Source organism: Mus musculus, chromosome 14, assembly GCF_000001635.26.
Source record: "Mus musculus strain C57BL/6J chromosome 14, GRCm38.p6 C57BL/6J".
Taxonomy (NCBI): domain Eukaryota; kingdom Metazoa; phylum Chordata; class Mammalia; order Rodentia; family Muridae; genus Mus; species Mus musculus.
Genome location: NC_000080.6, coordinates 4,233,342 through 4,305,430, shown reverse-complemented (window position 1 = coordinate 4,305,430; position 72,089 = coordinate 4,233,342). Strand labels below are relative to the sequence as shown.

General features: G+C 41.6%; 1 pseudogene; it reads right to left on the bottom strand.

The window, feature by feature from the left end:
• Nucleotides 1-49,772: 49,772 nt before the first annotated feature.
• Nucleotides 49,773-55,795, bottom strand: Gm3138 (annotated as a pseudogene).
• Between the last annotated feature and the right edge of the window lie 16,294 nt (nucleotides 55,796-72,089).

The following is a 72,089-nucleotide window of genomic DNA, read 5'->3' as shown; positions in this document are numbered from 1 at the left end:
AAGTAATATACAAATTTGGTAGATACCAGGGAACTCAATACATGTTCATCTCTTTCCTTCTCTCTACCAAAAAAAATTAGGACAAAAAATTAATAAATAAATAAAGAGAGAATGAGAGAGAGAAGACATCAGCTTTTTTTTCTTGTGTTCCTCTGGGTCAGGCCAACTTGAAACTCACTGTATGCTGAGGATGAATTTCTGCTTCCCACATGTCTACCTGTAGAGTTCTGAGATTACAGACACGATACACCATACCTACCTTACACAGTTCTAGGGATTGAAACAAGGGCTTTGTATATACTAGCTAGGTAAACACTCCACCAACGGTGCTACATCCCAACCTGTAAAGTGCCACATTTTACAGCAAAGAAAAGAAACAAAAAGGAAAGGAAAGGAAAAGAAAGGAAAGGAAAGGAAAGGAAAGGAAAGGAAAGGAAAGGAAATTAAAGGAAAGGAAGGGAAAGGAAAGGAAAGGAAAGGAAAGGAAAGGAAAGGAAAGGAAAGGAAGGGACGGGACGGGACGGGAAGGGAAGGGAAGGGAAGGGAAGGGAAGGGAAGGGAAGGGAAGGGAAGGGAAGGGAAAGGATAGTAAAGGAAAGGATGGAAAAGGAAAAGAAAAGAAAAGAAAAGAAAAGAAAAGAAAGGAAAAGAAAAGAAAAGAAAAGAAAAGAAAACTCCGTAACTTGTATGGTCTCACGTAACCAATTTATCGTGACTGTAGAGTGGCATCACAATCTTTGGAATACCCTAGCTTCTATTTTTGAGATGACAGGCCTCTGTGGAAGACTCCATTAGCTGACAGAGGACCTGGAATGGCTGCTGCCTGAAGGCCAAGGCTGCCCTTCCAGTGTCTCTGAAGCCTGAGGCAGAGGTCAGCCAACAACACAGGAACACTTGCCACAGCTGGCTCAGGGTTGTATTTTGGATAAGCCCTGAGACCTGGATGAACAGAGGTCTCTAGAATTCTGGTAATGGTGAGCACAAACACTTAGACTTGAGGAGAATATTGGATCTGTGGGATGCAAGTCTTTCTTTTTTTATTTATCTTTGCTATGTACATAGTTTATGTCAATAAAAAAGGCACCCAACTTAACAACATCTATTCTCTGTGGATGTTAAAGTGATTGCCAGTGTATACACACTAGAGTTAGTAGAACAATACATTTTGTCCCATTTTTCTAAATAATTAGATATTTTTGCATTAATATCTTTTTACTTATTCACTTTGCACTCTGCTTACTGCCCCCTGACACCCGTAATCTTTCCGCAATATTGCTGGCCGCTTCTTTTCTGAGGGAACATGGGGCAGCTATCTCAGGTCATCCCTTCTCCTACCAAAGCTAAGTGACCCTGTCCTGGAAAAAGGTGCTGAGGGTGCTGGTAATGAATGACTTCTGCTTGGCTTTCTTCTTGCTCCACTTGGCTGGCTTTGAGCAGTTCCTGCAGAACTGCCCTTGAACTTGGTACTTCATCCTGATGGTCCATATGAAGCACTTGTTTTATTAATATTCTTAAGGGTATATTTCCATCAAACATACTCCCACTAGTATACTAAAAATGACAAAGGAAATGAGATATGAGACATCTATTCCAGGAGTTTCCAATTGTTCTCAGACCAACAGTAGAGAAGCCCACAAAGCTGGCAAAGGTAAGTGAGGTCACACAGGGACCTGAGAGCATACTGCTGCTTTCCTAAAGAATGTTCTAGAGGATTAGCATATCTAGATTCCCATAGATTTGTGTGCACTGGACACCAAAGGGCTCAACTTACTTTGCTTTTTTCACTCAGATTCCTCAAGTATTAGAAGTCCCCCAATTTAGAGGGGTTTGAAGATATAAATAAGCCTCAGTGGCTAGAGGTACCTCAAAAATGTGTAAGAACAGAGAACTGATTGAGAATCAGCGAGACCAAATACTTACCAAGAGCAAAGTCATAGCCCAATAAGAAAATCTGAGTAATAAGCCATCATGTGAAAACTGAAAGTAGCAGTCCATGCACCACTAAGGTTGGTCCATGGCCTTCAGTTAGATCTATGTGAAAATTTCTGAGGAACCTCCATATTGATTTCTTGTGCATACTCCATCTGCACATCCAAGACTGAGTGAGTCCTGCCATGTGTCTATTCACAGAGAAGCCATGGTGGTGGTCATCCCTGAGAGATCAGTAAGAGATGCATGTATTTGGTATTATGTGGGACAGTTCCTGGAAGAGGATCTTATGCACTTCTTATGCACTCCATCGCTGCCATTTTTAACTCTGCCTCCTTTTCTGCACACACACACACACACACACACACACACACACACACGCATGCACACATGCACAAAGGAGTTCACATACTTTAGTGTCTTTGGTGCATATAATTCAAGTAGAGGTCAATACACAGTTGTGGGAATTGGATCTTTCTGCCTTTTTGGTCCCAAAATTCAAACTCATTTTGCTAGTCTTGGTGGCAGGCACCTTTGTAAGCAAAATACCTAGGTGATATTTTGACTCAGTCTCGAGACTGCAAACCTGTCCAGTTGTCTTCTTTCTGCTCTTTCTTCAAGCTATATCGGGGGTACCATCATCTGAACCATCTTTCTCCTGATCCCAAACAGTACTTCTCTGGGTCACAGACATTGTACTGACCATGGCTGATAATAGCATGAAGGAGGTTAAGACTCAAATTTTGCAGGGTTATGGTTTCTGAGGCACTCAGGTTGGAACTAGCCTTCTTTGTTGAAGGCATGTGGTAGTACCAGGTATCCAAGAAGGGTACAGAGCTATCATCCATTTAGATGAGCTAAATAAAAAAGAGAAGTACAAGTTTCAAAGGAAGGTGTCAAACTGTAGGCAGTCATGGGTACCCATATTGTAAAAGACTCCCATACCATTTACAATAACAGCTATGAGGTACTGTTTCATTTGGACCCTCAGCCAAACGTAGTACTGTTTCCGTACCCTGGTAGCTGTTCTTTCATCCTCCAACAATTCTACAACAATCTGTTTTGAGTACCAGAGCAGGGCTTACTTTGTTCTTGCCAGACAGGGCAAGAAGTAGGACTGGGTTAGCTTCTGGGAGGTACATTCTCCTATTACACCTACCTCTCCATAGCTGGAGAAAATTCTTGGCATTAAGATTTCCAGAATGATTATCATCAATAAGATCCAATACACAATGGTCAAACAGGGCATGAACATGGAGAGTAGGCATGTGATCCTGGTGTCTGTCCTGGTGACCTACAAACTGTGAGGGAGGGGAGGCCCAGATTGTCAGGTTCCTGCAGCTTACTGTCTGTCAAACAATACTGAGACCAAAATGTGGTAATGGGGAAGGTTATTTTGGTAAATTCCCAGGGTGAGAACTGAAGCATATCTAGTTGTTCAATGAGAAAAGCTGGATTTTGTCCATTTCCTGATTTTTATCCTACACCAGTGTAGGCCATAACCAAAACATGATGCCTATCCCATGCTGACCTGGGGAGTTGGTTCCCTAACCCCTCATCATGCTGCTAGGAATGTTGCTCAGTGGTACAGTGCTTGCCTAGCATGCATGGTCCCTGTTTTTGATCTCCACCAGCCCCTCTGCCCCTACAGAGTAACCTACCTACCTTGTTCTAGGGTTCTTGTACAGGGAATATGCTATAGGCTTTTGATTTCTCTCTGTAGAAGATTTCATCAGGTTTTCAGGACCTATTCCTTATAAGCTTACACTAGAATAGATGAGTTTCAAAATAGAGAGGTATAAGTGAGAGGTAGACCAAGTTAGTGGGAAATAAACCTGAGGCACCAGCTTTACACCTAACAACAAAACATTAAGTAGACCATGTGCGACTGTAACCGTGCAGAAGGAGAAGGGGGATGTAACTTTGTCACTTGCTTGTCTCTGTTTGGTTTCTTTGTGTTGTTGTTGTTGTTCAATGCATAAACCTTTTGACTGTATTTGCCCTATGGGTTTTATTTTTATTTGCTATATATCTACATGTGTATTATTTTTGTTGGTACCCATGCATGTATGTGGAGGACAGAAGTCAATATTGGATGCTGTTCATTATGAGCCACTCACCTGTATTTTATTTATAAATGCTTTGACTTACATATACTAATTATGGTTAGCATGGATTTGATTAAGACCATTTCTGTACTCACCCAGGAGGCAGACTCCTAATGGTAACTACCCATTGGCTCAGACCACAACGGTCATGAAATTTTCATCTCTTCATTTGCTCATTCAAGCACTGGAGAGTCTGTAGCTCTGGCTCCAGATTTTCTGTCTCTTACAAAGCATCTAGCTTTATGACTGTTGGATTTGAGCCCCTTAGACTGTTTTCCTAAGAATAGAGAGACTGTTAGTCTCTCCCAGCATTGTCAGGCCAGGTTCAGGATCCTGTAGATGTGTTTTTCTCAACCTGTGGGTTGTGACTCCATTTTTCAATCAAAGGACCATGTTGAGCATTTTTTCAGGTGCTTCTCTGCCATTCGGTATTCCTCAGGTGAGAATTCTTTGTTCAGTTCTGAGCCCCATTTTTAATGGGGTTATTTGATTTTCTGAAGTCCACCTTCTTGAGTTCTTTATATATGTTGGATATTAGTCCCCTATCTGATTTAGGATAGGTAAAGATCCTTTCCCAATCTGTTGGTGGTCTTTTTGTCTTATTGACGGTGTCTTTTGCCTTGCAGAAACTTTGGAGTTTCATTAGGTCCCATTTGTCAATTCTCGATCTTACAGCACAAGCCATTGCTGTTCTGTTCAGGAATTTTTCCCCTGTGCCCATATCTTCAAGGCTTTTCCCCACTTTCTCCTCTATAAGTTTCAGTGTCTCTGGTTTTATGTGAAGTTCTTTGATCCATTTAGATTTGACCTTAGTACAAGGAGATAAGTATGGATCGATTTGCATTCTTCTACATGATAACAACCAGTTGTGCCAGCACCAATTGTTGAAAATGCTGTCTTTCTTCCACTGGATGGTTTTAGCTCCCTTGTCGAAGATCAAGTGACCATAGGTGTGTGGGTTCATTTCTGGGTCTTCAATTCTATTCCATTGGTCTACTTGTCTGTCTCTATACCAGTACCATGCAGTTTTTACCACAATTGATCTGTAGTAAAGCTTTAGGTCAGGCATGGTGATTCCACCAGAGGTTCTTTTATTCTTGAGAAGAGTTTTTGCTATCCTAGGTTTTTTGTTATTCCAGATGAATTTGCAAATTGCTCCTTCTAATTCGTTGAAGAATTGAGTTGGAATTTTGATGGGGATTGCATAAACACATGAAACTCAAGAAAAATGAAGACTGAAGTGTGGACAGTATGCCCCTCCTTAGAAGTGGGAACAAAACACCCTTGGAAGGAGTTACAGAGACAAAGTTTGGAGCTGAGATGAAAGGATGGACCATGTAGAGACTGCCATATCCAGGGATCCATCCCATAATCAGCATCCAAACGCTGACAACATTGCATACACTAGCAAGATTTTATCAAAAGGACCCAGATGTAGCTGTCTCTTGTGAGACTATGCCGGGGCCTAGCAAACACAGAAGTGGATGCTCACAGTCAGCTAATGGATGGATCACAGGGCTCCCAAAGGAGGAGCTAGAGAAAGTACCCAAGGAGCTAAAGGGATCTGCAACCCTATAGGTGGATCAACTTTATGAACTAACCAGTACCCCGGAGCTCTTGACTCTAGCTGCATATGTATCAAAAGATGGCCTAGTCGGCCATCACTGGAAAGAGAGGCCCATTGGACACACAAACTTTATATGCCCCAGTACAGGGGAACGCCAGGGCCAAAAAGGGGGAGTGGGCGGGTAGGGGAGTGGGGGTGGGTGGGTATGGAGGACTTTTGGTATAGCATTGGAAATTTAAATGAGCTAAATACCTAATAAAAAATGGGAAAAAAAAGAAAAGAATTTTATGTTTGGGAAGCCAGTAAAAGACGAAGAACTATATTAAACAGTTATAGCCTTAGGAAGGTTTAAAACCACTGCGCCAGATAGAAGAATGCTTTGCACCATGAGAGGGGAGTCAGGCTATCTTGGGCCTGTGGGGTTCAGGCAGGGGCTTTAGAGAACGGGTTGCCATGGGACACAATATGGAGTTTATTCCCCTTATACACCTGTCCAAACTTATTTGTTCTCTCCTTTCTGACATTCCCAAATTATCATGGACAAATAAAAACAGGTAGAGCTATTCTCTTATTTTTTAAAGTAGATGGAGCTTTTGGTGTTTGGGCTTTCAGAAATAGTATTGTGCTTTTGAGAATTGGTTGTTCTCTGGTTTTGGTGAGTGAGCTTTGATTTCCTGTAGACCCATTGATTTTTCAATGTTTTGCTTTGCCAGGTTAAGGATGTGTATTTTAATATATATGAAACAAAACATCTAGAATCTGGACGTATAAAGGGTACAGCTATGAAAACATTGAAAATAATTTGATATAAACAATCACATATATAGTATCTGTACACGTATATCTAAATAGCAAAATATTTCTTTTATTTAGTTGTTTAAACCATTAAGTATTTGTTGTACTATTGCAATTAAATATTAATTTGATACTAAAAAATAAAGGATGTGTATTTTAGGAACGCCCTTATTTGATTGAAACATGTTATTTCCCAAAGAAAATAACTTACTCTTCAATAATACAAGCATTTTTGCCCTTCCAGTACATGTGCTATCATTCAATATTTGGGAAGAATTTGTGTTTGGAAGATGATTCTGACCTATGGCAATATGAATACCATGATGAATACATTATCCACTTTGTTGGATTATTTTCTTGTCAGCTTCTAATAGTCAGTGCCAAATGCTCTAACTATTTCCACAAATGGCAGTGGCATATTGTCACAACATCTAATTTGTTGCTACATTTTGGCTTACGTTAAATGCAGCATACTTGGAAAATATGTCTGAGCTTGTGGGTATGTTTCTTTGGTATTTTCTTGTTCATTGTTTTTTCACTGTAAAATCCAAGCCATGTTGCCCAATGTTATCCAAGCAATGTGTGACACTCAGGCTGCAGAAGGGGACTTTGGCTTTGCTGGTTAAAGCTTAATCTATGGTAAGTGTTGTATAAAAATACTCCAATGAAATAGTATAAGAAATAATTTTAAGGCATTTTATTAGATATTTTCTTCATTTGCATTTTAAATGCTAGCCCCAAAGCTCCCTATACCCTCCTCCTGCCCTGTTTTCCAACCCACCCAGTCCTGCTTCCTGGCCCTGGCTTAATATTTAATTCTCAATATGAAGATAAAGGAATTGAACATTATCTTTATATTTCAGTTTAAAAAACACCTGTTATGTATTTTTATTTTAGTAAGAATATCTGTGATTGAAAATTTCAACCGGTGTGGCATATACTTGCAGTCACCACACTTAGGAAGCTGAGAGACATAGGTCTTGAGTTGGTGCCAACCTGTGTTACATAGTAAGACCCTGTCTGAAAGAAACTAACCAATATGATGTATAGTCATAACATTTTATGGAATAAAAGAATCAGAGAATACACAAAACAGTGAAGATCTAAGTCTATTCTGGGAAGACTCAATCAGGTTTAGTGGTTGGCTTCCATGTCTTCCTGTAGGGTTGGAGTCCTCCCCAAACACTCGTGTGGGGGAGGTAGTGGCAGGATTCCCCTCTCTTGTGCTACTCTCTTGTGGTTCTTCTTTACAGAATGGAGAGATGATGAAGTGTTAGGATAGAGAGGGCACTCTAGATGTAAAAATGCTGGACAAGGGAAGGAGAAGAAAAGTTGGAAAAGACAGCACTTTTGATGTCTCCTTTATTATACTTTCTACTGATCACCAAGAGCTGATTGTGTGCTGAGGTGCAAAAACTAGTCTGGAATCACTGACTTTTCCTTGGTAGATATTTCACATCAACTGAAGAACTGTCACAAAACCCATGGATTTTAGTCTTTATTTCATTTTCTGGAATACTACCCAGGGCTGTACTGGGAATGTTCTTAGGTAACAAACCCTTTATTCAAAACTGTTATTCCCTTCCTGGTAACCTCTGAGCTGACCCTGATCTCTTTCCTCTCTGATTCTCTCCTAAAGATTGTTTTACACATTTTCATTTTTCTTAATACTTGCCTTTATTGAATACTGATGTTTTCTCAACCCCATAGTCTTTACATTTATTTTTTTGAGACAGGGTTTCTCTGTGTAGCCCTGTCTGTCCTGGAACTCACTCCTTAGAATTGGGAACAAAACACCCATTGAAGGAATTACAGAGACAAAGTTTGGAGCTGAGATGAAAGGATGGACCATGTAGAGACTGCCATATCCAGGGATCCACCCCATAATCAGCATCCAAACGCTGACAACATTGCATACACTAGCAAGATTTTATCGAAAGGACCCAGATGTAGCTGTCTCTTGTGAGACTATGCCGGGGCCTAGCAAACACAGAAGTGGATGCTCACAGTCAGCTAATGGATGGATCACAGGGCTCCCAATGGAGGAGCTAGAGAAAGTACCCAAGGAGCTAAAGGGATCTGCAACCCTATAGGTGGATCAACATTATGAACTAACCATTACCCCGGAGCTCTTGACTCTAGCTGCATATGTATCAAAAGATGGCCTAGTCGGCCATCACTGGAAAGAGAGGCCCATTGGACACGCAAACTTTATATGCCCCAGTACAGGGGAACGCCAGGGCCGAAAAGGGGGAGTGGGCAGGTAGGGGAGTGGGGGTGGGTGGGTATGGGGGACTTTTGGTATAGCATTGGTAATGTAAATGAGCTAAATACCTAATAAAAATGGAAAAAAAAAAGAAAACCAGGCTGGCCTCGAACTCAGAAATCTGCCTGCCCCTTCCTCCCAAGTGCTGGGATTAAAGGCATGCACCACCACTGCCCAACCTTTACAACTTTCAACAACACTATTATAAAAGCATCTTTTGTTAAGTTTACAATATACATGGAAAAGACATAGAGAGATTCCATTCTCCTAATCCATTGTTAGAGAAGAGGAGGTTCCTTTCTGCTAGACCACACTCAGGAGATATGTGATTTCTCCTAAGGTTTTTTCTTTCTGTCTTCCTTCTAAAACAGTCAGAGCAGGCAGAATGGAGCAGCAGTTGTGGAGACAGAGGCATGGACAGCAACAGAACACTGTCTTTTGGGGGAGGGGTGTCTAGTATTCAGTAAGTTGTAGTATCAAGAAATAAAACCAATCTAAAATTCCAGCTTCTTGGAAACATTAAAGACATCAAACCAATGTGTATCCCATTGATTTTACTTGTGTTCAAAGGATAGTTTGTATAAAAATCAAAAAAAATTATATACATCATATTATGTTTAAACATTTCACACAAAAATATTCAAGACTGCAAAATGGTTTCTTGTTCCTTTATGGAAACTGTTCTATTGCAAAAAGTTTTTTGGAAGAATTTTAAATCAGATCTCAGTGATGAGATCTTCCTGCTTCAAAGGGTCCTGCAGTCTGTTGTCATCCTGTTCAATAGAAAATTATGTTTTCAATGAAGTGTTTTATACCTACACACACATACACACACACACACATAAACACACATGCACACAAATACACATGCACACACACACACACACGCACACACACACATACACACACATGCACACACACACGCACACATACACACACGCACACATACACACTCGCACGCACACATACACACACACATACACACACACACACACATACACACACACACACACACACACCTTCTGAACCCAGGGGTCAGGGAGAATCTTCTTCTTGCCTTTAGGAGGAGGTGCCGGGTCCTACTTGATCTTAGACTCCAACTGGCTCTGTTGCCGTGACCTGAACTTATTTCCACTTCCCTGAACATGTTCCATACTGACACAAATTGACCTACAATTAAGTGACAATATCTGCACAGCTGAGCTTGACCATACAAGACCAAGTCTCCAAGGAAGAGGACCTAAAAAAAAATCTCAGTGATTCCAACTTGACCCATCTTAGTCTGCTCACTGAACCTAACCTAGTTCCTCCACAGAAGGAACCAGAGAAAGAAAGTGGTCATAGCACCAGAGAAAGAAAATGGTCCATAGTCATTTTCCAGTAACACACCCACAGATTACAGTGCACTTAATGTAAAACTGCACCCAGATCAGTCAGTTGGAGGCTAGTGACACCACTTGCATTGCTTTTCTGAATGAAGCACTCCTAAGCCACAGCCACGCACATGATATAATCGACAGAAATTTCAGGAAATAGATATACTTGGGGATTTCATGTTGTGAGGCGAATGAGATAAAGCAGAAATTCTCTGAAGGGTTCCCTGTGCAATGAGAGGAAAGAGCTCTGCATTTGAATTTTAAATAGCAGCATTGACTGTTTTTTGTTAATTATTAAAAGACACATAGATTCCAAAACGATAAAAATGATAATATCAAAAGGAATAGAAAACCATCACCTTTTTCTACCTTCTGAGTACTTAAACCTTGGGACAATTATATCAGACTGAACGAGATTGTAGGCTACATCTGTGAGAGACAGGAGATTTAATGATCTCTGTTCAGATAGCTAAGCCAAAACAGGAAATGTCAGGTTCAGTGAGAACTTGGCTCAAGAGAATAAGGCATAAGAGGAGGATATCAGATGATATTTTCTGAGATTCCAATATACCCACGTATGCACATGTCTGCACAGACATGTATACAAGGTACACACCCTAGAAATCATAAGTGTGCAGAAAACAATGAGGAAGACACACTGGATGAATAATTAAATATAAATTAAGAACACCAGGTGTTTCAAGTAATATCCCTGATTCTGCTGTCTTTCCTATGGGAACTAATGATAATTAGGGCAGCATGGACTGCTTGAGCAGAATAGGCTTAGGTGTCTGGAGAATTTTTTCGCTTGAAGTCTAAAATTACCACCCACTGTGTCAAGCCTGGCAGAATTCTTCAAAACAACCATATTTATCCAGTCAGCTCCAGACTGTAATTAACAATGCCACCCACAGAAAACAGAGCTGACAGGCTACTGTTCAGGAGTAAGTCAAAGTGACCAAGATCTGGTCAAGGTGAAGAGACCAAGATGGATAAAGATGACAATAAGTAAAACTCTTTTGGCATTTACACAGGGCTCTCCTCATTGCAAGATGCTTCAAGCCGTTATTCTCACATGACCACTGAAAGGCAAAAGAGCCACAGGTCCCTAACTTCACACTTCCTGCTGCTCCCTAAGTGTCTCCCAACTTAGAAGCCATGCTACCATAATGGCAAGTATATGTGTGATATGTGATTGGCCTGTCTCTCTCAATGGATTGCAGCTTCTAGCAGAGCAGGTGGATTTGATTGTCAATCACCTAGTTTCTCCCAAAAGGCTAACCCCAGAGATATTCTTGTGAATGATGACAGAAATGAATGATTGGATGGGATGTAAGTGGGAGGCTGGATGACTGAGTAGATGGTTACAGGTTTGTCTGTTTCCTCTGTGTGTGTGTGTGTGTGTGTGTGTGTGTGTGTGTGTGTGTGTGTGTGTGTGTGTGTGACTTATGTGGGCAGCCTGCCCAAGGTATCTTAGCCTACCTGATTCTTGGTCTAGTGGCCACTGATCTTCTCTCGGGCCTCCTCACAGAGCCTTTTCACCTCCTTGCAGGATGCTTGCAGCACAACCTGCTCCTCCTACGGTTTTCTGTTCTCTTGTTTGACCGTGGTCACTTTTCCCTTGAGTTGAGTCAACTCTTTTGAGAGATGGCTATGGAGAATGCATAGCCACCATCAAGAAATGGTGAGCCAAGCCAGCTTCCATCTACCATCCCCCACCTCCAAGTACCACCATACTTGAAAGGTCCCAGGTAGCCAGACAGCCCCAGACTAGAGTCCACAAAAGCCTTGCCAGTATCACTAAAAGGCAGGCCAAATCCAGAACACAGACAAATTCCAGAAAGGCACTTCTGAAAACTGACACCAAAATGGAACATGAACCTCCAAAAGCAGAAAGTGTTCCCACCCACCCACGTGCTTATCTGTCCTTACTATTAGGAAAACTTCATCAGATAGAGGGCAAAACTGCTTTGGGATGACAGAAAACCAAATAGAAATGCAATACAACTCTATGTCCCTTGGAACCCAGCTCTCTACATTCCATTTAAGAACTCCAGAGGCCTGTTCACATTCTTTCTTCTGGCCCTTAGGACTTCAGTTCTTTAACCTCACCTAACACCAGATCAGGTTTCCTTCTCCCCCCAACTCCCCACTGTCCCTGTCACTTTCCTTCCCAGTTTCTTCCCTCCTTCTCCCACTGGTGATTGCTTTCTTCTCTCTCCCAGGTGGGACTAAGGCATCCTTACTTGGGCACTTCAGTTTGTTGACCTTTTTGAGTTCTTGGAATGTATTTCTGGTAGTCTGTTCTTTCTTTATTTATTTTTTTGGCTAATATAATATCCACTTATTTGTGAGTACATACCATGCATGTCCTTTTGGGTCTGAATTACTTCACTCACGATGGTATTTTCTAGTTCCATCCATTTGCCTGCAAAACTCAAGATGTGCTCATTCTTCATAGCTGAATAGTATTTCCTTGTGTAAATCAACCACATTTTCTGTATCCATTCTTCTGTCATGGGACATCTATGTAGCTTCCAGCTTCTGACTATCACAAATAAGGCCTTTATGAGTGAACATAGTGGAACAATTGCACCCGTGTTATGGAGGTGAAGCTTTTGGGTATATTCCCAAGAGTGGTACAGATGGGTCTTCAGATAGATCTATTTCCAATTTTCTGAGGAACCTCTACATTGAATTCCAGACTGGCTAACTAAACCAGTTTGCAATCCCACCATCAATAGAGGATCATTTCTCTTTCTCCAAATCCTCTTAAACATGTGTTGTCACCTGAGGTTTTGATGTTAGCCATTCTGATTGGTATAAGGTGGACTCTCAGGGTTGTTTTGATTTGCATTTCTCTGATCACTAAGGATTTTGAGCATTTCTTTAGGTGCTTCTCAGGCATTCAAGAATATAAACAGGCCACCTCAGGAACCACTTCAGGAGGTTGGGGGGAACACTCAGAATGCACCAGAGACCTTGGAGGTGAGAGACTCCCAGGACTCAAAGGGAGAGACCTTAGAAGAAATGCCCAACAGTAGGGAGAGAGAACTTTTTTTATTATTTTCTTTATTTACAGTTCAATTGTTATCCCCTTTCCTAATTTCCTCTCTGATAATCCCTTCCTCTCTTCCCATCTCCCTGTTCCACAACCCACCCATTCCATTTTCCTGGCCCTGTCCTTCATCTGTAATGGGGCATAGAACCTTCACAGGACCAAGGACCTCTCCTCCCATTGATGACCAAGGAGACCATCCTCTGCTCGAGCCATGAGTTCCACCATGTGTTTTATTTGATTGGTGGTTTATACAGGGAGCTCTGGGGGTACAGGTTAGTGCATATTGTTTTTACTCTTATGGGATTGCAAATCCTTTCAGCACCTTGGGCACTTATCCTAGCTCCTTCACTGGGGACCTTGTGATCCCTTCCATGGATAGCTGTGAGCATCCACTTCTGTATTTGTCAGGCACTGGCAGAGTATCTCAGGAGACAGCTATATCAGAGTCCTGTTGGCAGCCCCATAGTGTCTGGGTTTGGTGGTTTTTTTATGGGATTGATCCCCAAGTAGGGCATTCTCTGGATGGTCATATCTTCATTCTGTGCTCTGAACGTTGTCTCCTTCCATGGGTATGCCATTTCTCCTTCTAAGAAGGAATGAAGTATCCACTCTTTATTCTTCCTTCTTCTTAAATTTCATGTCTTTCGCAAATTATATCTTGGGCATTCTTAGCTTATGGTCAAATATCCACAAAATTATGACATCTGGTCCCTACTCTTAGATCAGTCTGCTGACAAGACTTTGAAGGAGATTCACCATGAGCCTAGGGAATCACAGTTTGTGCATCTTCAGGAAGTCATTTCAAAAGATTTCAAAGTAAAAGTGAAGTACTTAAGAAAGCATGAAAATATTGTTTCCCCAGGAAGAAATCCTACCTCACTTCTCTAGGGAAACAGCAAGATTAAAGGTAATTCTAATTTTAAAATCAGTATATGTCATTTGAGTGCAAAGATGCATCTGTGAGCCCACATCTGCAGAGCTTAAGAATGTCTAGACAACAGGATCTCAGCGTTGAACATGTCCTGTATCTTCTTCACACCCTCAGTCCCAGCTGCATCCTTGTCCTTGATCATTAAAGCTATAAGGATACAGGTGTAAAATTCCGGGATCCTGTGATCCTGAGATTTGGGTGTGTTGCAGTTCCTGGGAGAAAAGTTGCCTGTGAGACTCTAAGATTCTTGTGTGACTAACTCCTGGGATTCTGGGATCCTGGGATGCTAAGATCCTGGTCGTGATAGAGTGAGTGCCTGGTAGTGGAGCCTCCTCTGTGGGCTGTGGGACTGTCCACTGTGTTTGTACTAAAGGTAGACAAGTGCTAGGGTAAACATATGCAAAAATGATGCCAGCAGTCCTGGGACAGGTGGTGACAAACTAAGAATTTTAAGTCTCGGCATCCAGAGCAGAGGGGTAGAGGCTATGGCTCTTCTTGGTTGTTTGTCATGCCACTGAGCAACCACCTCCTTATGTATTGTCCCTGATACAGATGTTGCATAACAATCTGTAGATGCACAAGAAACTAAACTCCCTGATACTGAGTGCAATCTACAGTTGTCAGCTTTATCATCTTGTGGTGTTAGGATATTTGATCTCTTTGTCTATTTTTACTTGCTGTAAAAGGAACCTAGGGCAGCTCCTCATAACTCTCTGTGAGTGCTCAGCATAGCACATTCCTGGTTTGGTAATGTTTTCAATTGCAGGGTTAATGTGACCCCTTATACTAGGATTTGTAGAGGCATATAGCACTTAACTAATAACAACCTTTCTAGGGGGTCCACTAATTGCAGACTGATAACAGCTACCTTCCCCTTTTCGTCCTCTACTTGAGCTTGTCTTACCCTTGACAAATCCTGAAAGTTACTCTCAAGTTTTATTGTCCCCAAATGAAAGATGAGTCTGACTTGCTGTGTCCCTTGCAAGTCAAGTAACAACATTGATTTATAGGTTATGTAGTATATAAATTGCCTTGAATCTGCACTACCTCCATTATGTTTATAGCAGCCTTAATTATGATAGCCAGTAGCTGGAAAGAACCAAGATGTCAGTCAAAAGAGAAATGGATACAGAAATTATAATACATTTAAACAATGAAGAGCTACTCAGCTATTAAAAAGAATGAATTCATGAAGTTCTTACACAAATGGATGGATGTGTAGGATATCATCCTGAGTAAGGTAATTCAACCACAAAAGAACACATATGATATGTACTTGTTAAGGGGATATTAGCCCAGAACCTCGGAATACCCAAGATATAAATCACAAAGCATATAAAAATCAAGAAAAATGAAGACCAAAGTGAGGATACTTTGATCCTTCTTAGAATGGGGAACAAAATACCCATGGAAGGAGTGACAGGAACAGAATGTGAAGCAGAGACTGAAAGAATGACCATGCAGAGACTGCTTCACCTGGGGATCCATTGCATAAACAACCACAAAAACCAGACACTACTACATAGGCCAACAAGAAATTGCTGACAGAAGCCTGATACAGCTGTCTACTGAGAGGCTCTGCCACTGACTGACCAATACAGAGGTAGATGCTCACAGCCATCTATTGGTCAGAGCACAGGGTCCCCAGTGAAGGAACTAGAGAAAGGACCTATGGAGCTGAAAGGTTTGCAGCCCCATAGAAGGAACAAAAATATGAACTAACCAGTACCTCCAGAGATCCCTGGGACTAAACCACCAGCCAAAGAAAACACATGGTGAAACTCATGGATCTAGCTAAATATGTAGGTGAGGAAGGCCTGGTTGGTCATCAACGGGAGGAGATCCTTGGTCCTGGGAAGGTTCTTTGCCACATTAGAGGGGACTGCCAGGGCCAGGAAGAAGGAGTGGGTAGGTTGGGGATCAGGGTTGGGGGTAGGAAAAAGGGGATCTTCAGAGGGGAAACAAGGAAAGGGTTTAACATTTGAAATGTATGTAAAGAAAATATCAAATAAAAAGGCATTTGTTAGGACTTTATAGGATGATACCTAATTACAATCTTCATCGTTTTTGAATGATGTCTTTTGGCAGACACAGGTGAATCATAAAGTAATAAAATGAATGTTGAAGGACCCGTAGAGAAACCTGTCCCCAAACAGATGTTGGAATTTATTATCTCTACTTGCAGTTTCCAGTGATTGTATATTTGAAGGAAAGCTGAAGCATACACTGCTGTGTTTTCTGACAGCTTTTTATTTCCTTAGACTATGCTTTGATTTAATGAGAGGTATTACAGAAATACTGATGTATTTGCCATTAATGTGTTCAACACCATCATCCACAGTATTTTCACAGTAGGTAAATATTTGACAACAAGGATGCAGCATGGGTAAGTTTTCCAACATTAAGTTCCTATCCAGAGAGTTGGACACACTCTCCACACTGAATGTATGATGGACTTTGTAGTTCAGTCTGGCTGTGAAGAAACTATGGAGCCCAAGTCCCATGAAGAATGCAGAGATCCATCTGGGTCTGATATCTGTGGGATTTCATGATCATAACTGAAATAACAAGTATCTGAATAGTAAAGAGTTGGAGATCATTGTGTTAGTCCTAAGAATAAATACAATGTACTCAATTGTAACTGAAAGCTGACAGTCAGTGTGTACTCTGTTTAGCCTTACCAAAATATCAAATTAATTACAAGAACAAATAAACAACCAATAAAAACAAAACTTCAAATGAAAACAAAAAAACCAAGAAACTAAACTAATCAAAATTTAAACCAAAATCAAAATACAAAAATTGTGCAAAGCAAAATTCTTACTCTGCTCATTTTGTAGCACAGACTTACAGCCTGTGGCTGTCCTTGGCAACTTAGCAGAAAAGCAGTTCCTGGAGGTAACAATCTTTGCAGGAGAAATTTAAGCAACACTCTCCTTTTGGAGTGTGGGTCTGAAGGATATGGCCTCCCAAGTCAAAGCAGAACACATGTGGTAGACTTGGATCCAAGGTTTTACAATTTTGTTGACTGATCTCCATGTAATTATTGATGATGACCCATCAGAAAAACATAAATTTCCACTCAGATTCTTCCTGGATGACCAGCAGCTCTTGATGTGTCTCAGCATTTCTCTTAATCCCTTTAAATGTGCACTCTTCCTGGGCCAGAGGCTAGATGAAATTAAGGCCTGTTCATACCAAAGAAACCAAAATAAAGGAGGAGCATACAGCCCATAACAGCCATGGTTATTAGGGATGAGAGGCAACAGTGGTGTATTTCCTGTGCACACACAGTGCTCCTCCTCCAGCACTTCTCTTTGAGGGAGATCATGTCGTGATCTGTGCCATGTTCCGGTTTCTGTTGGACTGTTTCACACTTAGGGAAGGAAGAAAAAAAGGCCTGGTAAGTATATGTCAATTCAGCTGTCCCTCCCAGAAGAACTCAACTGTCAGCTACACATTATACTGGAGTTCTAAAAAACACCACATTTCCCCAGTTGTGCAGGTATATTTTACTTCACCAGAGACTATGAAAGCCAGAAGAGCCTGGACAGATGTTATACAGACACTAAGAGAACACAAATTCCAGCCCAGGCTACTATAGCCAGCCAAACTCTCAATTATCATAGATGGAGAAACCAAAGTATTCCACGACAAAACTAAATTCACCCATTATCTCTCCACGAATTCTGCCCTTCAAAGGATAATAATACCAGTTGTGCAGGTATATTTTACTTCACCAGAGACTATGAAAGTCAGAAGAGCCTGAACAGATGTTATACAGACACTAAGAGAACACAAATCCAGCCCAGGCTACTATACCCAGCCAAACTCTCAATTATCATAGATGGAGAAACCAAAGTATTCCACGACAAAACTAAATTCACCCATTATCTCTCCATGAATCCAGCCCTTCAAAGGATAATAACAGAAAAAAAACAATACAAGGATGGGAACCACGCCCTAGAAAAAACAAGAAGATAATTTCTCAACAAAACTAAAAGAAGACAGCCACAAGAACAGAATGCCAACTTTAACAACAAAAATAACAGGAATCAACAATTACTTTTCCTTAATATCTCTTAATATCAATGGTCTCAACTCCCCAATAAAAAGACATAGATTAACAAACTGGCTACACAAACAAGACCCAACATTTTGTTGCTTACAGGAAACTCATCTCAGAGAAAAAGATAGACACTATCTCAGAATGAAAAGCTGGAAAACAATTTTCCAAGCAAATGGTATGAAGAAACAAGCTGGAGTAGCCTTCCTAATATCTGATAAGATTGACTTCCAACCCAAAGTCATCAAAAAAGACAAGGAGGGGCACTTCATACTCATCAAAGGTAAAATCCTCCAAGAGGAACTCTCAATTCTGAATATCTATGCTCCAAATACAAGGGCAGCCACATTCATTAAAGAAACTTTAGTAAAGCTCAAAGCACACATTGCACCTCACACAATAATAGTGGGAGACTTCAACACACCACTTTCACCAATGGACAGATCATGGAAACAGAAACTAAACAGGGACACAGTGAAACTAACAGAAGTGATGAAACAAATGGACTTAACAGATATCTACAGAACATTTTATCCTAAAACAAAAGGATATACCTTCTTCTCAGCACCTCATGGTACCTTCTCTAAAATTGACCACATAATTGGTCACAAAACAAACCTCAACAAATACAAAAATATTGAAATTGTCCCATGCATCCTATCAGATCACCATGGTCTAAGGCTGATCTTCAATAACAAAATAAATAATATAAAGCCAACATTCACGTGGAAACTGAACAACACTCTTCTCAATGATACCTTGGTCAAGGAAGGAATAAAGAAAGAAATTAAGGACTTTTTGGAGTTTAATGAAAATGAAGCCACAACATACCCAAACTTATGGGACACAATGAAAGCATTCCTAAGAGGAAAACACATAGCTCTGAGTGCCTCCAAAAAGAAACTAGAGAGAGCACACGTTAGCAGCTTGACAACACACCTAAAACGTCTAGAAGAAAAGGAAGCAAATTCACCCAAGAGGAGTAGAAGGCAGGAAATAATCAAACTTAGGGGTGAAATCAACCAAGTGGAAACAAGAAGAACTGTTCAAAGAATCAACCAATCAAGGAGCTGGTTCTTTGAGAAAATCAACAAGATAGATAAACCCTTAGCCAGACTCACTAGAGGGCACAGGGAAAGCATCCTAATTAACAAAATCAGAAATGAAAAGGGAGACGTAACAACAGATCCTGAAGAAATCCAAAACACCATCAGATCCTTCTACAAAAGGCTATACTCAACAAAACTGGAAAACCTGGATGAAATGGACAAGTTTCTAGACAGATACCAGGTACCAAAGCTAAATCAAGATCAGGTTAATGATCTCAACAGTCCTATATCCCCTAAAGAAATAGAAGCAGTCATTAATAGTCTCCCAGCCAAAAAAAGCCCAGGACCAGACAGGTTTAGTGCAGAGTTCTATCAGACCTTCAAAGAAGACCTAATTCCAGTTCTTCACAAACTATTCCACAAAATAGAAACGGAAGGTACTCTACCCAACTCATTCTATGAAGCCACAATTACTCTGATACCTAAACCACAAAAAGACCCAACAAAGATAGAGAACTTCAGACCCACCTAGGAAACTTAAAGGGAATTTGGTTGTTCACCCATGAGCTGCATGCTATGGAAGCCCTGCTGGAAGCTGTATTCTGCCAGCCACTGTGCTTTCCCACCCACAGCAAGCTGTGCAGCTTGAGACTCTCAGTCAGTTTCCCTGGTGTGCTGTGCCCACAGGATGCCCAGGCTTCTGTGTTGCAGGTTCCCTCAAAGTGCAGGGCTCAGACATCCATGGTGGTTCATCACAAGTTAACGTCTTTAGGGTATTTCAGGGTGTGGTAGTGCTTTTGTGGCATTTTTGTGCTGATTAGTCTCAAAGTTGAGCTTTCCTTTAATAATGAAGGCAGAGGCTACTGGATGTTAAAGGACTTAGATATTCTAACGTTCTTCTTAGTTTAGAAGTCTTCAATACCTAGGCTGTTGTTAGTGGAGGAGTTAAAGCAAGATTTTGAGGAGGGAAATTATTAAATTAGTGGATGCTCCCTCTAGTAACAGATTTGCAAAAGCAATTCATCTACAGTCATTTCATGACAATTAGCTGCCTAAGGCCTATGGGAGTCTTACATGGAAACAGTTTGGATTAGTGTTTGTTTGAGCATGTGCTGGCATCTAAAATTCAGTAGATGTATACATGACAATGACTTTGGTTACCAGAGTCAAAAGTTGCTTCAGCCATGTTTACTCAGACATCTTGGAACTACTGTTTAATGGAGACAGATTTGAAATTCATAGCATTTGTAATTTTTCTGAATTTCGATTTTTTGAAAACTAAAGCTAACCATACTTTTAACTTGTGAAAACTTATTCAACAAAACAAAACAAAACAAAACAAAACAAAACAAAACAAAACAAATGACCCAAAACCCCAAAACCCTGCCCAGGCAGTAGTGGCACAAGCTTTTAATACCAGCACTCCTGAGGCAGAGGCAGGCAGATTTCTGAGTTCAAGGCCAGACAGGTCTACAAAGTAAGTTCCAGGACAGCCAGGGCTATGCAGCGAAACCCCGTGTCATAAAAAACAAAACAAAACAAAACAAAACGAACAAACAAACCTGAAAAAGTGAGTTAAAGAGAAAAACGGCAGGTTTCAAAAATGTCACATCATATACTTATATGCAATGGTCAAAATTCCATGCCTATTAATATCAATATCGGCTAGTAAGATTCATGCCATTTGAAAAAAAAATTAGGGATGGTATAAATTGAACTGAGGAAGTAAGATTGAACAAAAAATTTGATAGAGGGCACTCTTAAGTTGTGGGCTTAATGAACTTGAAAGATTGTATTGTTTAATTTTTGGATAAAGCATGTTTATGAAGACTACAATAAATCTAAGAAAATGTTTTTGTTTTTTGTTGTTGTTGTTTTTCGAGACAGGGTTTCTCTGTATAGCCCTGGCTGTCCAGGAACTCACTTTGTAGACCAGGCTGGCCTCAAACTCAGAAATCTGCCTGTCTCTAACTCCCGAGTGCTGGGATTAAAGGGTTTTTTTGTTTTTTTGTTTTTGGTTTTTTGGGTTTTTTTGGTTTTCTGTTTGACTTTCTGACAAACATTTGCCACGATAATGGCTAATTATCAAGCTTTGGAATACTGCTTCTGATATTCATATCAGAATATCAGGAAATCTGCATTTTATACTAGCTCATATGTCAGTATTTATAAAAAATGTCTTTGTGCTCAAATCTGAAGTCAGAATATTAAGTTGCTAAGACTGGTGGGCCTCTGGCTCACGGCCCACCTCTTGCAGTCCAGGCTGTAACTTGTGCTGTGGTGCCCATCACTGTGGCAGTCCAGGCTGTACCTCGTGCTGTTGTGCCCATCATGGTGGCTCTTAGCTCACATACTGCTCCTGAGAGGAGAAGGTGAGGTCTGTGGAGGAGGTAATTTAAGTAGAGCTACTAAAGGTAAGAGTGGGTTCCTAGTCTTTGGGAATTATCCAGGTAAGAAGAGAAGCACCCTTAGGATAATGAAGATATTTCCTCATCTTCTCCCTAGGAGTATAAGGTGAGAGAGGCTTGAGGGGAGGCACAGGCCCCAGATTTGGCTAAGGCTTAGTTGGTTTTGAGGCCACACTAACAGTGTTTTCTCAGTCATCCTGAAGATACATCAAGACCCTCTAAGTATGATGGGTTAGGATTACTAATAGTGCATTTAGTTCTGCATTCACACACTTATACAAACTACATGCTTACATATAGATGTGTAAATGTGCTCCTGATTGAGTAGTGTAGGTAGGTGTATGGCCCACAGGTGAGTGTGTTGTTCATAAAACCTGAAAATATTTGAGGGGAGGAGCAAGGAGTCGGTCTGTAAGGTGCTTGCTGTGTAAGTGGAGGAACTGAGGCACATCCCCAGTACTCATGTGTCTTTGTTGCCTTTTTGTTGTTGTGATAAAAATACCTTGACCAGGGGAGCTTATAGAAGATTGTTTTGGGGCTTTTACTTCCAGAAGCATAAGAGGTCATCCTGGTGAGGAGGTATGGCTGCATGAGGCAGGCATAGCAGGAGAAGCAGGAAGCTGCAGCATGATGAACTGATGGCCTGGAACAGAAAGAGCCAACTGAGAGCAGTGTGAAGATTTAAACTGCCAGACCCTGCCTCCCCCCAATCCCAGTAAGGTACTTCCTCCAGAAAGAAACTCCTAATCCTTCCCAAATAATGCCACTGACTGAGGAACAAGTGTTTACCTTCCATAGACTGGGGGCATGCTTTTGTGGAGTGGGGTTAGGGAGGGGTCAGGGATGGGGGCAGTCATTCTTATTCAGACCCCTCTACCACATTTGATAAAAGACAGGTGCTGGATAGGCATTCACAGGAGGATGCCCATGAGTTGTTGGCCAAGCCAATCAGAGATTCAGGATTAAGGATAAACCTTGTCCAAAAATTAAAGAGCAAAGTGACTAAAGAAGACAGCTGCAGGTCATAGTGATGCCCGCCTTTAATCCCAGCACTTGGGAGGCAGAGGCAGGTGGATTTCTGAGTTTGAGGCCAGCCTGGTCTACAATGTAAGTTCCAGGAAAGCCAGGGCTACACAGAAGAAGGAGAAGAGGAAGAAGAAGAAGAAGAAGAAGAAGAAGAAGAAGAAGAAGAAGAAGAAGAAGAAGAAGAAGAAGAAGAAGACAGCTGACCTTTACCTCATCAAATATGTTACTGTGACATGTTTGCGCGAGCACACGCACACACAGACACACACACACACACACAAATATCTTTCCATGAATGACTGCATAGTTATTAAATACTTGCAATGTGAATATTATCATTGGAACAAGGCACACTGACTTTAGTTCCCATTGAAGATCCCCGGGGTCATTCCCCTGTTTGGCAGGCAGTGAACAGTGCAGAACAGTTTGGGCTGGGGAGGCAGCTCACTGGTAGACTGCTTTGCTAGCATGCATGAAGCTCTGGATTTAGTTCCCAGTATTGCATAGAAACAAGGTGCAGTGTCACTCACCTGGAATTCTAATGCTCAGGGCATAGAGGCAGGGGATCAGTGCCGCAAGGCTCTCCTCATTTACAAAGGGAGTCCCAGGCCAGCCTGGGCTACATCAAACTCTGTCTCAAAACCAAGCTAACAAAAGGCCAGAGTTTAAGTAATTAACCTTGTTTGAAATACTTTTTGTAAATATTTCATGATACACTAAAATATTTGCATACTAAAATGGACATTGCATTACTTGAGATATTTGAAAAGTGTCTAGGTATTTTCTTAATTGAAAACATTGTACAAGCAGGCAATGGGTATTTTAATTATACTGCTCAGAAGGCTGAGGCAAGAGGATGGTAAATTTGACTATAGCCTGGCCTATCTTGTAAGGCCCTATCTCAAAACAACAATAAGACATTTATGTAGTCAGACATACTGTCTTAGTTAGGGTTTCATTTCTATGAAGAGACACCTTGACCAAGGCAACAGAGGGAGAACATTTAATTGGGGCTGGCTTACAGGTTCAGAGGTTCAGTCCAATATTATCAAGGCAGGGGCATGGCAGTGTCCAGCAGGCATGGTATAGGAATATTTGAGAATTCCACATCTTGTTCCAAAGTCAAGCAGGAGAAGACTAGCATCCAGGCAGCTAGGAGGAGAGTCTACAAGCCCACCCCCACACTGTCACACTTCTTCCAATAAGGCCATGCCTTCTTTAACAAGGCCACACCTCCTAATAGTGCCACTCCCTGGGCCAAGCATATTCAAACCCACACATACTAACAATACAAGAGTCTACAGGAAAGGATTCTAGCCATGAGAGAAATCCCATCTTCCACTGATCTCTGGTTTCCTCTCAGAGGCAATCGTAAATGATGTTTTCTTGCTGTGCTTCCAGAAAATCTCTATGCACTTACAAGTGTTATATATTATTTATGTACAACATACATGTAAGAATATATATATATATATATATATATATATATATATATATATATACACATATATAAAAACACACACTCATATATATATGCATTTATACATTTTTTAAGATAACCAACTATCATGGTATATACCTGTAGTCCCAGCACCAGGGAAACTGATGCAGGAGGATTGCCTAAAGATCAAGGCTAACCTGGGTGACATAGTGAGACCCTCTCTCAGAAAGTAGACATTTAGAAAATATCACTGTCTATTTTTATATTTGTAGATATTTATACACACACACAATGTGTATATATTCTGTTTAAAAACTGCTACTAGGACTGTTCCCCAATGATCTTCTGTATATTTACTTCCTCCTTTTTAGTGACAGTAGGCCATTCAGATGAGCTGTGTCAAATTGCTTTCAGCAGTTCAAAGTTGGCAAAGTGCAGAAAGTTTCATTTGGTTGAACTAACATGGTATATGAGCATTTAATTAATCAGTTTAGTGGAAGGAAATTGGTGGTTTTAGGACAATACACTAATCTCAGCATTTTTTGAAGGGGGGTAGTGGATATGACAACTTTAAATGTAAAGAATAAGAGGTGTGTGTGTGTGAGTGAGAGAGACAGAGACAGAGATACAGACAGAGAAACAGAGAGAGACAGACAGACAGAAAGACAGACAGACAGACAGACAGAAACACAGACAGAGTTGAAGAGGTGTGCTGGCACTGCCCCAACTCAGGGCAAAGACTGTGCTTTGAAGGGCATGTAGATTGACAGTGATCTCCTGTATCTTAGCGCCTTCCTCACCTCTATCTTTTTGATGTCTTTGGTCCATTTTGTTTGTCTTTTTAGTGTCTAGGGACATTCTTTCCTCTTTACTCATTCTCTGTTTTTCTCTTGTATCTCTTCTCCTGTCAGCTGAGTAGAACTTAAGGTAGTTACATTTCGGTTGCTGTGTGATAAGCAAGATAATTTTGTGTCCAACTTAATTTTTCAAAGGCGAAAAAGCTCTGCAGGCTTGAAAGAGATGTTGGCTTGTGAAAGGCAACAGGGGGCAGTAAGGTTTCCATTCTTGGTTTGCCTCTTTACCCTTCTGTATGTTCCCTGTGAGGTGGAGTCCCCTTTAGACTTGGTGCTGTAGAGTATTTCATATGCATTTTGTAGGTATCGATGGTCTGAAAGGACATTGCTATAAACTCTAAATGTGAATAAGTCTGTGTGCACCTTTTATTGGCCTGTGAGTGCAGAAATCTTTCATTATGCCTCAATGGCTGGAGATTGTTGCTCTACTTTCAAGCTGGCATGGTTAATGGTCAGTCATAAGGTGGTACACTCAGATGAGAACTGTCTCCATGACTTTCAGCCATTGGATTATCTCAGCCTGCCCGGCAGCGGTGGTACATGCCTTTAATCCCAGCACTTGAGAGGCAGAGGCAGGCAGATTTCTGAGTTCGAGGCCAGCCTGGTCTACAGAGTGTGCTCCAGGACAGCCAGGGCTATATAGAGAAACCCTGTCTCAGAAAAAAAACAAAAACCAAAAAATCAAACAAAAACCCAAACAAACAAACAAACAAAACAACAACAACAACAAAAAAGAATTTTCTCGGCCAAGGTCAGAAAGCTTTGTGTGTCAAGAATATCTCCTGAGTAATTAATGGGCTTCTTATTTTATTTGAAATTCACGTATATTCATTGTTAATTCTGAATGGCTATAAGTTGTTCTCTAAATTTGGCAAAAGTGTGCTAAACATAGAACACAGTCAGCTGATGACTACCTTGCTTTTAATTTATCATGAAAGTTGCTTTACAGTGAGGCAATTTGGACTCCTGTTTTTCTTTGCTTTATGAGATATAGTTTAGGCAATTAAAACATCACTACCTGATATGGTGGTGCAGGACTTTAATCCCACCACTTGGGAGGCAGAGGCAGGTGGATCTCTCTGTGTTTATAGCCATCCTGCTTTATGTTGTAAGTTCCCCAGCCATCCAGGGTTACACTGACAGACCTTGTCTCAAAAAAACAGAACAAAACAAAAAATCCACCACCCCCAAAACAAATAAATGGACAAACAAACAAAAAAAATCAACATTCTACCACCGTGGATTATTATTAATTTTTTAATCATGATTTCTCTAGGGAGGAGACAACAGGGCATTTGGTCACTGACTTTCAAGTTGTAAATCATATTGTCTTCGGAGGTCATGGGAATTTCTACCTAGTATTTAAAACAGAAACAATAAACCACAAGGTATCATTAAGAATCTTCAGCCTTTGTTCTGTGTGGAAATATTGGTATCTAGGTCCAAATAAGATAAGAAGGGAGAAGTAAGACCAAATGTTTACAGACAAGTTGGAGGCAAAGAGGAGCATCTGCATTCATCTGGGGCAGAACTCTGCCTACTTTCCTAAAGATCAAGTGCCAAAGATGACTACCTTTTGGGCTATTAGGATTCCCTCAGAATGGCTCATCTTTGAGAATGATGGTCCAGAGAAAAAGGTAGAAGAGGGATGGAGTGATGTTTGTCAGAGGGTGCAAAATTTCTGTCAGACTGATTAAGTAAGGTCTGGACTATAGAATAAGTTGATTTTGATATAAACTATGTACAAAGCTGTTGTATTCGGCCAGCAGATCACAGCCTGGGTTCTAGCCTGGTAAGGCATTTTGGAAACCTGGAAGAGAAGAGGGGCTTGGCTGTGAGAGATAAGAAAGGAACCAAGACAAAGGTCTCTGCTCAAGGTTTAATTTTTACTATTCTGCACTCAGTTATGAAGGAAGGGTGAGGGGCCAGATTCCTGCTTCTTTTGGGGAAGTTCAGGTACTTTATTCAGTTGCAAATTGAAAAGCTAAGGCTAGTCTCCAGACTCCTGTGGGGGAGCTGGTTCAGACAGTAGCAGAAAAACAGCTTCCCCAGGAGCTTCAGTTTCCAGCTGAATTTTAAGCAAAAAAGGAATTTTAGTCCTCAAGGTGATACTTGTAAGAAGATTCAGAATCTGTGTTCATCTGAGGAATTAATCTCTCTGGCAGCCACTGTGCTCCATCTTCATCTCGTGAAAAAACACAAACCGAGCCCCTTCCCCAGATTAGAACCGGATCTGGACCCTTCTATTCGTTAGTCAGTGGGTCCTTCCCTTTTACCAATGCATAAGAACTAGAAGTCACTGGATACCAGTGGCGATCCGCTGCAGACTGACCATTAATATCAGTTTGCAAAAAATTTGGAACAAATAAAGTAAAGGCAAGATGAGCCTTTGGTGACCTTGGGGGATATAGCTGCCCCTGATCTGTCTTAAAAAGCCAATTCTTTAAGGTGCAATGAGCACATTCAACTATTCTTTGTCCCATGGGGTTATAAGGAATTCCAGTTTTATGTTTGATACCGAATTCCTTACAGAATGAAATAAAATTTTTACTACAATAGGATGGCCCGTTATCTGTCTTAATAAGTTTAGGCAATCCCATAGCATTAAAGGCTTGCAGACAATGATCAATTACGTTTTTAGAAGCCTCTCCTGTATGGAGAGAAGGGATCTTGACGGCATATTGAAGTTAAATGTACCACAGGTCTCAAATAAGGGTACTGATTGTGCAACATATAAACTGTCAGTAAAGAAATTAAAAGCCTCATGCACAGACTGAAAGACCTTTAGTACTGCTGTTAATTTGGCTAACTGAGCCAAAAGGCCAGGAGTCTCTATGATAACTTGTTGATTATTAATAAGATATCCAGCTCACCCTTTAGAGGAGCCATCAGTAAAAATCAATAGAGCATTATATAAAGGCTGTAAGGAAGTCATTTTAGGAAATATCACATCACGTACATTTCAAAATTTTATCAACCTATCTTGGGGGTAGTGGCTGTCTATAGTTCCCTTAAAAGGCTGAACAATGATATCTGGCTCTTTGCAGAAATAAGTTAATGTCTGTCTTCTTCCAGTGATCATCATCTGTGCCACTGCTTTGTGATATGGCAAGATATTACATTTAGGAGAAATCTTTGAGTGTATCCACATTAAAGGAAATTTTTTGCCATAGCAGTTCCATAGGCACATGAGTCGTATTAAAAATTAACAGATGCAGGGGCAAGGAGTAACCTATATAAGTGACAAATTGCTCTTCAATAGCTTTTTCCACTAGCTGTAAGGCCAGCAATCCTTCTGAGGTTAGGGATCTAGGGGAAGTGAGGGATGTGCTCTGAATTAACTTTGCTAGGTAATTTAGAATATAGGAATCTCTAACATTGGACTGAATATTAGACCAGTCTAAGATTGAGTTAGAATGACTGGTCACACTGAAGAAAAGAGAAAAATCATTATAACTCTATTCAATGACTAATTTTACTAAGTCAGTATATACAGTCTCTGATGAACTATTGCCATAAAGTTAAAAGGCTAGATGCTAGTCTAAACTGGAAAAATGGCAAGCAAGGATGGATCTAAAACATGAATTTAATTTAGTTTTTTAGTCATTACAATCAGGACACTGAGTCAACTTACCTGCCAGCTCTTCACACGAATTAATATGCTTCTGCAGCATTCTGTGGAGAGAGCCTGTCTTTCCCTTTCCTAATAAGGTAGCTGTTTTAGGATCAATCTATAAGCCAATAAGTAGATCCTTTTAAGGTACTATAAAGCATTTATTAAATTCTTTGACATTTAAATTTCAAAAAAAGGTATGATTTAAATAGTGTGCATGGGAATGCACTAAATAGTATGTACGGGGATACAATTTCTCTCTTTTTTGTCTTTTAAGAAGTTAAAGTTTTAAAATTTCACAATACCTACCCTTTGAATGAATAACTTGTTGAAAAGACATTTTAAATACTTGGCTGTAAAGGGGCAGTGACTAATTGCACTTTCAATCATTTTTCTTAAGGAGCGGTTGTAACTAGAAAGCTTGAAAAGTTATTAAGAGTCACATGTGCATAATTTATTTATTTATTAACTAGAAATATGTATAAGCAATCACAAATTTGAGAATTAATTGTATCTGAGGGATGAACAATTTTAAGCAATTGTGAGCTCAGAGCTATGGCATTGACTATTAATATACAAATTAAGGTTTGATTGTCCAGCATTTTAAAACAACATCTACAGCCCACAACTAGATTATCTGTGCTGAAACAGGGGAAACTGGGTGTCTTAAGACTCCGCCCCACATCAGCTAGTTGGGCCCACGTGGGCCAACGATCAGCTGGGAAATGAGAAAAATGACTTTACAATAATATTTTTTCTGGCCAAAGAATTGTCTTGGGCACAACTAATATTTAATTACCAATGAATATAATTAATAACAATTATAAAAGCTTTCTTTATTTTTTTGTAAAACCTTTTGTAGTAAACTAAAACCCTAAGTAATAAAAGGATATTGTCTCTGAATCTCTTGGGTGAGAGCAAGGATTTAAGGTAAACTTCCCTTGAGAAGCATTAGTTTATAAAATACTTTCCACTTAGGAGACAATATACACTGAAAGATTAAAACTCTTGGCTTCTTGTATAGAAGCAGAAACAATAAAATTTTTCTTACATAAGGTAAAGTTACAATAGACATACCTAGAGGCAGAATTTTCTAGTGATTACCAGTTCACTAGAAACAAAACTCTTTAAATTTAAGCATTATTTTTAAACATCTGAATAGATCTGCAACACTGTTAAAAAGAAATTTTCTTGAACACAGGGAAAAACTTTCTCAGGCACTGTTTGCAAAACACAAGAAGGCCACAAGACGCTCTGGAGCTGCCCAGAGCCCTGCATTGACTCAAATATAAAATATTTTTTAATCTGAGCATCCTGGCCCTCCTGTAATAAGGACCGGTTCTAGAGAAACAATATCACGGTCTACGCCTCTAATTTTTGATACTCTATCATAAGATGACTTACAGTTTAAACGTTTTTCACAACTTTAGTGTTGTGGAAAAATTGCCCATACTGCAGTTTCCTGCCAGGCAGCAACTATAGCCAAACTGATTGTTTGAGGGTCTGATATATGCAGAAAGACAAACATAACTAGATAACTCTGTCACAGTTTTGTATGAAGTGAGCTGTATGAGCGCTCTCATAAAATGATTACTCTTGTAATTATCTTAATTAACAATATATGGGTGAGTAGAAAATCTTAAATTTGTAATCAAACTGCAAGCTGCAGTCAATGGAACAATGGCAGTTTTAACCATAATTTTTAAGTTTCTTGTGCAAGATTAGGATAATACCTACAACCTCGGGAAAGCAAAACCCAAGTTTAAAACAATTTATCATCTTTAAAATCAATATAGGAGCATTACTATCATATTACAAAGTTTGGCTGCCAATTGATACCTATGAATACCTATTAAAGCAAGCTTTAATGCTTTAATAAAGAGGCATTGCTTTAAATCTTATCTTAAATTTTACTATTTAGGATAGGAACCACATTAATTATTATCTAAACTAGAAATATCTTTAGAGACCCAGCCTCTTGGCCTGCCTTATGCCACCTGTCAGAAGGACTCTAAACTTGAGTTATCAAATTTAACACTAACCATCTGTAACAATGTAACAATTATTAATCTTAACCAACAACTTATGAGCTGATTGTGAAAACACTCAGAGCACATTACCAATAAAAAGGAACCAAATGAAGCAGTTACATTTAGACCAATCAGAGAATATTAAGTTTTGTAGCTACAATCATAGAATAAAAGGCACTTTGCCATTTGTCAAACACATTAATCACGAACCATTTATCAGCTTTTTTACTCCGAAACTAAGAGGCTGTGCACTTGCCCTTTTTTCCTAAAACGAACAGTTTTTCCAGCAGGGGCCCTCCTGCCATGTGTCTGATTCCTGGCTGAAGCACGTGGCAGCTCTCGGCTTTGAAGATAAAGTTTCTTTTACCATCTTTATTATCCAACATAAAACATAGAACATTCATTCATACTGACTGGACATGAACATACATGAATTGAACACGAGAACAGATTGGTGCACCAGACATTAGACAAGACACAAAAGGGGACACAGTACTACTTCTGCTATAAGGCCCAGAGATAACAAAGCATGGCACTCCTAAAATTTCTCTCTGCTTTTTGGGACAATTTCCTCCCTCATGATGCAATCTGCCTAATTATTAATTCCCTTTTAATAAACCCTTTCTTTTCTCACGCCTAAAAATGTACCGTCTGTGAGCCACGGCCTACCGCCTGTTACAGTACCCAGCTCCTGTTAAGCTTCACTGCTGAACCTAAGTGAATTAGCTCTCGGGTTTAACGATGTTTCAGCTTAGCCTATACCGACCTTCTCCAGTATGAATTTCCTTTATCCTTTAATTATTTTCTTCTTCTATGGAGCTCCAAACCAGCAGTGCCTCTTCCAAAAATCCTTTGCCTTTTCTCAGTCCCTCGTTAGTTCGCCAAATGTTGTGTCCCGCCAGCAGATCACAGCCTGGGTTCTAGCCTGGAAAGGCATTTTGGAAACCTGGAAGAGAAGAGGGGCTGGGCTGCGAGAGATAAGGAAGGAACCAAGACAAAGGTCTCTGCTAAAGGTTCAATTTTTACTTTTCCAGCACTCAGTTATGAAGGAAGGAAAGGCTGGATTCCTGCCAAATAATCTTGGAGTCCAGTAGCAGGGTGACCACTTGTATGGCTCTGAACAGCAAAGCAGCAGCTTACAGCAGTGGGCATGGCAGAACAATTGAGCCTGCAAGCTCCATCCAGGTGTAAACAGTTGAACCATTAAGGCTCAGGGAGGGGAGGCTACACAAAGCAAAGATAAATAAAAAAGGAAGACTTGCATTCCAAAGATCCATCATTCTCGTTGAGTCTAAGTGTTTGTGCTCACCTTCACCAGGTCTCTGGAGACCTGTGTTCATCCAGGTCTGAGGGCTCATCCAAAATAGAGTCCTGAACTAGCTGTGGCCAAGTGTTCCTGTGTTGTTGGCTGATCTCTGTCTCAAGCTTCAGAGACACTGGAGGGGCAGCCTTGGCCTTCAATCGCCAGCCATTCCAGGTCCTCTGCCAGCTAATGGAATCTTCCACAGAGTCCTGTCATCGCAAAAATAGAAGCTAGGGTATTCCAAAGATTGTGATGCCACTCTACAGTCATGATGAGTTGGTTACATGAGACCATACAAGTTAACTAATGTCTGTATGACTGTTTTCCTTATTTGAAAGTGAGTAATGAGATCATCTGAGGAGTGGTTGCTAAGAATAAAATCACTGATTAACGTGAATGATAGGACTGTACAGAGCATGGGCTTAATTTTCTGGGTCCAGTGCAAATAGCTGGGAGAGTTCAAAACAAAACCAATAGAAACAACAGAAATACAAACAACAATAATTTTTTAAAAAAAAACTTCTGAGTGCTGGAATCACAGGCATGTACCAAGTCTGGCTAATTTTTGTGTGATTTTATAATAAACAAACACACAAACAAACAAACAAACCAAAAACATCCCTATTCAAGTTCTAGCAGTTGCCTCAGAGAGAGCTGTGTGACACTGCATGCTGCTTCCTTTCCCCAGATAGCTCAGGGGATCTTGTCCATCTTCTATGATCTTCTGCAATTTCTTTCTTCAGAGAAATGAAGTTCTCTTTTTTCCCTTTTTTTTATTTGTGATTTTCTTCATTTACATTTCCAATGCTATCCCAAAAGTCCTCCATATCCCCCCTACCACTCCCCTACTCACCCACTCCCACTTTTTGGCCCTCGTGTTCCCCTGTACTGAGGCATATAAAGTTTGCAAGAACAAGGGGCCTCTCTTTCCACTGATGGCCAACTAGGGTATCTTCTGATACATATGCAGATTGAGACATGATCTCCGGAAGAGGGGTGAAGGGGGAGAGGGTACTGGTTAGTTCATATTGTTGTTCCACCTAGAGGGTTTCAGATCCCTTTAGCTCCTTGGGTACTTTCTCTAGCTCCTCCATTGGGGGCCCTGTGATCCATCCAATAGCTGACTGTGAGCAGCCACTTCTATGGCAGTTTCTAGATGGTACATCCTTTCTTCTCAGCTCCAAATTTTGTCTCTGTAACTCCTTCCATGGGTGTTTTGTTCCCAATTATAAAAAGGTGCAAAGTGTCCACACTTTGGTCTTAGTTATTCTTAAGTTTCTTGTGTTTTGCATATTGTATCTCATACCTTGGGTTTTCTACATTTCTGGGCTAATATCCACTTATCAGTGGGTACATATCATGTGAATTCTTTTGTGATTGGGTTACCTCACTCAGTATGATGTCCTCCAGGTCCATCTCTTTGCCTAGGAATTTCATAAATTCATTCTTTTTAATAGCTGAGTAGTACTCCATTGGGTAAATGTACCACATTTTCTGTATCCATTCCTCTGTTGAGGGGCATCTGGGTTCTTTTGAGCTTCTGGCGATAATAAATAAGGCTGCTATGAACATAGTAGAGCATGTGTCCTTCTTACCAGTTGGAACATCTTCTGGATATATGCCCAGGAGAGGTATTCTGGGATCCTCCAGGTACTATGTCCAATTTTCTGAGGAACTGCCAGACTGATTTCCAGAGTGGTTGTAAAAGCTTGCAATCACACCAACAATAGAGGAGTGTTCTCCTTTCTCCACATCCTTGCCAGCATCTGCTGTCACCAGAATTTTTGATCTTAGCCATTCTGACTGGTGTGTAGTGGAATCTCAGGGTTGTTTTGATTTGCATTTCCCTGATGATTAAGGATGCTGAACATTTTTCAAGTGCTTCTCTGCCATTCAGTATTCCTCAGGTGACAATTTTTGGTTTAGCTCTGAGCCACACTTTTTTATGGGGTTATTGGATTTTCTGGAGTCCACCTTCTTGTGTTCTTTATACATATTGGTTATTAGTCCCCTATCTGATTTAGGATAAGTAAAGATCCTTTCCCAATCTGTTGGTGGTCTTTTTGTCTTATTGACTGTGTCTTTTGCATTACAGAAGCTTTGCAGTTTCATGAGGTCCCATTTGTCAATTCTCAATCTTACAGCACAAACCATTCCTGTTCTATTCAGGAACTTTCCACCTATGCCGATATGTTCTACTCTTTTCCCCACTTTCTCCTCTATAATTTTCATGGTCTCTGGTTTTATGTGGAATTCCTTGATCCACTTAGATTTGACCTTAGTACAAGGAGATAGGAATGGATCAATTCCCATTCTTCTACATGTTAACCGCCAGTAGTGCCAGCACCATTTTTTGAAAATGCTGCCTTTTCTCCACTGGATGGTTTTAGCTCCCTTGTCAAGGATCAAATGACCATAGGTGTGTGGGTTCATTTCTGTGTATTCAATTCTATTCCATTGGTCTACTTGTCTATCGTTATACCAAGACCATGCAATTTTGGATCACAATTGCTCTGTAGTACAGCTTTAGGTCAGGCTACCAACAACAATTTTTAAAAAACCTTCTGAGGGCTGGAATTACAAGCTTGTACCAAATCTGGTCAACTTTTGTATGTATTTCCACCAGAGGTTCTTTTATCCTGGAGAACAGTTTTTGCTATCCTAGGTTTTTTGTAATTCCAGATGAATTTGCAGATTGCCCTTTCTAATTCATTGAAGAATTGAGTTGGAATTTTGATGAAGATTGCATTGAATCTGTAGATTGCATTTGACAAGATAGCCATTTTTACTATATTGATCCTGCCAATCCATGAGCATAGAAGATCTTTCCATCTTCTGAGATCTTCTTTAATATCTTTCTTCAGAGACTTGAAGTTCTTATCAGACAGATCTTTTACTTCCTTAGTTAGAGTCACACAAAGGTATTTTCTATTGGTTTTTACTCTTGTGAACAGTGTTGTTTCCCTAATTTCTTTCTCAGCCCATTTCAAAAGACCAAGTCAGAATCAGTGTCAATCTCTTTCTCCCTCCAGATCAGGATGTTAGTAAGGTCTTAGCTGTTGCTCTAGCACTAGGCCTGCCTGTCTGCGGCCATACTTCCAAACATGATGACCATGGACTCTATGAAACTCTAAGCAAGCCCTCAGATAAAAGCTTCACTGTATGTTACCTTGTTTATAGTATTTCATCACAGCAATAGAACAGTGACTACCACAGGCAGTAAAGAGTTTCTCTCAGCTTACAGTTATAGACCATCATGAACTGAAGTCAGTGCAGGACGCCATGGTGGAGCCCTGCTTACAAGCTTGCTCCTCATGGCTTCTTCAGCCTGCTTTCTTACACCACAGGACCACCTGCCAAGGCAATCCACTTCTTGCAGTGGGCTTAGCCCTACCACATCAATCCTTAATCAAGAAAATGCCCCACAGACTTGCCTACAGGCCAATATGAGACAATTATCTCAAACACCTCATGAGGAAGCTACCTCATTTTTATATTTCTTTTGAGGAACTTCCATGTTGTTTTGCCTGTGGCTCCACCAATTTACATTCTTGCCTGGAGTGCACACAGCTATCCTTTGTGAGGCAGTTGACTGTGTCACCAGAGGACCATGACAACCAGTGACATTGCATAGAGTTTTCTATTGTGATGGGGTATCTAACTAGGCTCTAAGTGATTAGCCAATGAGCTTCCCTCCAATTCTGTGAAAGATATTCAATCTCTGGTTCACCCAGAGTAAGACATGTGCATTTTCATCTGCCCTGAATAAAACTGTTTAGACAAGCAAGGATTGTCTTCTTCATCAAGGACCTGAAGGGCATGAGGGACCGTGGGCTGTGGTGGGATGGGGATGGCAGGGGGTAAGGCTTAGACACACAGAGCTGTGGTTAAGTCTCCTGTAGAGGACCCCTCTTCTAGCCCCTCCATAGTCCTGGCACTCACCTTCAGCTAAGCTGAATTCCCCACACTGGGTTCAACTAGGGCTACTGGATCCTGTTCCCAACTACTTGAGGTTCCCAGTGGTGTCTGCATACACAGGAGGATTGGGACCAACATTTTCAACTCATCATGGTTCCCAGGAGCTTCTGGGTGCACAGGACTCCCCCTCCTCCCAACCCTGCTGTTTTCACCAGAGAAACACAGGCTGTGCTCCCTATCTGTGACTGTGTTTCAGCCTTCCCTGAGCAATGTGGCCCAGCACCCCAGGGGCTAGGAAGAAACACAGCCTAATATCCCTGAGTTTTGCCTTCCCCAAGTGGCACATTGGTGGCATTCCTAACCCCCAGAGGGAAGGCAGAGACACAGAATGATGCCTTTACAGTACGCTGTCAGCAGGGCCTGATCTCTCTGCTCTGTTTTTGATATCTGTGCTCACAGGTATGGGGTATGAGGCAGAATGTCACTGTGGTTGATTTGCACTTCCTTGGTGCTTAGGGATAACAAACCCTTATCATAGAAATTAACATTTAGAGTCCTACTTGCTATCATGTGCCAACATACATCCTAATAGATTTAATAGTTGGATATGATAAATGAATTTTTTAATTGAAATTTGTTATATAGAGCTTCTATTGCTGCAATATCATAACCAAAGTAACTTGGGAAGGAAAGTTTATTTGACTTATACTTCCATATCACAGCTCATCATGGAAGGAATCTGGACAGGAACTCAAACAGTATAGACATCTGGAGACAGGAGCTGATGCAGAGGCCACTGAGGAATGCTGCTTACTGGCTTGCTCCTTATGGCTTGCTCAACCTAATTTCTTATTTAACCTAGGACCACCAGGCAAGTGACGGCCCCACCCACAATGGGCTGGGTCCACATCCATCAATCTAATTAAGAAAATGTCCTATAGGTGTACCAACAGCATGATCTTGGGAGGCATTTTCTCCATTGAGGTTCCCTCCTCTCAGATAACTTCAGCTGGTGCCAAGTTGACATAAAGTTAGTCAGCAGAGAATTGTTATGGCCAAAAGTTACTTTTCCAATGAAAGCAGTGATTCAGTGAGTTCATGTCCCTGGAGTTCACTGACATCAGCAAGTTGCCATCATCAGAACCCCCTTAGCAAATGCTCTCAACAGAACATTCTTTGAAACAGTGGCCAAAGTGGTGTTCTCCTAATAGCCAGCAGTGCCACCAACCTGATCTGCTTGTAGAAGTCACTCTAACTCACTTGCAAACATCAGCAGCTTCATAGCTCTCCACGCAGCAATATTTCCTTTGAAACCTTCAAAACCACTACAAGAACAAACCTGAGAGCTGAGATTGACCTGAATTAATCTTGTGGTGAAAAAATAAATAGAGTGGAGTGCTTCCTCCATCTCTGGTCCAGGAAGAGATCAGCAAGCAGCTTTAAATGTGAACACACAATACAAAATCAAACGCCAGGAAAGAAACCAGTAGAAACAATTTGTCCTTAGTCAGGAACTCTTTCTTGAATGACTGGAGGACTATTCCGGATGTTGGCTGGTCCATTTCTTCAGCTGTGACAATGTGATATTTAATGGCAGTAGATGATAGATGAGAGGCTTCATTCAATGTTTCAAAAGTTTTTTATTCTCACAGATGAGAACATAGGCAAACCCAAGGATGAGGTGATATATCTTACAATTGAGTCTTACAACTACTGCATCATAATGTCACCCTGTTGGGTTGGTTATTTATCTTGGTGCATTGGTTGTGGCTGTGTATCATGCCGTGGTACCTTTTTCAAATATAAACGATGAAAAACTTCTTCAGTACACTCTACAGCTACAAAAACCTCCAGCAAAGTGGCTGGAGGCACAGTAGTGGAGCATTTGCCTGCCCAACATGTACAAGGCCCCAGACTCTAGACTCAGCAACACAAACAACATCAATAACAACAAGCCAACAACAAATGTACCATACAAACTACACAGCCTTGGGCTGTAGAGGGAGAGGGTAAACTTGAATAGTTTACTGTCACAGAAATGGTAGTTAAGCACCTCAGGTAACTATCACTGTCATGAGATCCAAAGCACACGAAGACAGTAATCAAAATATGGTTCTGAATACAATTTAATGTTTGTTATAATATTAATCAACAAGTAATATACAAATTTGGTAGATACCAGGGAACTCAATACATGTTCATCTCTTTCCTTCTCTCTACCAGAAGAATTTGGACAAAAAGAGAGAGAGAGAGAGAGAGAGAGAGAGAGAGAATGAGAGAGAGAGAGAGGGGGGGGGAGAGGGAGAGGGAGAGGGAGAGATGGAGGGAGAAGGAGAGAAAGAGAGAGAGAGAGAGAGAGAGAGAGAGAGAGAGAGAGAGAGAGAGAGAAGATATCAGCTTCCCCCCCCTTGTTTCTCTTGTTCAGGCCAACTTGAACCTCACTGTATGCTGAGGATGAATTTCTGCTTCTCACATGTCTACCTGTAGAGTTCTGAGATTACAGACATGAGTCACCATACCTACACAGTGCTAGCATTGAAACAAGGGCTTTGTATATACTAGCTAAGTAAACACTCCACCAACGGTGCTACATCCCAACCTGTAAAATGCCACATTTTACAGAAAGGAAAGAAACAAAAAGGAAAGGAAAGGAAAGGAAAGGAAAGGAAAGGAAAGGAAAGGAAAGGAAAGGAAAAAAGAAAGGAAAAGAAAAGAGAAAAGGAAAGAAAAAAGAAAAGGCAGGTACATTTCTAGATAGTAAGCAACAACTTTATTACTAACCTGAGATAAGAGTTGGTATCTTGTTTTATTACCACAATTGTTGCTCCGCAAGGAGAGAAAAAAAAATAAAGCTTAAAATAGAATGAAAAGTGAAGCTAGCTGACAATAGTATGGAGAAGGAAGTATCTGGTTTGGATTCAGGAAAAAGCCCACTCAGGTAGAGCCACCCTTCTCCCCGCACGCCATGGGTCACCTTGGTAAAGGAGACTTGGTTGGCTGGAGGAAGAAAAGGCCCAGGAGCTGTCTTCCTGCAGACTTCCAAGAGAACAGAAAGAAATACCTGGATTCCAGTCAGCTTTGCTGAGTTCTTGGATAGGACCTTCATGCCTACAAAGGAAAAGGTGAAACCTGAAGATACAGCTCCAAGTGACAAGGCTTGCTCTGAGGCTATGATAGCTGATGAAGAATTATGTTCCTCTTAAGGCAATAAGAAAGAAACGGAAGAAGAATGAAGACTCAGATACAAAAGACTACCGCTTGCTTTCTTCCTGCTTCATTCAGAATATTGTCCAAAGATCAAGAGTGAATCCCGGGGCTTGACCACTGGGAATGTAGCAAGGAAATTGGGTGAGATGTGGTCTGAGCAGACAGCCCAAGATAGACCACCATGTGAAGAGAAGGCAGCTGAACTAAAGGAAGTATGAGCTACAGGATATTGCATGCCTTGAGAGGGCAGAGGTGATGCAAGATAGAAGGACCCTGGAGGCTCAACAAAGAATGAAAAGATGAAGAAAAGGAGGAAGAGGGGAAGGAGGAGGTAGAAGAAGGAGGAGGAGTAGAGGGGGAGGAGAGGAGAAGGAGGAGGGAAGGGGGACAGGGAGAAAAAGAAGAAAATGGAGGAGGAGAAGAAGAAGAGGAAGGAGGAGGAGAAAAAGAAGAGGGCGGAGGAGGAGCAGGAGGAGGAAGAGGAAATTCAGGCAGAGGAAAACCAAATAATTAGTCTGTGATTCCTATGGAACTTGTGGAGGCCCAGTTACTTTTTTCATTACAAATGTGAAACTTATGTGAAACTTAAGTACAGCTTAACACTGGCTTCTGTATAAATATCATACAGTTTTTTGTTTTGTACAGGATCCCTACCTACTTCAAGGCTCAGGAAACAGTATTGAAGAAGCTATAGAAAGAGTGAGTGTAAAAACCTGATGAATGGAGAGGAATACTGTGAGAGGCTGGCCTCTGAACACACCATGGCTGTTACACACACACATTCACAGCAGCTGTGTTTACCTGTGCAATCCCTTCACAAGATCCAGAGAGTTAAACTTTCCATTGTGGAGGGGGAGGGATTCTCAATACCCCAACCCCTTCCCTTGCTGAGTTGCTAATGGCAACTGATAACTGCTAAAGGACAGAGAGCCACTTTTCTTTGAGAAAGGTAGCCATTGACAGGTTTCCCACCCCCCTTTGTATGACCCAGCAGGCATGCACGAATACAGGCAGCACCAGTGGGACTTAGTGGGTGATTTTATAAAACAACATGAAGTTGGGAAGGATACAGGAGACTTGTTGAGGGAAGGGTGTTGATCTAAGTGTATGGGAGACAGGTTGGGGGCAGGAGGTGGTGGTGGTGAGGATAGAGGGAGTAACCAAGGAATGACTACAACTAAGATACATTGTATACAGCAATGAATGGTTTTTATTGTATGTTATCAGGATGTAGCTCAGTAGTGGGTGTTTGCAGTGCTAACTTAATATTCACAAGGTCCTGAGTTCAATCCCTAGTACTGTGGTAGAGAAAGAAGTTTTTAATACAGTCTGTAGCTCCCCCATGCCCTCAGGGTTTGTTTATGTGTTCCTTTGTTGGTTTGAAACAGTTTCTCTGTCATCAAGCTAGGCTTACGCTCACACAGATGCCCCTGCTCCTGCCTCCTTGGTGATGCAGTAATGGTTACTCCACCACCATCTGCAAGCTGGAGGTTTTTTGGAGGCTACTATATACTTAGATTTTTAAAGTTTTGATGTTGAGTGTTCATAAATACATAGTAGTTTCTTTAATGACTTGCATGTGGTAGCACGGTCAACTTCATAGGCATTTATACTACTAGTATCTCCTTTTTAAGAATGTTTGTAATACAATTGTGAACATTAAAATATAAAAAATATTACTAGAGACCATCATGAATAATGTACATACTAGTTTATAAATGCAAGTGAAAATGTGAGGTGTGACATCACCGCTTTTTTGCATCCTCCACTCTTTCTCCTTGCTCTCTTCCTCCTTTATATAAGCTTATAGAAGTAAGAAAGGGAAGAAAGGAAGGAGGGATGGAGGGATAGAGGGAGGAAGAGAGGGAGGAAGGGAAAGAGGGAGTGAGAGAGCGGTGGAGGGATGGATGGAGGGAGATATGGAGGTATATGGAGGAGAGAAGGGAAAGGGGAAACCCACAAACACTGTAATAACAAAAGAATTATTCAAGGGCTCATGGTATCAACACTGTTCTCACAATAATGTATTCATTGTGAAACCATCTAAATATGATTTCAAGCATTGTTATACAAGGGTCTCATCATTTCCCTCCCATCTTTAAAGCCACCAAGAACTGACAGACTTCCCTTGCATTCTAACATACTGTTCAACCCAAAACATTTCAACTCTGTGGAAGTGAAAACGAAAAGCAAAATAAAACACAACATAGCCCAAGTCTGCAAGAGAACCCAGTTTAAAGAAAAGGTAATTCAAAATTCCTGATAATTATTCAGTCTTTAGAAATCATTTGAAAGGGTGGGAAGGATCAGGGGTTCAAGGCCTTTGAGAGACATTGCCTCAAAAAGCCAAAGGAATAAAAACTACTTGCACCTTTGTGCCTAAGTTACCCAGAACTAATAGTGTCTCACTTGGATCCCCTGAGTGGCAGCTGTCACTCAGTTGAAATCTGAGTTTCTCTGTGGGCCTTACAGGAGAGAGTGTCATCATGGTACCCTCTGGGGTTGTTAGGGTGGATGTGAAGAGAACATCTACTTCCTCCCTCAGCAGTGCTGTGAGAATGTCCGGGAGATCACATGGTGTGCCCGATCTGAACATGTTGCCTGATCCACATAGTCTTCTTAGATCACAGTCGCCTGTCCATGCTTTACCAAAACAAAGCCTGACACAGAGTGCGTAGAACAAACAAACAAACAAAAAGAACAGTACACAGAATTAAACCCGGGAGAGAAATGGAGAAAGTGGGCAGAATGACACAGGCACACATTTACAAAGCACCTGCCTTGCTCTGGGAACAGACAGAGTCAGATATGATTGGTCAGAGCAGTGGTTCTCCTCCTTCATAATTGTGACTCTTTAATACAGTTCCTCATGGCCTGAACCATAAAATTATTTCCATTGCTACTTCTTAACTGTAATTTTGCTACCGTTATGAGTCTTAATGTGAATATCTTATATGCAGGGTATCCTGTACAGGGGTTGTGACCCACAGGTTGAGAAAGAACCACTGACATAGTGGTTGACAAAGCAGGGGCATTGAGTGCATTATAAACACGTGATATGCGAAACATTAAAATTACGAATCAGCAGAAACTCCATGCTTACAGAAGCATTATAAGATCCTCCTCTTTAAAAAAGATTTAAAAATGGTGATGTATGGTACAGAAAATATTCTCAAATGAATGTGATGGCCATGCGGGTAAAACTACGATTCTAGAAGCTGAAATAAAGATGGTCACTATTTCTAAGCTCCCCTGGGCTAGCACCACCTCTCTGTCTCTGTCTCTCTGTCTCTCTCTGTCTGTCTGTCTGTCTGTCTGTCTCTCTCTCTCTCTTTCTCTCTCTCTCTCTCTCTCTCTCTCTCCTTCTCTCACACACACACACATACGTATGCACTCATTTCTCACTCTAGGGCTTTTTGTTTTACAGATGTGGGTGTTTTTTGGGTTATTTGAGTTATTTTTATAAGGAGACAGGGTCTGTTATGTTCTTCCCACCTAACCCCTGACCTCAAACCATCCTCCTGCCTCAGTTTCCTGAGTACCTGAATCTACAGCACACACCACCACGTTTGGGCATTTCAGACAGATGAGAGTACTTTTCTACCTAGTGCTATCTTGACAAACATTTATTTTTATTTTTGTTTAGCTTTGCTTTTCTGAGATAGGGTTGAGCTTCATAGTCCTGACTGTGGATCAGGCAGACCTTGACATTGTTGGTGAACGTATTTTTCCTAATGTGTAGTTTGCCAATTTGTCCTATTGGCTATGCCCTTTGTCTTATAGAAGTTTTTCACTTTCTTGTGGCCCATTTATAAATTTTGATGTTAGAGTCTGAGCTATTGGACTTCTGTTTATGACATTTATCCCCATTCCCATGAGTTTGAGGCTCTTTCCTGCTTTGTCTTCAGTTAGATTCAGTGAATCTGGTATTACGTTGAGATCTTTAATCCACCTGGCCTTGAGTATTGTGCCAGGTGAAAAATATGCATCTACTTTCATTTTTCTGCATACTTACTCCCAGTTAGACCAGCATCATTTATTGAAATGTTTCTTTTTGAATTGTATATTTTTGACTTTGTAGGAGATCAAGTGTCCATCGGTCTAGTTTAATTTCTCGGTCTTCAAATCATTTCTTTTTCTATTTTAAAACACTTTAATCTTACATTTCAAATGCTAGCTATTTTTCCGGTTTTCTGCCTAAAACCCACCTACCTCATGCCCCTTCGAACTGCTTCTATGAGGGTGCTCCACCACACAGTGCTCTCTTGCTAGCCTAGCATTCCTATACACCGGGGCATGGAGCTTTTAAAGGACCAAGGGCCTTTCCTCCCATTGATGTCCAACAAGGCTGTCATCTGGCACACATGTGCCTAGAGCCATGGGCCACTCCATGTGTGATTGGTGGTTTAGTCCCTGGGAGTTCTAGGGGATATGGTTGGTTGATATTGTTGTTCTTCCTATGGTTGCAACCCCCTATAGCTCATTCAGTCCTTTCTCCAACTCTTCCAATGGGGACTCTATGCTCATTCCAAAGAGGGGATGCAAAAATGTGCCTTGGTATTTGTCACTCTCAGGTGGAGCCTCTGAGGAGACAACTGTAGCAGGCTCCTGTCAGAAAGCACTTATTGGCATCTTCCATAGTGTCTGGCCTTGGTGTCTGTATGTGGGATGGATCTCCAAGTGGAGAAGGCTCAGGATGGCTTTAGCTTCATTCTCTGCTCCACACCTTATCTCCACATTCCCCCCTGTGTTTGCTTGCCTAAAGGGTCCTGGATCCACCAACAAGGGGCTTACTCTATACAGGCTCAATTTTACCAAGAAAAGGATTGTTGCAGAATCATACAAATGAATGGCACCAAGAAGTTCAACTACAGTATCTTAGGTCCAGCAGACCTGGTAGAGAACTGAAGACCTGAGCTATCTGGGGAAAGGAAGCAGCATGCAGTGTCACACAGCTCTTTCTGAGGCAACTGCTAGAACTGGAATAGGGATGATCGTTTGTTGGTTTGTTTGTTTATTATAAGGCAGAGTTAGTACATGCTTGTAATCCTAGCACTCAGAAGGTTTTTAAAAAGTTGTTGTAGTTAGTTTTCCTGATGTTTCTATTGGTTTTATATTGAACTCTCCCAGCTCTTTGCACTGGAAGCAGAAAATTAAGCCCATGCTCTGTACAGTCCTATCATTCATGTTAATCAGTGATTTTATTCTTAGCAACCACTCCTCAGATGATGTCATTACTCACTTTCAAATAAGGAAAACAGTCATACAGACATTAGTTAACTTGTATGTTCTCACATAACCAAATCATCATGACTGTAGAGTGGCATCACAATTTTTGGAATACCTCAGCTTCTATTTTTGAGATGACAGGCATCTCCATTAGCTGACAGAGGACCTGGAATGGCTGCCACCTGAAGGCCAAGGCTGCCCCTAAAGGGTCTCTGAAGCCTGAGGCAGAGGTCAGCCAATAACACAGGAAAACCTGGCCACAGCTGGTTCAGGTCTGTATTTTGGGTGAGACCTGAGACCTGGATGAACAGAGGTCTCCAGAGTTCTGGTAAAGGTGAGCACAAACACTTAGACTTGAGGAGAATATTGGATCTTTGGGATTTGTTAGTATTCCAGCTGTTTCTATTAATTTTAGTTTGAACTCTTCCAGCTATTTGCCCTGGGCCCTGAAAATTAAGCCCATACTCTGTACAGTCCTATCATTCATGTATATTGTAATCAACACAGTAGTTAATAGTAAAATATTGGTTCATGGTTATATTCTACTCTACTAAAATAAATGATTTTGACTGATTAACAATTGCTAGTGATTGTGTGAGTACAGGAACACATATGAAGATATTTAACTGAGCATTAGTAAGTAGTTGCCCCTTTTTCTTCATCCATACATTGTAATATGTAAAGACAGAGTTATTTTGAAAACAAGACCTCTGCAAAAAAAAAAAAAATCCGGGAGCACATATTCAGCAAATGTTTAAAGTAAAAACCTAAACAGAATTTTGACATCTGGTCCCTACTCTTAGATCAGTCTGCTGACAAGACTTTGAAGGAGATTCACCATGAGCCTAGGGAATCACAGTTTGTGCATCTTCAGGAAGTCATTTCAAAAGATTTCAAAGTAAAAGTGAAGTGCTTAAGAAAGCATGGAAAAATTGTTTCCCCAAGGAAGAAATCCTACCTCACTTCTCTAAGGAAACAGCAAGATTAAAGGTAATTCTAATTTTAAAATCAGTATATGTCAGTTGAGTGCAAAGATGCATCTGTGAGCCCACATCTGCAGAGATTAAGAATGTCTAGACAACAGGATCTCAGCGTTGAACATGTCCTGTATCTTCTTCACACCCTCAGTCTCAGCTGCATCTTTGTCATTGATCATTAAAGCTCTAAGGATACAGGTGTAAAATTCCAGGATCCTGTGACCCTGAGATTCTGGGTGTGTTGCAGTTCCTGGGAGTCAATTTGCCTGTGAGACTCTTAGATTCTTGTGTGACTAACTCCTGGGATTCTGGGATCCTGGGATTCTAAGATCCTGGTCGTGATAGAGTGAGTGGCTAGTAGTGGAGCCTCCTCTGTGGGCTGTGGGACTGTCCTCTGGGTTTGTACCCAAGGTAGACAAGTGCTAGAGTAAACATATGCAAGAAATTATGCCAGCAGTCCTGGGGCAGGTGGTGACAAACTAAAACTTTTAGTCTCAGCATCCAGAGCAGAGGGGTAGAGGTTATCGCTCTTCTTGGCTGTTTGTCATGCCACTGAGCAACCACCTCCTTATGTATTGTCCCTGATGCAAATGCTGCATGACAACCTGTAGATGCACAAAAAACTAAACTCCTTGATACTCAGTGCAATCAACAGTTGTCAGCTTTATCATCTTGTGGAGTTAGGATATTTGGTCTCTTTGTCATTTTTACCTGCTGTAAAAGGAGCCTAAGACAGCTCCTCATAAGTCTCTGTGAGTGCTCAGCATAGCACATTCCTGGTTTGGTAATGTTTTCAATTGCAGGATTAATGTGACCCCTTACACTAGGATTTGTAAAGGCATATAGCACTTAACTAATAACAACCTTTCTAGGGGGTCCTCTGATTGCAGACTGATAACAGCTACCTTCCCCTTTTCGTCCTCTACTTGAGCTTGTCTTACCCTTGACAAATCCTGAAAGTTACTCTCAAGTTTTATTGTCCCCAAATGAAAGATGAGTCTGACTTGCTGTGTCCCTTGCAAGTCAAGTAACAACATTGATTTATAGGCTATGTAGTATATAAATTCCTTGAATCTGCACCTCCTCCATTATGTTTATAGCAGCCTTAATTATGATAGCCAGTAGCTGGAAAGAACCAAGACGTCAGTCAAAAGAGGAATGGATACAGAAATTATAATACATTTAAACAATGAAGAGCTACTCAGCTATTAAAAGAATGAATTCATGAAGTTCTTACACAAATGGATGGATGTGTAGGATATCATCCTGAGTAAGGTAATCCAACCACAAAAGAACACATATAATATGTACTTGCTGATGAGGGGATATTAGCCCAGAATCTAAGAGTACACAAGATTAAGTCGCAAAGCATATAAAAATCAAGAAAAATGAAGACCAAGTGAGGATACTTTGATCCTTCTTAGAATGGGGAACAAAATACCCATGGAAGGAGTGACAGGAACAGAATGTGAAGCAGAGACTGAAAGAATGACCATGCAGAGACTGCTTCACCAGGGGATCCATTGCATAAACAACCATAAAAAACAGACACTACTACAGAGGCCAACAAGAAATTGCTGACAGAAGCCTGATATAGCTGTCTACTGAGAGGCTCTGCCAGTGCCTGACCAATACAGAGGTAGATGCTCTCAGCCATCTATTGGTCAGAGCACAGGGTCCCCAGGGAAGGAGCTAGAGAAAAGACATATGGAGCTGAAGGGTTTGCAGCCCCATAGAAGTAACAACAATATGAACTAACCAGTACCTCCAGAGATCCCTGGGACTAACCCACCAACCAAAGAAAACACATGGTAAAACTCATGGATCTAGCTAAATATGTCGTAGAGGAAGGCCTGGTTGGTCATCACTGGGAGGAGATCCTTGGTCCTGTGAAGGTTCTATGCCACATTAGAGGGGAATGCCAGGGCCAGGAAGAGGGAGTGGGTAGGTTGGGAAGCAGGGGTTGGGGGGTAGGAAAAAGGGGATCTTCAGAGGGGAAACAAGGAAAGGGTTTAACATTTGAAATGTATGTAAGGAAAATATCAAATATAAAGGCATTTGTTAGGACTTTATAGGATGATACCTAATTACAATCTTCATCGTTTTTGAATGATGTCTTTTGGCAGACACAGGTGAATCATAAAGTAATAAAATAAACTTTGAAGGACCCGCAGAGAAACCTGTCCCCAAAAAGATTGTGGAATTTATTATCTCTACTTGCAGTTACCAGTGATTGTATATTTGAAGGAAAGCAGAAGCATACACTGCTGTGTTGTCTGAGAACTTTTTATTCCCTTAGACTATGCTTTGATTTAATGAGATCTATTACAGAAATACTGATGTATTTGACATTAATGTGTTCAACACCATCATCCACAGGATTTTCACAGTAGATAAATATTTGACAACAAGGATGCAGCATGGGTAAGTTTTCCAACATTAAGTTCCTATCCAGAGAGTTGGACACACTCTCCACACTGAATGTATGATGGACGTTGTAGTCCAGTCTGGCTGTGAATAACTATGGAGCCCAGGTCCCATGAAGAATGCAGAGATCCATCTGGGTCTGATATCTGTGGGATTTCATGATCACAACTGAAATAACAGGGATCTTAAGAGTAAAGAGTTGGAGATCATTGTGTTTGTCCTAAGAATAAATACAATGTACTCAATTGTAACTGAAAGCTGACAGTCAGTATGTACTCTGTTTAGCCTTACCAAAATATCAAATTAATTACAAGAACAAATAAACAACCAATAAATAACAAAACTTCAAATGAAAACAAGAAAAACCAAGTAACTAAACTAATCAAAATTCAAACCAAAATCAAACCACAAAAATGGTGCAAAGCAAAATTCTTAGTCTGCTCATTTTGTAGCACAGACTTACAGCCTGTGGCTGTCCTTGGCAACTTAGTAGAAATGCAGTTCCTGGAGGTAACAAACTTTGCAGGAGAAATTTAAGCAACACTCTCCTTTTGGAGTGTGGGTCTGAAGGATATGGCCTCCCAAGTCAAAGCAGAACACATGTTGTAGACTTGGATCCAAGTTTTTACAATTTTGTTGACTGATCTCCATGTAATTATTGATGATGACCCATCAGGAAAAGATAAATTTAAACTCTCAGAATCTTCCTGGATACCCAGCAGCTCTTGATGTGTCTCAGCATTTCTCTGAGTCCCTTTAAATGTGCACTCTTCCTGGGCCAGAGGCTAGATGAAATTAAGGCCTGTTCATACCCAAGAAACCAAAATAAAGGAGGAGCATACAGCCCATTACAGCCATGGTTATTAGGGATGAGAGGCAACAGTGGTGTATTTCCTGTGCACACCCAGTCCTCTTCCACCAGCACTTCTCTTTGAGCGAGATCATGTCATGGTCTGTGCCATGTTCCAGTTTCTGCTGGACTGTTTCACACTTAGGGAAGCTAGAAAAGAAAAGGCCTGGTAAGCATTTGTCAATTCAGCTGTCCTTCCCAGAAGAGCTCTATTCAGCTGGTGAAACCAACATACCTTTCAGCTGAGATCATACCGTGCATTCCAAGTGTCATAGAACACCTGAGCTTGGAAATATTTCTCACCTTTTAAAGACTGCTAGAATCAGAACTATCAGCTACACATTATACTGGAGTTCTAAAAAACACCACATTTCCCCAATTGTGCAGGTATATTTTACTTAGCAATAACATTGTAGCAATGTCTGAATATGAGTTCAAGAGAGATGTAAGCAACCTAGAAACCATGTGGATTCCTTATGAGGTGCGAGTGTGCCCTGAACTGAAGTGAAGGCTATGATTATTGCTCCAGTGCAGGAACCTCACAGGGTTCCTCTTGTCAATCCCTCTATCTTCAAATAACCAGAGACACCATACAACACAAAACCCATGGGTACTTCATAGGTCGCAGTATCTGCAAAACTTTGCTAAATAAAAATATTCAAAAGGCCTGGCACTGAACCTTAAAAGTGATGGTCATGAAGAAACAGAAAAACACCCCTGTGACTATTGTAGGTTACACCCTCAAACGCACATAATATTTGTATTTATGCAATACAAGCATATTGTACTGCAGTGACCTGTTTAGTTTCCCGGTTAATACAAATATAAAAATCTCCCAGGACACTTTGGAGGCATAAAAACAAATCTTGAATGGGAAAGGTACTTAGTGGGCATAGCATATAGGCAGCTCAATCAGTGATATGCTTTCCACTCATATACCAGTCTGAATTTCAGGGTTCTTGTCCTGTTATCCAATCTGGCTCAGCAAGTTCCCAAGGCTGTGTAGAATAGGTTTGTTTCCCAGCCTAGGGTCACATGTTGGTGATGGACCAGTCTCTTGTTGTTGCTCACTGTTTGAGACTTGTCCCAAAGTAAACAGTTTCTTCCAATAGGATCTCCCTTTTCCATCACCTGACTGACTTGGTGTCCAAAGGTATGAGCCCAGAGTAATAGGAACTGTCTACAACCAGGATGCAAAGGAACATTTTTCTCCCTAGAATGTGACTGTGTCAGAGCTATTTTGAGTAGGATAAGGCTGACAATTTGAAGGACAAAAGCTTGCATGGATTATCGCACACTGAGTTCATGGAAGGGCTGCACCACACAGGGCCTTTTCATCCTTCAGCAGATGGACATCAGGATAGCTTCTCCTTCAGGGCTGCTCTGACGACCACTACAACCCTGAACGCCCTCAACTCTGTGGATAACTCCTCCTTGTTCTGGAAGCACTGGGTCAAAGTGGACTTCTTTTCCAATTTCTGAACATGGCTTCTAACAGACATAACCAATTTTATACTACCAGAACTGTCTGAAGGTCCTCATTTCTCCCAACCCCCACTAAGGCTGATTTTAACTCTGAGAAAATGATGTTGAAGAACAGTCATGCTAAATGCTACACAGATAAGATATTGTGAGTACTTTAGATTATCAAGACCCTCAATGGGCTCCTGTAACAGGCCTGGTTTGCTCCACAGCTATGGGAATTCTGATCGATGCAAGTTCAGCTCCAAGCAACTCAATCTCTCAATGAGTAAAATCCAAGACAAACTACAAGGCAAAGCTTTACTGAGCAGAGGTAGCAGGAAATGCAATGGTGGCAGGCAATGAGGAAAACAACCTGGAATGCTTAGAAGACACAGTGAGCCACCTGACCTTCCAGTGGTCCTTCACAATTCACCAAGAGCAGAAAAGGGACATAAACACATGGATTTTATACAGCAATGTCCTCCTTACCTCCATATACCATAACTCTTACATTTGCCCTAAAGATTTCAATGAGAATCAATTGTTTTGTCTCGAGTTATTAAAAATCTGACCCTACAACAATATTTGTGTCCTTTTTTTCTTTGGAGTTAGGTGAGCATGCAGAATAATTGGACTGCTGTATTTGATATTTCATAGGTTCAAACTAAAACCTCAGAGTGCATTTGTCATTAAATTTGGCCTCTAGAGACACACACAGCTGCATTTATGCACAATCAAACACACACAAACACACACACACACACATTTGTATATAAAAGCACCCATATCACAAACACAAAATTACCTTGTATTAAACAAACACACAACCTTAGTATAAACAAGCTCAGGCAAAGGTCGTCAAAACACACACAGACAAACACACACACCAGACAAAAGAAACACAAACATATACAGGACACAATACACACAGAGAGACACACAAACACATATCAATGAAAATATTACTGTTGCCCAGCACATTTCCTGTTGCATGAGCACCTACTAGGACCTCTGATGTGTACGTGTGTAAGGTTCTTAGACTCAGGTAGTCTTTGAGGCCCTCATCTGTAATTAACTCCTCTTCAGAAACTTTTTTCATGCAGATACTTTCTGGTCCTACAAGGAAGTTACAAGCTCTGCACAGATAACCTGGACAACACAATACCAAATTCCCAAGAAAGAGATTCCTAAGGAAAGCCCACAGCAAGCCCCATGTTGACTCTCTTGGTCCCCTCACTATACCTACACTGGTTCCTTGGTAGCATCTGAGGAAGACAGTGACTTTTGGTCACTACCCAGGAACTTTTCAACCTATTACAATTCATGTGATATTAAATCTTCCTCAATATCAGTCAGAAGAAAGCTGGTTGAATGACGTGCTGTGACCTTTATAAAATGCAGCACTGTGCCAACTATGAGGGGGAATCTAACCTGAAACAAAGCCATGCCCACGATATAGTTAGCAAAAACAATGTTAGCAGAGTTATGCAGGGTAGGATTCTGTGCATGTTCATGGTGGAGCCAATAAGACAAAACCAAGTTGCCCAGGGAGATAACTCTATGCAGGGAAAGTGAAGAAATCTAACACTTATTTTTAAAATAGCTGTGTCGTTTATCAATTTGTTAAAATAAATAAGAGAGGGGTGCTACCTGATAGTGGACAGAAGATGCAAAGACTACTGTACAGAACAGAACAGTAAATGTCACGTTTATTGAGAGACCAAGGCTCAAAGAAGTAATATAGAGAATGACTGGACAATTCAGATGACATTGACTGGCCTCCCAACATACCGAGAGAGACACAGGTCGGAAAAGCCATGCATACACAAAAAGAAACACACAGACACACAGTCACAGACACAGACACACACACTCAAGCACACACAGACTTATTCACATAAAATCAAAACTGAGTAGAAAACAATGAGGTATCTGTTATGGTTCAGGACCAAGATAATTCAGACTATGCAGAGGAGTTGTTTCAAGGGAGACCCAACGACTCTGTGATTATTTATAGGAATAAAAGCCACTAGAGTTGCCGGTTCATAGTGGCACACTCCTTTAATCCCAGCACTTGGGAGGCAGAGGCAGGCAGATTTATGAGTTTGAGGCCAGCCTGATCTACAGAGTGAGTTCCAGGACAGCCAGGGCTGCACAGAGAATCCCTGTCACAGGGGGTGGAAAAAAAAACATCTAACCAAAATCACTAGAGTACACTCTTCTTGGTCAGAATTGGGGCCATATATTAAGAAATTTTTTCATGAAGCCTCAGATCTCACACCAAACCTCAGCCTGTGAGAAGCCTTTCTGTCATCTCTGGTCATCCAGCCAACACCAGACTCTCAGGCCGGGAAAGACCACTCCAACAACACTGAAAGAAAATAGGACTGACAAGCTGCTACTCAGGCTCTGTCAATGTGAACCAAGATATATGAAGCCTGAAGAGACCATTTTGAGATAGAGGGGGAAAAGGGGGAATAGAAAAGCCGCCAAAAGACAGCAATGAAATCCACTTATTTGTCAATTACACTAGGTGTCATCGCTGCAAACTATTTCCTACCTAGAATCTCACAAGATCCCTGTAAAGCAAATGAGCTACAGGCCTTTACTTCTTCCTTCAAAGCTCTTGCTATTCTCAACAAGGGCTCCAACACAGCACCCTTCAAACTTAAGGCATGTAGAGTTGTGATGTGTAAACAACCTATCCCCCTTAGTGATTCTAGCAGAGCAGGAACATTTGCATGCCAAACATGCAGTTTCTTGAACCAGGCTACCTCCACAGAGAGCCCTGTAGATATCACATAAACAAACCCTTGGAGGAGACATAGGTGAGTGCCTGGAGAAGTTGGTGGACTGTGATATTGGATTGTCTATGTTTATGGTTAGACATGAGGGCAATCTGTCTCTGATACACATCATCCTACCTGCTGTTCCTTCGCACTTGAGGCACAGATGTTCTTGCTGGCCTCCTCAGAGAACCTCTTTCTTCCTCACAGGACACTTGCGTTCCAGCCTGCTCCACCAGCAGCTTTCTGTTCTCATTCAATAATATCCTTACTTTTTCGTTGAGTTGAGTGCACTCACGGAGGAGGTGGTCCTCCTTAATGCTGATCCACAAAGAAAAATTGGTGATTCCCAGCCAGATTCCATTGGTTTGCCACTCCTACAAGTCCTATGATCCCTGCAAGGGCCCTGATTCCCAGACAGCCCCAGAAGAGTCCACAGTTACATAGAAGCACCAAACAGAGGCAGGTCATATCAAGATACCAGCCATATTCCACAGGACTCAACAAAATTCTAAAAACCCTGACACCAAGAGTGCACCATATACATCACAGAAGAGGAAAAGTTCCTCATGGTTGATTATAGGTCTGTGGTACCATAAAACCTTCAGCAGCGAGAGGGCTTATCCCCTCTGAGAGTTGTAGAAGACCCAAAAGGTGTACACTCTTTTCATTTTTGTCGGGAATCCTATATATTTTAATCTGTGGTCAGAAACCTAAAGGTTCAGGGTTTCTGGATATTCCCAGCAAAGTGGAAAAGTTTTCAATGTACAGGATCTTGAATTTGGAAGAATAAAGATTGGAGGGTCTTGGACACTCTTCACACTTAGGACGACTGAGTCCAAGAGGTACAAATCCAAGATCCTTGCCTCAAGGCAGGGTTCCTGGATAAAAAACAGATAGCATAGAACCAGAGCCTTTGCTTTTGTTCAAAGTCCTATAAGGATAGAAGCATTCCTTGCCTAGTTCTGGGGGTCTCAGTTGTGTCACTGACTCACCTGTAGGAATAGTTATCTTCTATCAGTTCCTTGGAGTACTGCATGGAACCAATTATGGACTGGGTCATTTTATTCATATCCAACATTGTCTTCTCATGTTGTGATTTAATGATGTTGAATTCAGTGTTCATCCTGTGTTAGGACATGACCCAAGAAGCAAATAATCTGCTGAATTAAGGATTCAATAATCATGTGCCAACAGGTTATGTCATGGACTAACAAGCCGAGTGCATGCCAAATCCTGACTCATTCAAACTGGGTCCCCTTGGTGCTAATTAAACTTACTATCCTGGGTAGAGGACAGCAGAACCAGGGGACCAAATGGAGCTAGCTGACCTTCAAGGGCTTCCTGGACAAGCATGAAGGAATAGACTACTTCTATGACAATTTTCCACAACACTGTGCCACAGGCATGGGTCCAGTAGATATCTGTAATGACTTTCCTCTTGTTTTTAAGGCAGGGATTATCATTCCTTGGTTCCTGTTGTTATTTGAATTCCCAGAGGACACAACTAGTATTTACAGGAGAAAGGCTTTATCACACCTCCTCCCCCAGAAGATTCCTGTGTGACACCAAGGAAACACCAGGAGCAAACTTCCCTGGTGATCACTTTGGACCTCTATGGACTCAACACTATCAGGACCTGAAAACTGTGCTTCACACAAATCCTCAGACCCCATCAAAGGTCCCAGAGCCCCAGTCCTGAACAAAACACACAAACATCTACATTCACACACACAGACACAATTAGAATGCCAAATAAATCCTGTGAGGTGCCATCTCTCAGAATATAATAAACAATATCAGAGTAAAGCCGTGATAGCCTGCAGGCATTGCATTCACACACTGAAAGACAGTAAGTGTGAGCAGGTCCTTCCAGCTGTTTACAGCAACAATCAGATTGCAAGCACCCCAAGGTCAAGTACAAAAGAAGATGATAATAAACACACAGCACCTTGTTTATCCAACAATTAAACACAGGTCAAGGCTACTTAATTGAATGATCGGAGATGACACACTCCATTCATGGAAGGAAATTGGGGTAACAGATGGCAGAATGCAATCAATAGGGTACTGGTCATAATTCCTACCTGTAGTTTAAATCCTCATACATGTAAACATTCAGGATTCCACACATTTCCTTCCTCTCATTGCTGGTCTTCCTTATATGCAATTTCAGTTCTTCTACTTTATTTATATTTGATATCTGATTTGTGATGTTGGAATTTTGGGTTGAAGTATTTCTAGCAGACCCTGCAGATAGATAAACACAAATGAATTTGCATACTTAATGGCCCAGTGGCAGGGGAGATCATTCAGAGTCCCAAGAAGAAGACTGAGGGAGAGAAAATGTAAAGACAGGGTGAATCCATAAAAGAGCAGAAAAGCTATCTTCTAGCTGGTTTGCTAAGCTATGTTTCTCTTCCTAACCACCATTGTCAGACATATGCCACACTCCCTGTTACAGGCCCCCTTGCCCTGAAATCTATAAGCTGCCTCAAACATAAAGATATGGGGAACATTGTCAGGTCATATCAGATGTGATGCAGGGAAATCCTGGAGTTCATAGTGCTTAGCACTATCAAGCCCTAATTAATCATGTGTCTTCAAATCCAAAGTGTCTGAGACCTCACCACATGACATGACCAGGGGAGCATCCTTCTCTGTTCTTTTCATCAGAGACTCAAGTTACCTACAGTAATCTGGAAGATGAAGTGCTTCAACTCCCTTCCATGAAAGGACACACTGTTATTCTCATAGTGCCCACTCCTGGCATTCTTTGCCACTCAAAATGAAATTAAATAGCTCCCAGAAAAGTAGCTGCAGGTTTGTCAATTCCTGGCTCTGTTAAACTAATTATCAGAAATTCTTGACTCTTTTTCTGACATTGACAAAGTCCAAGGCTTCAGCTTGTAAGACCTACTCCTGGAAGGCCCAGCTCAAGCCTACCTCTACCAAGAATTTCCCCAACCTTGCCCAGGACTCACTGTGCCTTCTCCAGAATGATTTCCTTCTTCCTTTTTCATGAGAAAGGATTCCCTCTTCCTTCTTTTTTGGTCTTGTCTCTCCTTCATCGCCATTCTCTTTCTGACATAGCCTGAGCAGCCTGGAAAACATTCCTGCTGGTGAACCCAGAGCAAACAGAAGGGATGAAACACAGGCAGTTGCTGTCACCACAACACAGGTGACAACACAGAAGATTCTAGTTCTATCCTAGATACAAGAGATTCTCCAAGGAAGGCATTACTGATGATGTCACTAGCAACTGCCATGATCTACCTGCTAACTAGTTCTGCCCAGCTTGGTCCTTTTCTGGGGTGCCTCTCCTGGAACCTCTCATGGATCCGTGGGATCCCCTTTGGCAACCTCTCCTTCCAAAGCTGGAGAATTCTACTGCTTCATTAGATGTCATGTGCTTTTGAGGGGGAACGTTGGTTAGGACTCTGACATGCTTAAGAGATTTTGTTAGCACCCAAATCTCTAGGGACTGTGGATGTAGTAGATGTTTCACAAAAATAAATATGCCATCTGAGTCAATTCATGTGACATACACTCCAATTTCCCAGGGTTTTCCTGTCTCACAGAGGCAAATATCTTTTTTCTATATGTTTAATTGTATAAAACCTGGATAAAATTTTCTAACTGTGCATTCCTTTATAGTGTGCATTTTTCCATATATATATATATATATATATATATATATATATATATATATATATCCATGGGTTTCACAAAATCTCTTATTTACAATCCTATCTTTTACAAGGAAAACTCCCTTTTCTTTGAAACATAGGGGATCAACTCCAGGGCAAATATAAATGGTAAACTTGCTGTCCCATCTTCAAAACATTATCTTGCACATGGTCCTGTTCTCAAATACAACCAGACAATTTAAGTGGGCATCAGAGAGCAAAGGTCATCCCTGACTTTACATTACTACATTGTAGCCTCATTGCAATAACTTCTCCAATATCTGTCTTCCGGAATTGAGAAGTTGAGCAATAAGGATGTTGCTGGTTGTACCATGATACTGTACTCACAGCAAAAATAAGACTCAGGAGGTAGGGCAGGGAGTGCAATGGCCTGAGTTGAGATGAAACCTCAATTTTAATGTGTCTATAAGTTCAGGATGCTGTCCCTTGGCATTATCATCTCTGGCTTCTGTGTTCTTATGCTGGGCCTGCTGAATCTGTGCTATAATGCCCGCTAACCTCACAGATAAAGAGTGAAAAATCATGTATGTCTTCTTTGCGAAACCATCTGAATTTCACTACCTTCTTGAGCCACACAATATCAATATGCAGAGCTAAAAAATCAAGGGGAGATAGGTGATAGATTCAAAGTTGAGGGCTTTTTCTTCCAATTACGGCGCATATTTTTTTCAATGTCATTTTTCCTTTTCTCTTTCACTGAGGGTAGCTTGTGTGTTTGCTGGCCTAACAGGTCCTGGATCCAACAACAAGGGGCTCACTCTGTACAGGATCAATTTTACCAAGAAAAGGATTGTTGCAGAATCATGCCATGGCACCAACAAGTCAACTACACTGTCTTAGGTCGAGCTGACCTGGTATAGGACAGAAGACCTGAGCTATCTGGGGAAAGGAAGCAGCATGCAGTGTCACACAGCTCTCTCTGATGCAGCTGCTAGAACTAGAATAGGGATGTCTGTTTGTTTGTTTGTTTGTTTGTTTGTTTATTATTAATACATTAAAAATAGGGTAGAGTTGTTACATGGCTCTAATCCCAGCACTCAGAAGGTTTTTAAACAATTGTTTTTGTTAGTATTCATGTTGTTTCTATTGGTTTTGTTTTGAACTCTCCCAGCTATTTGCACTGGACCCAGAAAATTAACTCCATTCTCTGTACAGTCCTATCACTCATTTTAATCAGTGATTTTACTCTTAGCAACCACTCCTCAGATGATCTAATTTCTCATTTTCAAATAAGTAAAACAGTCATAAAGACATTTGTTAACTTGTATGTTCTCATGTAACCAATTCATCATGACTGTAGTGTGGCATTCCAATCTTTGGAATACCCAAGCTTCTATTTTTGAAATGACAGGCCTCTGTGGAAGACTCCATTAACTGGCAGAGGGCCTGGAATGGCTGCCGCCTGAAGGCCAAGGCTGTCCCTCCAGTGTCTCTGGAACCTGAGGCAGAGCTCATCCAACAACACAGGAACACTTGGCCAGAGCTGGTTCAGTACTGTATTTTGGATGGGCCCTGAGACCTGGATGAACAGAGGTCTCTAGAGTCCTGGTGAAGGTGAGCACAAACACTTAGACTTGAGGAGAATAATGGATCTTTGGGATGCACGTCTTTCTTTTTTATTTATCTTTGCTATGTTCATAGTTTATGTCAATAAAAAAGGCATCCTACTTTACAACATCTAGTCTCTCTGTGTGTTAAAGTGATTCCATTGAATACACACTAGAATTACTAGAACAATACATTTTGTCCCATTTTGTTAAATAATTAAATATTTTTGTATTAATATATTTTTACTTATTCACTTTACACTCTGCTTTTTGCCCCCTGACACCCATATTCTTTCCCCAATATTGCTGGCCGCTTCTTTTCTGAAGGAACATGGGGCAACTATCTCAGGTCATCCCTTCTCCTACCAAAGCTAAGTGACCCTGTCCTGGAGAAAGGTGCTGAGGGTGGTGGTAATGAATGACTTCTGCTTGGATTTCTTCTTGCTCCACTTGGCTGGCTTTGAGTAGTTCTTGCAGAACTGTCCTTGAACTTGGTACTTTGTCCTGATGGCCCATATGAAGCACTTGTTTTATTAATGTTCTTGAGAGTATTTTTCCATCAAACCTACTCCCACTAGTATACTAACAATGACAAAGAAAATGAGATATGAGACATCTATTCCAGGAGTTTCCAATTGTTCTCATGCCAGCAGTAGAGAAGCCCACAAAGCTGGCAAAGGTAAGTGAGGTCACACAGGTACCTTAGCGCATACTGCTGTTTTCCTGCTGCTTTCCTAAAGAATGTTCTAGAGGATTATCATATCTAGACTCCCATAGATTCGTTTGCACTGGACACCAAAGGCCTCAACATACTTTGCTTTTGTCACTCAGCTTCCTCAAGTATAAAAAGTCCCCCAATTTAGAGGGATTTGAAGGTATAAATAAGTCCCAGTGGCTAGAGGTTCCTCAAAAAATGTGTAAGAACAAAGAACTGCTTTAGAATCAGAGAGACCAAATGCTTACCAAGAGCAAAGTCATAGCTCAATAAATAAGAAAATCTGAGTAATAAGCCATCAAGTGAAAACTGAAAGTTGCAGGCCATTCACCAGTAAGGTTGGTACATGGCCTTCAAGTAGATCTATGTGGGAATATCTGAGGAACCTCCATATTGATTTCCATAGTTGTCATAGCAGTTTGCAGTCCTACCAGAAATGGAAGAATGTTCCTGTTTCTTTAAATTCTGACCATGTGTTTTCACAGAAGTTTTTGATCTTGGCATTCTTCACTAGAAAGTATACTGCTGGACACCAACCTCAGGGTCATTTTGGTTTTATTCCCTGAAGATTAAGGACGTTGCAGACTTCTTCAGTGCTCTCAGCCATTCAAGATTCATTGTGAATTTTGTGTGTAGTTCTATACCCCATTTTTAGATGGTGTACTTAGCTCTTATGGTGGTTAGCTACTTGAATTCTTTATATATTTTGTATATTAGCCGTGCATTGGATGGGGAGTTGGTAAACATTATTTCCGAATATGTAGCTTGCCAATTTGTCCTATTGGCTATGCCCTTTGTCTTACAGAAGCTTTTCAGTTTCTTGTGGCCCATTTATAAATTTTGATGTTAGAACCTGAGCTATTGGAGTTCGTTTATGATATTTATCTCCATTCCCATGAGTTTGAGGCTCTTTCCTGCTTTCTCTTCCATTAGATTCAGTGGGGATTTGGCTGCACTGATGAATCTGCCTTTAGTTTTAGCTTCAATAGCTGCTTGGCTGGACTTTTTGGTCCTGGAGTTCATAAGCCTTCTGCTTTGGTGTGAAAATTCTGGAGTTGCTTGAGACCATTCTGATCATCACCCCTAAAAGAGAGAGAAGCCTTGCATATTATCAGGTTTATTCTGGCCAAAATGCAGAAGAGTATATTTCTCTTGTCCTATTTTGAAAGGACAGCTGACTATCTCTCTGATGCTTATTTTCTGGATGGAAAGACTTCCTATGCAATAGGTCTGCAGTGTCAAAGACATATAGGTTAAAATACTCATAGATGTTTTTTGTTTCACCAGGCAACCAAGGCATACTATGCTTTCTCTTCTCTCTTCTGTCTTCTCTCTCCTCTCTTCTTTCTCCTCTCTCCTCCCTCCTCCCTTCTCCCTTCTTCCCTTCTCCCTTCCCTTATTCTCATTCTCTCTCTCTCTCTCTCTCTCTCTCTCTCTCTCTCTCTCTCTCTCTCTCTCTCTTTCTTTCTTCCTCTATCTCCCTCTCTCCCTCTCTCCTGATGGAGCCTAAACTTTGATGGCCTGATTTCTATTCAGAGAGAAAAACAAAAGATTCCTTGGAGATTCATGTGGAGAAAAGGGATTTTCTGGGACTTCCTGCCATTCTCTCTGTGAGGGAGTGAAATTAAGTTAATCAGATACATTTGGATACATATTAGCTTTATTTAGCGTTATTCTGGCTAAGTCTTGAGCCTAAAGGAGATACTTGCTAGCAGAGTAAGTTTCTTGGTTTTCTTTCTTGCTAGCTTTGGAATATAGTCCAGTGTTAGTGAATATAGGCATAATTTAAATTTTAGCCCAAAAAGTATTTGGGGAATTGGGTGTGGTGCTGCACACCTGTATTCACAACAACTAGGTGAGGAAAGAGGGCCCAGATTGGGGAGCCAGCATAAGCTACATATTGAGACTCTGGATCCAGAGACAGAAGAAAAAAATGGGGGCTGGGATGTAGATCTGGGACAGAGCATATGCCAGTGCAAGGCTTGCCCTAGCATCACTAAAGTAAATAAGTAAGTAGAATCAAAGTGTTTTGCTGTTGAGAATGAGCGATTAGAAGATATTTAGCAAAGCAGTCCTTAATCTTGGGTGGGAGTGGGTAGCAGATAGGTAGTTAGAATTCGAGCTCAGTTTAAAAATGTGGGAGTATTTACAAAATACCTTAAGTGGAGAGAGGCTTGACTATACGTCATTGCCTAAAATTGGTTTTTATTTTCAAATGGTTCTGTACCTGTTGGCATTAACTGATGGCAGTATACCAGTTAATAGTCCAGAATTAATGGACACTTAGAAAGAGAAGTGTTTCAAAGCAAAAAGGCCACAATACAAGCTAGAGGTTGTACAGTTCCACATTCTGCCTGGATGGTGAGTCTTTGCCCTTGTGGGCTAGGACCACAGAAGTTCCTGTAATCGACAGCACTGTTGCTCACGGAATGTTTTGTTATCGGCGTAACAACTAAGAAAATTGACCCAGGGCAAACGTTTTGAATGTTAAGTTCTGACTATGGAATACATAGTGATTGCTGAGTCAGTTCCATATTGCTGCCAGGGCAGCCTTCCAGTCTGTGCTGGTTCCATCTGTAGTCCTTTGTTTCTGGACTGATCAGGAACATGAGCCCTGCACCATGGCTTCTCAAGTACCCACTCATGGTTTTCAAGATATAACACATAACTCTTAAGTTCTATCACAATTGAAGGTAAAACCGTAGGACATGGGATTAGACACTTTAAGTGTAGGAAGCCGCCCTCACATTCGCTGTTGCAAGATGGCGCTGACATCCTGTGTTCTAAGTGGTAAAAAAATAATCTGCGCATGTGCCAAGGGTAGTTTTCCACTACATGTGCTCTGCCTTCCCCGTGACGACAACTCGGCCGATGGGCTGCAGCCAATCAGGGAGTAATACGTCCTAGGCGGAGAATAATTCTCCTAAAAGGGGACAGGGTTTCGCCATTCTCTCTCTTGCACTCTTGCTCTGGCTCTTGCTTCTTGCTCCTGAAGATGTAAGCAATAAAGCTCTTGTGTTCTTGCGCTCTTGCTCTTGCACTCTTGCTCCTGAAGATGTAAGCAATAAAGTTTTGCCGCAGAAGATTCTGGTTTGCTGCGTCTTTCCTGGCCGGTCGCGAGAATGCGGGTAAGATTTAAGTGACTCATGATTCTGCTTGTGAGCAATTGATTAGTTCAAAATACCTGTAAGTAGTAATAGAGTGTTCATAAAGTTTTAATCATCTTTGGCTTATGTCTCTTGTACTTTGGGAGTGATGGTATGGCACCTTATTAAGAAGAAAACTGACTGGGGGTTCAGCTTTACTCCTTTCTGTTTAACCCTGACGGTAGCATCTATACACTGTATGGCCAAGACTCTTTCTTGCTTTTGTTTGTTTGTTTGTTTGTTTGAAACAAGATCTTGCTGGGTAGCCCTTGCGGGCCTGTTACAATGTAGCCCAGACTGGCTTCCAGCTCTTGGGAGCACTCATACCTTAAACTCCAACATGCAAGCTTTCAACAAGATTAGTGATATGTTCTACATGGAAGTTTTATTGTATAGCCCAGGCTGGCTTCACATTTCAGAGGCTTGCTGGCATCTGCCTCTGGAATTCTGCAACCAAAGGTGTGCACTACAATGGCTCACCAATGAAGATCTCAAAGTAACAGTAATAAAAGGGAATTCGTGAGCAGCAGGGGAGAAATTATTTGAAAATCTAAAACACTAAAGAAAGTCAAGGAACTTTTTATAAACCAAATGAGACAATATGCCATGTATTTGAAATGGTAGTAGCCATTTCGAGAAATAGAGTTTGATGCTGGAGACCTGCCATAAATGCCAAGTCAGATTGGGCCTGAGGTGTGCTAGGGGACTCCCTCAAAACAAAGAAACAAACTGAACAAAGAAAAGGCAAGTGCATGTCCCTTAGGTCAGAGAACCACTGTGAAAGCTTTTAACTAGGAGAAGCAGTTAGTAGGTCAGAAACTATTTTAAATTGGGGATTCCTTGAAAGTTTCCCAGAAGTGATGGGCTTCCACCAGGCTTTTCCCCTGAGCTGCCTTTAGTGGGAAATGAGGCAGCTTTCCTTTCTTTGCCTACACAGTATTTTCAGCCATCCTGGGTTTCCTCTACAGCTGCAGATGCTGTTGAGTTGCAGTCATTTACTTAGCAGGAACCAGCTTAGACTGGCTTTGCTTTTCAAAGTTACAGGCCTTAGGAGCTGGCTACTGAATTCTGTGTTGATCAGAGCGGGCTGCAAGGCTAGGTTTTTATAAGTAACAGATGCCTGCACTTTGAGGAATTAATTGCCTGGCTCCTGGATGTGAAGCTGTGCAATGTGTCTCTAAGCAATCATCATCCTTTCAAAGAGTAAGAAATGGAACCCGTCTTCTTTCCCAAATAGGCATGGGCCTTAGACCACCTTTCACTTCAGTCACCCTTGACTGGATTCTGGGAAATGTTGCTATATAAAACCTGAAAGTTTAATGTGTAGGTTGAAATACAGGATAGCTGCCAAAGTGACCTTTCACTATATAGAGTGTGGGGAAGAGAACATTAGAATCATAATCACATTTTGGTCCCAGCTTGTGCCCTCTGTCTTCTTTACATTAAAAGGAAAAGTCTGAACTGTGTTAGGCCTTTTACTAGGGGTCTTTGTCTTGACTTGTCTGTGACCAAATAGTCAGACTAAGACAAAGGTCAATAAAAGGGCATTGTTTTGTTTTTGGCTGTGTATAGGCTTTCTGTACTCTAGGCACTGATCTGGATCTCCGACCAAGGCCATTTAATGCTATTGTTTCTTAGAAAGTTCTCGGCAGTGTGTACTTGTAGGTACAGAAGTTCATATTCTAGGGCCAGAAGGACTTTTGAAGTCCATTTTACCCCATGTTTTCCCTCGCTAAAGGGAATAACTGAAGCACAAGAGAGGCTGTCTCTGTGTTTGAGAAACATGGCAGCACTCTCTTGCTGAATGACCTAAAGGGATTTCACGTTTTCAGTGTAGTTAAAATCTCTTAGAGCTGGCAGGGGATCATTGCTGGGCTTAAGGTTGCACCTGAAACCTGAAAGAATCAAAACCCCAAATCTTAGTTTCCAGGAATTTTCAAGGTCAAGGCTAAGTGACAAACTAAAGGAGGAACCTGAAGGGCTAAAAGAATTGATCTACTGAAGAGAGCACCCCCCCCCCAAGTCAGTAGAGAATTCACCATTGGAAAATCACTAACAGCACTGTGAAGTTTTCTAAGGTGGACAGCAGGAAGCCTGTCCTTTTCCTACCCTCTCCCTCAGCCCCTCTTCCCCCACCTGTGTAGGATTTTGAGGTCGAATGTGCATTGTGCACTGCTGCTGCAAGGTAGCTCTTCCCTGTGGCTGTGCTGAAGCAGCTGGCCAGGGAAGCCTGGGAGCTGAGGCTCCAGCCTGTGGATTCTCTTTCCTCAGACTTTAGTCTGGACCAGGGAGAGGTGTTCTCTCCTGTGGATGTGTGTATATATATTCTTTGCTTTGTACTTTGTTCACGTAGTTCAATGCATTCTTCCAGGCATTCTGGATGGGCGCTTTAGCCTAGACATTTATTTCGGCATGTTGTCATCTTGGGCTGCATGCATGTCCTCTCTTGTTTCTGAGTCCTCACCATGCCCTTCCCAGCTTCCTGTTAGCCAAAGGGAATCACTCTTTCTGAACCAAAAGCTCTCAGAGCAGAGCTGAACCTCCCAGAAAATGCTCTTCTCTACCTAATGCGCCAGATGGGGGTGGGCCCAAAGCTAAACAGCACTGTAGAGGTGGCCTAAAGGCCCCGAACCCCCAGGCAGAGGTGCGGAGGTAAGGTCCTAGCAATGGTGCTGAGTGAGGGTCCATGAGACCGAGTTCTTCTCCCGGGCAGAGGGAACTTTTACTTAGCTGGAGTTGTACTTTGTGGTCCGAGTATGTGGAGGGATTCGGGGTCCAGAGTGCACCCCAGAACATAGGAGATAGCTCCATGTCCCCCTTTCCCTCAGGAGCCTTCTCCTCACTCCTGCTGCCTAGAACAAGGGGAGGAGGATCTCCACTGCCTGACCTGCTGCTTCATGCCCCTTCCTATCTCTACTCTATTTCCTCTGAGCCCTCCAGACCCTAGGAGGAGTGAGAGGGAGGTCCTTCGAGGCGTATCTCGACATCTGTCATCTCATTCTGGTGCTGGTCATATCCTGGGTCAGCAACACCAGAACATCCCAAGGCTGGGTGCCCAGGCATGAAGTGCACAGAGGACCCAAGAGATCTAGGCAGGGGAGGCTTGTGATCCAGGGTCCCGGGTCCAGGGTGCTGCGCGGAGGGGATCGCAGAAGATGGTGCTAGCTAGGGGCAGGGCTCAGACTTTCGGGCAGAGCCCAGCAGCTGACCACAGCCCCTGGGGCACTGCTGTGTCCCTGCAGGAATCAGAGAGGATGCCTGGGCCTGCAGCCAGCACCACCCTCAGGGCTTCACAGGAGGAGCTGTCCCTGAGGCTAGTGTGGTTTGCCCCACTGCTGCAGGACCTGGAGAGGATTCATCCTACAGTGAATTGGAACAGGAGGGGCCCCAGAAGCTGATCCATAAAGTGTCCACCTCTGAACAGATGGGGACCAAGCTAAGGCTCGGCCGTGGACCTGTGAGAGGGCTGTGGGCAGAGGGAATGCTCTGGGAGATCCCTGGAAGTGGTATCCAGAAGAGTGGTGCAGGGGGGCGGGGGGCGGCCTGGATGGGGCGTGGCCTGGCGCAGAGGACTGGAAGGTGCTCTAGGGATTCAAGAGGTGTGTTGAAGAGATATCTATGGTGTGTTCTGGAACACTTGTCTAGCCATCATAGCAAGCATCTTGAAGCACGGTTAGAGCCGGGTGGCGAGATCCCACCTAGGAAACTTAAAGGGAGTTTGGTTGTTCACCCATGAGCTGCATGCTATGGAAACCCTGCTGGAAGCTGTATTCTGCCAGCCACTGTGCTTTCCCACCCACAGCAAGCTGAGCAGCTTGAGTCTCTCAGTCAGTTTCCCTGGTGTGCTGTGCCCACAGGCTGCCCAGGCTTCTGTGTTGCAGGTTCCCTCAAAGTGTAGGGCTCAGACATCCATGGTGGTTCATCACAAATTAATTTCTTTAGGGTATTTCAGGGTGTGGTAGTGCTTTTGTGGCATTTTTGTGCTGATTAGTCTCAAAGTTGAGCTTTCCTTTAATAATGAAGGCAGAGGCTACTGGATGTTAAGGGACTTAGATATTCTAAAGTTCTTCTTAGTTTAGAAGTCTTCAACACCTAGACTGTCGTTAGTGGAGGAGTTAAAGCAAGATTTTGAGGAGGGAAATGATTAAATTAGTGGATGCTCTCTCTAGTAACAGATTTGCAAAAGCAATTCATCCACACTAATTTCATGACAATTAACTGCCTAAGGCTTATGGGAGTCTTACATGGAAACAATTTGGATTAGTGTTTGTTTGAGCATGTGCTGGCATGTAAAATTCAGTAGATGTATACATGACAATGACTTCAGTTACCAGAGTCAAAGGTTGCTTCAGCCATGTTTACTCAGACATCTTGGAACTACTGTTTAATGGAGACGGATTTGAAGTTCATAGCATTTGTAATTTTTCTGAATTTCGATTTTTTGAAAACTAAAGCTAACCATACATTTAACTTGTGAAAAATTATTCGAAACAAAACAAAACAAAAACAAAAATAAACAAACCAAAAGACCCAAAACCCTGGCCGGACAGTGGTGGCACAAGCCTTTAATCCCAGCACTCCTGAGGCAGAGGCAGGCAGATTTCTGAGTTCAAGACTGGTCTACAAAGGTTGTTCCAAGACAGCCAGGACTATGCAGAGAAACCCTGTGTCATAAAAAACAAAACAAAACAAAACGAACAAACAAACCTGAAAAAGTGAGTTAAAGAGAAAAATGGCAGGTTTCAAATTTGGCATATCATATACTTATATGCAATGGTCAAAATTCCATGCCTATTAATATCAATATCGGCAAGTAAGATTCATGCCATTTGAAAAAAAATTAGGGATGGCATAAATTGAACTGAGGAAGTAAGATTGAACAAAAAATTTGATAGAGGGCACTATTAAGTTGTTGGCTTAATGAACATGAAAGATTGTAATGTTTAATTTTTGGATAAAGCATGTTTATGACGGCTACAATAAATCTAAGAAAATGTTTTTGTTTGTTTGTTTTTGTTTTGTTGTTGTTGTGGTTTTTCGAGACAGTGTTTCTCTGTATAGCCCTGGCTGTCCAGGAACTCACTTTGTAGACCAGGCTCTCCTCAAACTCAGAAATCTGCCTGCCTCTGACACCTGAGTGCTGAGATTAAAGATGTTTGGGTTTGTTGTTGTTGTTGTTTTTTTTTTTTTTTGGACTTTCTGAGAAACATTTGCCACGATTATGGCTAATTATCAAGTTTTTGAATACTGCTTCTGATATTCATATCAGAGTATCAGAAAATCTGCATTTTATACTGGCTCATATGTCAGTATTTATAAAAAATGGTTTTGTGTTCAAACATCTGAAGTCACAGTAATAAGTTGCTAAGACTAATGGGCCTCTGCCTCATGGCCCACCTCCTGCAGTCCAGGCTGTAACTTGTGCTGTGGTGCCCATCACTGTGGCACTCCAGGCTGTAGCTTGTGCTGTTGTGCCCATCATGGTGGCTCTTAGCTCACATACTGCTCCTGAGAGGAGAAGGTGAGGTCTGTGGAGGAGGTAATTTAAGTAGAGCTACTAAAGGTAACAGTGGGTTCCTAGTCTTTGGGAATTATCCAGGTAAGAAGAGAAACACCCTTAGGAGAATGAAGATATTTCCTCATCTTCTCCCTAGGAGTATAAGGTGAGAGAGGCTTGAATAGAGGCACAGGCCCCAGATTTGGCTAAGGCTTAGTTGGTTTTGAGGCCACACTAACAGTGTTTTCTCAGTCATCCTGAAGATACATCAAGACCCTCTAAGTATGATGGGTTAGGATTACTAATAGTGCGTTTAGTTCTGCATTCACACACTTATACATACTACATGCTTACATATAGATGTGCAAATGTGCTCCTGATCGAGTTGTGTAGTTAGGTGTATGGCCCACAGGTGAGTGTGTTGTTCATAGAACTTGAAAATATTTGAGGGGAGGAGCAAGGACTCGGACTGTAAGGTGCTTGCTGTGTAAGTGGAGGAACTGAGGCACATCCCCAATACTCATGTGTCTTTGTTGCCTTTTTGTTGCTGTGATAAAAATATCGTGACCAGGAGAGCTTATAGAAGATTGTTTTGGGGCTTTTACTTCCAAAAGCATAAGAGGTCATCCTGGTGTGGAGGCATGGCTGCATGAGGCAGGCATAGCAGTAGAAGCAGGAAGCTGCAGCATGATGCACTGAAGGCCTGGAACAGAGAGAGCCAACTGAGAGCAGTGTGAAGCTTTAAATTCCCAGACCCTGCCCCCCCCCCCAAGTGAGGTACTTCCTCCAGAAAGAAACTCCTAATTCCTTCCCAAATAATGCCACTGACTGAGGACCAAGTGTTTACATTCCATAGACTGGGGGCATGCTTGTGTGGAGTGGGGGTAGGGAGGGGTCAGGGATTGGGGCAATCATTCTTATTCAGACCCCTCTACCACATTTGATAAAAGACAGGTGCTGGGGAGGCATTCACAGGAGGATCCCCATGAGTTGTTGGCCAAGCCAATCAGAGATTCAGGTTTAAGGATCAACCTTGTCCAAAAATTAAAGAGCAAAGTGACTAAAGAAGACAGCTGCAGGTCATAGTGATGCCAGCCTTTAATCCCAGCACTTGGGAGGCAGAGGCAGGTGGATTTCTGAGTTTGAGGCCAGCCTGGTCTACAAAGTAAGTTCCAGGAAAGCCAGGGCTACACAGAGAAATCCTGTCTCAGAAGAAGAAGAAGAAGAAGAAGAAGAAGAAGAAGAAGAAGAAGAAGAAGAAGAAGAAGAAGAAGAGGAGGAGGAGGAGGAGGAGGAGGAGGAGGAGGAGGAGGACGAGGAGGAGGAGGAGGAGGAGGAGGAGGAGGAGGAGGATGGGGAGGGGGAGGGGGAAGGGGAGGGGGAGGGGGAGGAGGAGGAGGAGGAGGAGGAAGAGGAAGACAGCTGACCATGACCTCATCGAATATGTGCTTGTGACGTGCACGCGCGTGCGCACACACACACAAATATCTTTCCATGAATGACTGCATAGTTATGAAATACTTGCAATGTGAATATTATCATTAGAACAAGCCCACTCACTTTAGTTCCCATTGAAGATCCCCGGGGTCATTCCCCTGTTTGGCAGGCAGTGAACAGTGCAGAACAGTTTGGGCTGGGGAGGCAGCTCACTGGTAGACTGCTTTGCTAGCATGCATGAAGCTCTGGATTTAGTTCCCAGTATTGCATAGAAACAAGGTGCAGTGTCACTCACCTGGAATTCTAATGCTCAGGACATAGAGGCAGGGGATAAGTGCTTCAAGACTATCCTCATTTACAAAGGGAGTCCCAGGCCAGCCTGGGCTACATCAAACTCTGTCTCAAAACCAAACTAACAAAAGGCCAGAGTTTAAGTAATTAACCTTGTTTGAAATACTTTTTGTAAATATTTCATGATACACTAAAGTATTTGCATACTAAAATGGGCATTGCTTTACTTGAGACATTTGAAAAGTGTCTAGGCATTTTCTTAATTGAAAACATTGTACAAGCTGGCAATGGGTATTTTAATTATACTGCTCAGAAGGCTGAGGCAAGAGGATGGTAAATTTGACTATAGTCTGGCCTATCTTGTAAGGCCCTATCTCAAAACAACAATAAGACATGTATGTAGTCAGACATACTGTCTTAGTTAGGGTTTCATTTCTATGAAGAGACACCTTGACCAAGGCAACAGAGGGAGAGCATTTAATTGGGGCTGGCTTACAGGTTCAGAGGTTCAGTCCATTATCATCAAGGCTGGAGCATGGCAGTATCCAGGCAGGCATGGTATAGGAATATTTGAGAATTCCACATCTTGTTCCAAAGTCAAGCAGGAGAAGACTAGCATCCAGGCAGCTAGGAGGAGAGTCTACAAGCCCACCCCCACACTGTCACACTTCTTCCAATAAGGCCATGCCTTCTTTAACAAGGCCATAACTCCTAATAGTGCCACTCCCTGGGCCAAGCATATTCAAACCCACACATACTAACAATAGAAGAGGCTACAGGAAAGGATTCTAGCCATGAGAGAAATCCCATCTTCCACTGATCTCTGGTTTCCTCTCAGAGGCAATCGTAAGTGATGTTTTCTTGCGGTGCTTCCAGAAAATCTCTATGCACTTACAAGTGTTATATATTATTTATGTACAACATACACGTAAGAATATATATATATATATATATATATATATATATATATATGTATATATACACACATATAAACACACACGCATATATATATGCATTTATACATTTTTTTAAGATAACCAAATAACATGGTATATACCTGTAGTCCCAGCACCAGGGAAACTGATGCAGGAGGATTGCCTAAAGATCAAGGCTAACTTGGGTGACATAGTGAGACCCTCTCTCAAAAAATAGACATTTAGAAAATATCACTGTCTATTTTTGTATTCGTAGATATTTCTACACACACACAATGTGTATATATTCTGTTTAAAAACTGCTAGTAGGACTATTCCCTAATGGCTTTCTGTATATTTACTTCCTTCTTTTTAGTGATAGTAGGCCATTCAGATGAGCTGTGCTAAATTGCTTTCAGCAGTTCAAAGTTGGCAAAGTGTAGACAGTTTCATTTGGTTGAAATAACACGGTATGAGATCATTTAATTAATCATTTTAGTGGGAGGAAATTGGTGGTTTTAGGACAGTACACTAATCTCACCATTTTGGGGGGCGGGGTAGTGTATAGGACAACTTTTAATGTAAAGAATAGGATGTGTGTGTGTGTGTGTGTGTGAGAGAGAGAGAGAGAGAGAGAGAGAGAGAGAGAGGGGGGGGGAGGGAGAGAGAAAGACACGGAGGAGGGAGAGGGAGGGAGGGAGAGAGAGAGACAGAGACAGAGAAACAGAGAGAGAGAGAGACAGAGACAGAGAAACACAGAGACAGACAGACAGACAGACAGACAGGCAGGCAGGCAGGCAGGCAGGCAGAGAAAAAGAAGTGTGCTGGCCAGCCGGCCACCATCCTGACCAGAAGACAGGTGTCCGCCTGGCTTGGGAGGCGGCCTCAGCCTCAGCAGCAGCGGTCGCCATCTTGATTCCGGGACTCCCTGGAACTTAGGAATTTAGTCTGCACAGGTGAGAGTCTGCACCACAGAAGCTGACAGCTTCTGGGAACTGCCAAAGCAACACAGCTTCTGAGAAAGTCCCTGTTTTGGGCCTTCTTCTTAGGCCAGCAGGAGGTCCAAAAACAAGATATCTGCGCACCTTCCCTGTAAGAGAGCTTGCCAGCAGAGAGTGCTCTGAGCACTGAAACTCAGAGGAGAGAATCTGTCTCCCAGGTCTGCTGATAGATGGTAACAGAATCACCAGAAGAACAATCTCTAAACAGAGTCAACTATAACTACTAACTCCAGAGATTACCAGATGGCGAAAGGTAAATGTAGGAATCTTACTAACAGGAACCAAGACCACTCACCATCATCAGAACCCAGCACTCCCACTTCGTCCAGTCCAGGACACCCCAACACACCTGAAAACCTAGACCTAGATTTAAAAGCATATCTCATGATGATGGCAGAGGACACCAAGAAGGACTTTAATAAATCACTTAAAGAAATACAGGAGAACACTGCTAAAGAGTTACAAGTCCTTAGAGAAAAACAGGAAAACACAATCAAACAGGTTGAAGTCCTTACAGAAAAAGAGGAAAAAACATACAAACAGGTGATAGAAATGAACAAAACCATACTAGACCTAAAAAGGGAAGTAGACACAATAAAGAAAACTCAAAGTGAGGCAACACTGGAGATAGAAACCCTAGGAAAGAAATCTGGAACCATAGATTTGAGCATCAGCAACAGAATACAAGAGATGGAAGAGAGAATCTCAGGTGCAGAAGATTCCATAGAGAACATCGGCACAACAATCAAAGAAAATGGAAAATGCAAAAAGATCCTAACTCAAAATATCCAGGAAATCCAGGACACAATGAGAAGACCAAACCTACGGGTAATAGGAGTGGATGAAAATGAAGATTTTCAACTCAAAGGACCAGCAAACATCTTCAACAAAATTATTGAAGAAAACTTCCCAAATCTAAAGAAAGAGATGCCTATGAACATACAAGAAGCCTACAGAACTCCAAATAGACTGGACCAGAAAAGAAATTCCTCCCGACACATAATAATCAGAACAACAAATGCACTAAATAAAGATAGAATACTAAAAGCAGTAAGGGAAAAAGGTCAAGTAACATATAAAGGCAAGCCTATCAGAATTTACACCAGATTTTTCACCAGAGACTATGAAAGCCAGAAGAGCCCGGACAGAT